Here is a 56,727-nt window from a genome sequence, read left to right as displayed (position 1 = left end):
ATGATCAGTGATCACAGACACAACATTGGATGTGGAACCAACTGTGGTAGCATGCAAACGTACAACTTTGAAATTGTTCTTCAATTTCAACTTGGTTTTAATCATGCATGTTTTAGAGTCACTTTTCGTAAGTGATTTAGACACATGCAATATATGAATAATTAATGTTGTCTGCATAATGCTTAAATGCACAATCGTACAAGTGATTGCATTCTAGTTTAATATGAAGAACAATTGAAACCAAGTTGCCCGAAGTCATAACAGAATTATTTACTAGTACTAATTGTTGAATTAAGAAGTAAAAAAGTGTACTTTTTAACATTGAAAAAGTTTTACTCGTGTCCTCAAATTACCATTTAAACTACACTTATCTTAATATTGTGAGAACCACGATAGAAATGCATAATACTATCACTTATCAAATAATAAGTGCCAAATAAATGCGTGGCAGACAGAACCTAGCTAAGAATTTTTTTCTTAAAAAATTAATGGGCAAGCAGTGAATTTATATGCTTAGTAATAATTAAGGACGTCTTCCTTAGTTGAGAAAAGTGTGTAAGTGTTGTAAACATTCTTATATTCGTGTTCAATATCCATATATAAAAAAATATATGCTTACTAATATATATATATATATATATATATATATATATATATATATATATATATATATATATATATATGTAAGTGACTTTACACTGAAAAATGAAGTGGGAAAATGAATTTTATCTTCTTAATTAGACCAAAGCCCTGAAAGGTGAAAGCATGTGGGTAGAAAAAAACATAGTGAAAAACATCTCTCACGGTGGATTGCCGACATCCATGAAGAAGATAATAACTTGAAGACACAAACTTATCTAATCCTTATAAAGTTTCAACTATACTTTCACAGCTATGGTTGAGGCCTGAGGATGTTCAGTAGACAGTAGTCCAGTTAACTTGATAAAGGAAAGCACCCAAAGTCTATCAAGACTAGTGGTACAATATCTAGTTTGATAAGTGCATATATTTTTTAATTCTAAGATGGCTATGTCACATTAAAAGAGTGACTGCAATAAAATCTGCCTAAAGTGATTGTATCAAGCTAGGCTTAATAAGACTGGCAATAGGATCGCGACATTACTCTGATATTATTATACATGCCATTGAAACTGTATATTACGTATACTAGAACTTTATAGCTAAAAATTTTCTGCTAGGACAATATATTTTTTGTACAAGAAGATACCCCATCATAGACTGATTATAATAATGGTGCCTAAACATGTTATATAATATAAAGATTATAAACAGGTGGAATTTCATACACTGCATAGGAAAATAACTCATATATATGGATGCTGACTAAATCATATGGTTAGTATTTGATACAACAAAATTGTTTCCTTAATTTTATTTCCTTCTTTTTTTCCATATGCATGCATCCCCACCATAAATCAGTACTCTTTTTTTTTCTAATTTATAGTTTCAGTAGTTACAACACTGGATCAACTCTAACAAAACAAAAAAGATTTGTGGTCAACAGAATCAAGTTTTCCAGTTTGGAAATATCCATTGGTCCAACACCTCAACCAAATCCCACAAAATGCTTGAGACAGGTTACTACATCCATCTTAACCGCCAACAACTATGTTAACTTGCTCAAAGACAAGACATAACCACTTTGCTGGTTCTCTTGATTTTGTGAAATTAATATATTTTATAGGAATAATAAGCTGCCAAATTCAAACTGTACTTCACGTTTTTAACAAAAGTTCTTTTCCCCCCAGTTCTTACTTTACACTAGCCACCTAACCTACATGCATGTCGAACCAAATAATTTTGATCTAGCAGACCACTTGCAAAGTGGGAAGGATACAACTTTAAACACACATCTTGTGATTGAGCTATATATATTACCAATCAACTACAAGTCGACCAAGTCCTTTTTACACAAATGCCTTAAGAATTAGACATCAGAGATCAATCATATTTAGGTACCCACAAATTAAAACAAAATTGGCCTAGTCATTTCATCATAACAGAATGTACACCATCTTATACCACTTATGCCCCAATCATTACTCAATGAATCACGGAAGAATTGCATTCCAGTTCCATATATAGGATCATAAGAATAAAGCATGGGCCATAACGTATATTTAGTAAAGAGGTGGAAATCTTTGAAGGAAGAGAGTGTTAAGATAGTGATATAATAAGTAAGTGCACTAGCTACCTACAATGCAGAAAATGAAAAAAAAAAAAAAGAAATCCATTAACGTTGACAGCACAACAACTAGCGTGAGATTCCTCGAGTATAATTAACCAAAAGTCCCCGGCAAGCAGATTTCATGACAGGGTTCTAAAAGCAAAAGCAACTACGGAAAAGCTGTGGGATGTACTTTTCATCATTTCATCATAAAAATCAGCTTTAGTCTCAAGAACGAAATTGGCTTTGCAAAGTCATAAGTTAGTTACAAATCATTGCTACATCAAAGTCTTAGTCTTAGACCAGTAGATCAAAGTATTAAGGGAATGCCAAAATAGATAGATATATAACTCCTGATGAAAGGCATGATCATCGTGGCAAAAGTTTTCCATCACATGTGGCACTAGAATTTTCTTTCCAAAAGGCATGTCAACAAATTAAGACACCTTATTGTTCTTAATTAATTACTACCTACCTACCAAAACCATTCTTCATGAAGAAGATGATAGCTACTTTGAAATCAGCTTCAATAATTAATTAATGTTGGATTTCATCGAAAGAGTCGGATCAATTCCACATAGAAGAGCACAATAAAATCTGTGAAGGATCTTCAAGTGTTTGTTATATTTATGTTATAATATGAATTGTTCCTCTGCTCCGGGGCACTAGCGTGCTTTCAAATGTGGCATGTACTTACAAACACATTTCAACGCAGAAGTTAAAAAATACTTTAAATAAGAAAAATAATAAAGCAAAGACTAAGTTAGGTACTCTATGCTTAATGTCACTAATCAACTCGTTATGGTTATAATATGAATTATGAAACTGTAGTGTTTACATACATGTTCCGTTTTTGAATGACATTATATTGAAGTTCTAAATGCAACTACGTTAAGGCTACCGATTTCGTGGAATGTTTGCGTAGAAGTTACAGCTCTAGAGTTCTTAAAGTCATTTAGGAGATGAAGAAGACTATCTATTATCCAATATATATCGTCTATTATAATATATAAAATTTAATGCATAAATCCTAGCGTTAACATGATGGTGTCAATGACGGGACAATGGTTACTGCAACAATGAAAGTGGCATGATGAAGGTATCTGTTATCCTCGCCACAACCTATTGACTCCATTGTCACTGTCGTCACATAATGACTGCAACACTTAGAGCCGCATATATGACAGTGGTGGATGGTGACAATATAGATGGTTTTATAAGAAATGTTTATAATAGGGTAGTTTTATTCAAAGCAGTTTATTAATTATTCTTGTATACACAAGTATTCTCTTTGTGTGTATATATAGACCGTTAGGGTTAATATTTTTTCATGTACTTAGTTTGTAAATGATATATTTATTAAGAGAATGAGGCATTATATATTGTTATTTATCAATTATTTACACATGCTTCTATGGTATAAGAAATTGTCTATTTTAAGATTTAATTCTCATAATTTAATTTTTAATTATTATCTAAAAGACATTTTTAAATGGAATATGAAAGACTTTATATTTTTTATCACTTATTAATGCATTCATCTTTATTGCTTTAATTTTTTTAATGCATGTTCTGTGATTATGCTACCATATAATTGTCCATATATATATATATATAAGGAATGATCTGTTTATTTTAGGAGTAGGTTTATTTATACTTACGTCGTTCAATACCTAATGTTTTATATCAAATTTCAATCATTCAACCGTTGAATTTAAAGTTTTTAATGCATAGATCAAATTTGTAAATTCTTATAAAAATTTGAAAATCATTTGATACTTCATTTCATTAATTCAAATCAATGTATAAAATAATTTTATGATTATCCGTCAATTTGAATTAATGAAATAAAGTATCAAATAATTTTTAAATTTTTTATAAATTTGTAAATTTTTTCTATGCATTAAGAACTTTAAATTCAATGGTTGGATCGTTCAAGTTTGATATGAAACATAAATTATTAAACAGAGTAAGTCTACATAGACTTACTCCTAGAAGAGTAAACAGATCCTCTCTCTCTCTCTCTCTCTCTCTCTCTATATATATATATATATATATATATATATATATATATATATATATATATTAAGGAATTCAAACCAAATGAAATGGATAATTTATGAAGAATAAATAGGAGTTCAAACGAAATACATGTTAGAGTTATGTTACGAGATGTATTTGTATGAGAGATATATATTTATTAAAGTTATAATTTTATTGATTATTTATCGATTATTTGAAGACATATATCAATGTTAAGATATTTTTCACTTTAGATTTTTATTCTTAAAATTTTATTTTTGGTTATTGCCTTAAAGATTTTTTATTTATTTATAGAATATGCATATATTTTATAAACTCTTATTTCATCTTATTTTAATATAATGTAGAATTTTGTTTATATTCCAACAATACAATAAATAATTTTCATGCTTTTATTAAAGGCTAAGGGGAGACATTATATCAACTTAAATAATAGGAATAATAATGAATATAATAACTTTAATTTATTTGAAAGATATTCTCTTTAACTTGAATTGTTCTTTGAACATTTACTCTATTTATTTTCTCATCTATCATCTAGGACATATGATAACTTTAAAATTTATCAGGAGACAAACAAAGTTTTACATATCAATAAAATAAAAGAAAGAACATGGATTATAAAATACATATATATTTCACTTTTATAAAGTCTATTGGATGATGATTGAAAAAAAAATACATGATAATTTAAGTCCAAAGTAAACAAAAATATTAATGTAAATATGTGTATGAATCTTTGATACAATAAAATATTATACTCATCTTGAAAAATATATCTTTAAGACAAATACAAAACAATCCATCATGATTATCATTATACACATTTCTTTAAGATTTTGCTTATAGCTCCCAAAAGAAATTGGTTAAGAAATAATATTTGCTATATAATTGCTCAAAGAAGCAAAGTATATATAAAGAATATTTGGATGATCCTGAAGGGGTTTGACGAAAAAAATACTTGTAACAATTCAAAATTTTGTTCCTATAAGTATATGATTATTGAAAAAATTAGTGGTGTTCAAGGACTAAACATAATCTCTAGGTGAAATGAATTAATACAAATTTTTATCTTTATATTGACCACTATTAACTAAGAAATAAAGTTGATATTGTTTTATAACTTAATTTTAAGAAAACTATTTTCTAGCTAAGATAAAGCATTTTTTTGTTTGTCTAAGTGCATCTTTAAAAAAGATTTGCGAAAATTGTTAGAAACACAATTTAAATCCTTTTGAAAAATTTTAGAAACACAATTAATTCTTAAAGTTTTATTTTTTAAAAAAAATTAATAATTAAAGGAAAAAATTTTGAAGTCCAAAAAATTCTATCAATTAATTTTAACTTTAAAAGTTAACTCCATGTGTCATTTAACATAACATTTCATGTAAATATATATTTTATAAAACTCTTACATAAATTTTTAAGGTTAGTCCTTATTTTTTTGTTTGAGAATAGATAATTATAATCTAACTAAATATAATTATTATTCACCGCAATATATTGAACGATAATGTTCTTCCTCTAACGTAATATGTTTCTAGTTTAGAGGAGAGCTAACTGATGGCCCAAAGAATAGAAACTAAATACATCTATGGCTCATGATATATACACCTCCTTTTTTTTATAAGTACACCTCCTTTTAAAAAAAAAAAGTATTATAAAATATTATAATTTTTTTTTAAAAATTTAATTTTACACTTTCAACTTTCAATTTGTTACTTTCTTCTTCTTATTCACACGTTTTTTTTTATCTTTCAATTTTCACATGTTATCAAAATAGGTAGGATGAAGAAAAAATAAGGGAGTACATGTAAAAATTGAAAAAAAGAAGAAAGATGTGTGAAAAAAAAAGTACTAAATTAAATGTTGTGAATGTAAAATTAAAAAATTTAAAATAAAAAATTTAAAATATTTTAAAATTTTAATTTTTTTTTAAAAGGAGGTGTGCTTATAGAAAAAAAGGAGGTGTATATATCATGAACCTACATCTATATCTGATGGCCCATATAGTCATGCAACAAATTCAAGGAAACATATGGGCTGGGCCGACATAAAATGGTACACACTTCAAACAGAGGGGTTGGGTTTTCAATTTCTTTTATTATTGGTAAGAAAGATTATTAAAAAAAAATTCAGTATTGTCAGTGTTTATTATATAAAAGCAAATGTTATATATCTCTCTCATTTTTAATAGATATATTTCGGAGTGGGCACAATCAGATCAAATTAGATTTGAAGTGTATGTTGATCCGATCCAATTAATTTTAATTGGTTTGATTTTTTTATTTTTTTTTTAGATTTTATTCAATCCAATCTAATCATATTTAGTTTGCACTGATTCATTGTATTTACTTGTAAAATAAAAAAAATTAAAAATATAATAAATAATTTATAAAATATATTTTCATGTCATTAATTTATAAACATTATAAATATAAAATTTAAAAAGTAACAAACATTATTATGTTAAAACTTAAATAACTTAAATCTAATTTTAGTTTCTCAAAGTTAGGGTGAATTTATTTTAAATTTCTTAAATTTAAAATTATTATTTTTAATCTTTGTATTTTTTAAAAATTTTATTTTTGTTCCTCAAGTCACCAATAATATATTAAAAAGAGACAGATAAGATATTTATGCTCATTAATTGGATTTAATGTAATATTTTTACTAATAAGATTACCAACAACCAAATTTTATGCAATAATATTTGACAAATTTTTCAAAAAAATTTGAGTATAAAAATTAAAATATTTTTTAAATAATAAATATTAAAAACATATTTAAGCCAATTTAAATCTATCTCATACCACAATTTACATATCCATCATCTATCTCCAACATTACAAACTCAATAAAATATTTCAAGTGTTACAATCAACACCATAAAAAAATCCAATATGTAATTGGTACTTAATTTTCATGAATAATAGATACTCACAATAAAACAAACAAAAAACTTGAATTTTATTTTTATCATTTGATACTAAATAAATGAATCAGTTTCAAAAGAAAAAATGGAATGATTAGGTCACTTGTCCATTCTTTATCTTTTACTAGTAGTCCAAATTTGACAATCCAAAATAATAATAATAATAATAACAATAATAATAATAATAATAATAAAATAAATCATATGTGTGACACCCTTACTATCCCAACACATAAAGCGTAATAATGTAATTAAATTAAGGAAATAAATTTTTCAACAATGGTAAAAGGGTTCACATAAAAACATTCACAAATGTTCTTCAATATCCAAAATGATTGAAAAAGGGGGAACATTGGAAAATAAAATGTAAGAGTTTACAAATTATTTTTAAAGTAATAAGTACAACTCCAAACCCATATAAAAATCCATGTCCTAGAAAATCCTCTACCCCGATGTCACAATATCAGAGCATACCCACAATTCAACCGTTGACATTCTAGATGTCACTCATAACCGGATCTTCCTCACCTAAAACATCCACAATTGCACGGTGAGAAAAGATAACATCTATATGTAAAAAGCACACAAGGAAAAAACACAACAAAATCTCATCAATTATTGAAGTCTTTACAAGCATATCCATACATTCTAATTCTATCAATCATGCATCATATTCACATCACGATTTCACAATCACACCAGTCTATCACAAATCTTGCTATTAACACTATGTCAATGGTCACGCCACCTCAAGGTCATGTCACTCTAGACATAAGTGATACGTATTAATTGCCTCACTCATCCCACACCATGCCAGGGGTACGCTCGTCCTTGTAGCATCACTTACTCAACGTTCGTCTCATCCCTGGTCATATGTGTGAGGAACCACAATCACATCACAATCACAATCATCACAAATCTTACTATGTCAAGGTCACGCTACCCTTCAGCCTAGGGTCGTGCTCACCCCTAACATCACACTGTGTCAAGGTCACGCTACCCTTTTAGTAGCCTAGGGCCGTGCTCACCCTTGACATAACATTGTGTCAAGGTCACGCTACCCTTTTAACAGTCTAGGGCCGTGCTCATCCCTGGTCATCAGTATGAGGATCCACAACCACATCTCATTCACATTCCACACATCTCATTTCATAACTCAAATTCATATCATATACACAATTCTATATCACATACACAACAGACAAGTTCAACAACATAAGGGTTTACACACCCCTCAAGCAATTCACATCTAGATCATCAATTCTTAACAAGTAATATAATAATAACATTCATAACTAATATAATAATCAATGGAATTACCAATTTAATACAATCTTAACATAAACGATAAAACCCCCAATTATTCTAAAACCTAACTTACAAGCACTTTTCTACAATTTTGTTCTCTCTCCCAGATCATCATTCTTACAAATTAAATACATTTGTAATCCTCAATACATATACAGTCTAATGGGATCATCAATTTCTCAAACAGAAATAATTATAAAATTACCCCTAATCCTACGGGATCCCTCCTCTACCCAATTTCCTCATGTAACTCTACACATAAATAATTCTCTTTTCCCCCGTACCTTGATATGTAGAAGTTGAACCTACACAAGATCTGGTTGGTCTCCCTCGCTGGGTTCCCCTCGGTCTGAAGCAAAAAAGTAGAGGGAAAGAAGAGAGAGCAGAAGAAAAGAAATCAGAAAATGAGAGGTGTGCTTTTTGGGAGTGGCAGAGAGCTCAATTTATAGGCATCAGGCTTCGCCGGAACGGCCCGTTCCAAATTCGAAACGGCCCGCTCTGGACTCTAACGGCATGTGTAAAATTCACATCCAGAACGGTCTGTTCTCAAACCAGAACGGTCCACTCTAGGGTTGCACTTAACCCACAACGGCCATATCTGGAATGACCCGTTCTCAATTAGGGTTATAGGCATTTTTGGTGATTTGGAACGCCCCGTTCCAATTTGGGAACGCCCCGTTCCCATCTAAAAATTATAGACAATTTTTGTATTTTGGAACGGCCCGTTCCAGTTTGGGAACGGCCCGTTCTGAACTACAAAATTACTTTCGTTTTAGTAGTTTGGAACGGTCCGTTCTGGGCTACTAAATTACCCTCTTTTTAGTAGTTTGGAACGGCCCGTTCCAATTTGGGAACGGCCAGTTCTAGGCTACTAAATTACCCCTATTGAGCTTTTGGGCCCTCAAACAATATGTGAAAATCGGGCTGTTACAAGATGGGTCAATTTGATCCAATTCATGAAAATCAATATTCAAGCTTTCAAGCAAAACTAATTGGATTTCCAATTTTCAATTCCAAATTAATCTAATTTGGTTCCATTCATGAAAATCAATATTCAAGATTTGAATCAAAATTAATTAGATTTCTAATTTTCAATTCCAAATTAATCCATTAATTGAATTCAGTTTGGATTGCATTAATTAGATTCATTGGATCATCAAATTGGATATGTCCTCTTCTCAATTTTTTTTTTGTAATTTTTTAAATACACTTAATTTATTTTCTTTTTAAAATAAATTTTATTTCTCAAAACTATTTTCTTCATTCACTCCCTCTTCTTCCATTACTCTATCCCTTTCTAATCATTCTTCATATGCCCCTTTCCTCTTTTTTATGGTTTATTTCTTATTTATTTTTTTTCTCTCCAACAATCAAGACATCCAGTAACTTGTCTTTATTATATCTTAAACTTTATTTTTATTTTTTTTTTGCACTCTTAAATTTTAACAATTTTAAACTCCAAGTTTTCACTCTATCCTTAATATTGCATATATTGGATACAAGGTCATAACTTTTATAAAGATGTCATTTCTAAAGGAGTTACATATTGATTTTATGATGAATTATCAATTACAATTAATACATTTTTTATTATTATTGTTTTGAAATTGTGATTTTTAATTCTTAAAATATACTTATGGAACAACAAAAATATTTCTCTTTCGAAAAGTACTTTCAAGGAGCGAAATATATCTTTTTTATAAGTATTTTTTTTTCTAGAAAATACTTTCCAATAGTAATTTTACTCTTGAAATTTGGGGGTGTAAATCGTACTTTCAGAAAATATTTTTTGAAAAAATATATGTATAGATATATATACTTTTTCACAAGTATATTTTTTGTCTTTCAAAAAGTATTTTTTTTTTTAACTATATTTTTTTTCTTCTGAAAATACTTTTGAGAAAAGATTTTTAAGGAATAAATAAAAGAAAAAAGTATGAAAGATATATTATTAATTAATGGAGGTATATATAACAAAGGCTTTATATAAATCTTTGAAAAAAAATGAAACAAATTAAAAATAAAGTGACATTTTTTTCAATTAAAAAGTAAAAATAGAAAATGAAAAAAACAAATAAATGACATTTTTTTTTGTTCAATGATCACTCTAAACATTAAAGTGCAATTAATAATCTAAAACAGAAAACTCTTGATTTCATTGGTTGAAAAATGGATTGACATGTGTATCAATCTAGCCTAGTCCATTGAATTAATGGGTTACTTTGTTCTTTTACAATTGTTGGATTTAGGTAAGTAACCCATTAAATTTGGGTTCTTGATATATACACCTCTTTTTTTTTATAAGTATACCTCCTTTTAAAAAAATAATTAAAATTTTAAAATATTCTCAATTTTTTGTTTTAAATTTTTTAATTTTACATCCACAACATTTAATTTAGTACTTTTTTTCACACATCTTTCCTCCTTTTTTCAATTTTTACATGCACCCCCTTATTTTTCTTTCACCCCACCTATTTTAGTAACATGTGAAAATTGAGAGAGAAAAAAAAGTGTGTGAATAAAAAGAAGAAAGTAGCAAATTAAAAGTTGAAAATGTAAAATTAATTTTTTTTAAAAAAATAATATTTTATAAATTATTTTTTAAAAAGAAGGTGTACTTATAAAAAAAAGGAGGTATATATATCATGAACCTTAAAATTGGGATACATTAGTTGGGCCACAACCCATGACATGTTCCCCGCCTTAGTTTTGACATTGCCCAAGAGGTGGAACGCTTTGATAGTGAAGAACTTATGTTGATGGTACATCGATGAAGATGGTTTTTGACTGATAGTAGTAGGTTTTGTCACTTATAATTACTAAATAGTCTTTATATTAAATAGTTTTAATTAATGTATTACCATTAGTTTTGAATATCTATGTATTTTTTATATTGATTTGTCTCAACAATTAAGATTAAGTTTAGTTCTCAATCCAACTAGATTAAGTTTCACTATATTTAAACAAAGATACAAATATTCTTTCAACAAGTCACTTCTAATTCATTCTTAAGTATTCTTTGTCTTGTTTCTTTAAGTAACTATCTAAGTATTTTTTTAACGACAAGTCTTTCTAGGCTTAACAACTAAGTATTCTTTTATAATCAAGTTTCTCTATGCTAAAGAATAAATATTCTTTTTTAAACAAGTCTTTTTAGACTCAACCTTATACCAATGATTATGAAAGTTATAGATAAATTGTGTTTGTCTCACTAAGATCTTATACAAATAATTACAGAGTAATGGATATTTATAAGAAAGAATGGATTTATAGAGAGAGTTTCTGTACAAATTAATTAATGACTATCTTTCTTATGTTTTAAAACTTCTTGTATAGTAACTTGGAAAAAATGACTATTGCGACTCTCTGAGTCCAACTCACAAATTTTCTTCGTTTGTTTTCGCTTGTGATATAGGTGACTGTTCGACTTATTTAATGCAAGTATTAAATGTATTTCACCAAATGATGTCCTTTTATTTAATCAAGAAGGTTACTTATCAACTTTCCATATATTTATAGAAACAATGTCGGTACAAAACACAAATAATAGTGACTTTATTTGTTTTTCTATGTAATTTCAAGAATTTGGTTATGACAAAAATTATTTTTGCTACTAATTTTGATTTTTATGCTATTTTGGAAATAATGTTTTTTAAAATCATTATTTCAATTTTGTTTGTAAATAATTTCGTTTAAGGGTATTTATGCCTTTTTATAAATACTTTTTTCTTTCTTTCTTTTATTTTCTATCGAACTAAATAAGAGAGATTTTTATTTTTTATTTTTAACTTTCTCTTTTACTAATTAAATAATTAAAACAATCATTTTTATTTTCTAGTCTTTTGATGTTTTGAGTGTCATGTGCTGGTTATTTTGAACAGAAATTGATGTATACTGTTAGTGAATATGGCTCTCCCATTCTGACTTCAGCTATAATGGATTTCACTCTTTGTTGTGACCTTCATAGTTGTCATCATTTCCTTGTGTTTTTCTCATTACCCTGCATTTTCTTATCTTTTATCAATTGTTCCTTAACTCGTGACCATGTATTTAAGATGCACATGTGTACCGTGGCTAAGGTGGAAGACATCTCAAGGTCATCTAAATCAGACAGACCTTAATAATATACATATCATGTCAAAGACTTTCTTCCCTCACCCAATGGAGTAATAAATTTCAATGAAAATTTCAATGAAACCATTTTTAGTGGGATTGCTTATAAGAGCATCTTTAATTGGGATTGTTTATAAGTAATTTTTTGTGTCACATCAGCTCTGGTTTACTTTATGAGTTGTTTAAATTTTAGCAGAGTTGCTTGTAGAAGCAACTCTACTAAAATTTAAACAACATATAAAGTGGACTAGAACTGATGTGAGATAATGTGACACTAAAAATTACTTACGAGTAATTTCTACCGCAAATGCTCTGACAAGATACTTAGAAAAGAAAGAAAAAGACAAATTTCACCTTATTTTAAATATATTATGTATGAAGATTTAAATACCATTTAATACTATAAATTTCTTTCTTTCTGCTCATTTTTTTCTTCTTATTTAAATTAAACATTAGTTTGATGGCGATGTGTATTTCGTATTTAATGTATCTGTGGTGTTTGTTGGTGGGATCAGTGATGGCAATGGGTGTTGACTGCTGAACAACGATGCAATGGAGACAAACAAAGCATATGATAACAAAATGAAATTTTACTATTTTTCAGTTTTTCTTATTTCAGGAACCATCATAATAAAATGAAATTTTACTATTTTTCAGTCCTTATTATTTCAGGAACTATCATTTTATAATACTTATTTTGTTTTTTCCGTTACTCTTTTAATAATATTTATAAATTTATAATTCAATTTTGTCTTTTGATACTTATTAAATACGTTAAAATATAATAATAAAATAAGAAATAATTATGCTTAGATGAATCTATACGTTATTAAAATTAAAAATATTTAAGTGTATTTTTTATGCTTAGATTTATTTAATATTTTCTTAATTTGAAAAAAAAATATAAAACAATATACTAATTTCAAAGATTAAAATCATTATATATAGTTTGATACAAAAATCATTATGAAAAGAGAGTATTACGATGATTGATGCAAAAACTAGTTGAGTAGAAGCATTTTTCTTAATTAACACTGAAAAACACACAAAAAAAATTAAAAATAGAGGTATTCATGATTCGTCACATTCTATTATGTGACCTGATCCAAATACATATTTTTTTTGGGGTCGAGTTTAAAAAGTTAAACGGATATATTTTGAGGACGAATTCATATTATACCCTAAGTAGTCCCGTTTAATGTTATATATTATATCAAAATATATATTTTAAATAATTATATAATCTCTTAACTTGATAAATAATATTTTAGCTAACATTGTATAATATTAATATTGATATTATTTATCTTAAAATATATTTAAGTTATAAATGTGTTTTTATTTTTAATTCTAAGCTTAATTGCATTTTCTTCAATCAAACTTTCACATCATTTTGAAATAATTTTTTCATAAATTTTACTGGCAAATTTTGAAATAATGTGATTTATCCCTCCATCAATTATTTCTTAAAATACAAATGGAGGAGTGCAATGCGCAATATTATATAATTTAAGGACAAAATTTGTTATAAAGTAAAAGATTACAGACGCAAAATATAATTAAGTTTTAATTATAATTAATATTTATCTATTTGTTAAATTTTGATTTGATTGGTTGGAGTTGACAAAATTGAATGTATCCAGATTTTGAGTTACTTAGAAATATAAGTAAACCAGGTGGATGAACATGAAGAGAGAATAGGACATCAGAGGAAAAGGAATGATATGGGAGTAGAAGTAAGTGTAACAGCAGCAATGGTTGCAATTCAGTTCTTGGAAGTGGGTTTGAACACTATATTCAAAGCAGCAAACACCAATGGAATGAGTAACTTTGTTTTCATTGTTTACTCAAACTTCTTGGCTCTTTTCTTTCTTCTACCATCCACCTTCCTCTACCACAGGTCTCTAGTCTCTACCCTTTTATCTTGCTCAACTCAAAATGTTAACTTTCTTCCACAAACTCTGCTGTAGATTGCTATTTGACTTTTTCTTCTGATTCCTTGACTCTTCAAAATCACAGGAAGAGAGCTCCTCCCTCAATTCCAACCTCAATTCTATGCAGATTGTTTCTTCTCAGCTGCCTTAGGTATGAAAAAGGTTACCACATACGTAGTAAATTAAATATATATATATATATATATATATATATATAATATGGAAAATCTCCAGGTTTCTCCTGATTCCTTGACTCTTCATATTTGCCATTATTTCCAGGTTTCTCCTCTTCCCCCTTTAACCATCATGCATGAATTCAGATAAAACAAAATCTCTATCTCTTGATTTTACTGTTTTCTGCCCAAATTTTAAAAGAAATAAAATACAATGATGTTTTTATAACTTGTGAAAATATATACAACATTAAATTAGAAATACACTTTATCAAACCAACACATAACCTTAACTATGCATATGACAAGACAATTTCTGCACTTAATTACCTTACTCTTCTCGGATCCTTGTATAATAATATGAGAATAAATATTGGAGTGAACGTTATAATGTGCACTTTCAGGATGGAAAATCTGAATCTGAAACAGCATAGCTGCCAGGCAAAAATAATTGGCACAATGATCTCCATTGCAGGGGCATTGATCATCACTTTATATAAAGGAATGGCACTGATTAGTGGTTCCTTGAGAAATATAGTATTGGGTGGAAGTGGAACATGTTGGAATATAAATTGATTTTGTATGTTGGGCTTAAAAGATAAAAGTCCAATATTAGCAAAGGCCCAAATAGAATTCTAGAAAATCTTATCTAAAAGATTCTAGAATGATGTACAAAATATCTATAGATGTTTATCCATAAGATGTTTCTAGATAAGTTTAGAAAAGTTTAGAATTGTAGGAATGTTTTAAAAAGTTCTAGAGAATGAATTATAGCCCTTAGATGAATGTTGTGGTGGCAAGATCTTAACCATTGGTTAAGGAGGTGCCACTAGTATAAATAGGGGATGGTTGTATCATTTGGATGTAAGCCAAAAAGTTTAGAAGCATTCAATACAACAAGCCTTTCTTTCTCTCAAAATCTTCCAACCTCTCCCAATCTTAAACACTTCCTTCTAGCCTTTAAAGTTTCTTCCCAACAAAGTGGTATCAGAGCCATAAGATCTTCATAGAAATGACAAATACTGGAGTTCCTTTTCAAGTCCAGATGCTCACCAAGAGCAACTATGACAGTTAGAGCTTAAAGATGGTAGCTCTCCTTGGTGCACATGATGTCTGGGAGGTGGTCGAGAAGGGACACACCGAACCAGAGAATGTAGAGAGTCTTTCTCAACCTCAAAAGGATAGCTTGAGAGACTTAAGGAAGAGAGACAAGAAAGCTCTTTGTCTAATCTATCAAGGATTAGATGAAGATACTTTTTTGAGAAGATTTCTGGAGTCAAGACAGTCAAGGAAGCATGGGAGAAGCTCAAGATCTCTTACAAGGGAGCAGATCAACTAAAAAAGGTATGTCTTCAAACTTTGAGAGGAGAGTTTGAAGCTTTACATATGAAGGAAGGTGAACTAGTCTCCGATTACTTTTCGAGAGTTTTAACAGTTACTAATAACCTAAAAAGAAATGGTGAGAAGTTAGATGATGTAAGAATTATGGAGAAAATTCTTAGATCATTGGATCCAAAGTTCGAACATATTGTCACCATTACCGAAGAAACAAAAGACTTGGAAGCCATGTCAATAGAGCAACTTCTTGGTTCGTTGCAAGCTTATGAAGAAAAGAAAAAGAAGAAGGAAGAGATCGTGGAGCAAGTCTTCAAGGCACATGTTGATTCAAGAAAAGAAGAAAATGCACACAACCAATCAAGGCGAATAGTCAAGAACAAGGACGAGGGCGAGCATATGGACATGGACAAGGACGAAGGCTTAACAATAATAACCAGAGAGGAGAAAGCTCTAACAGAGGTCGTGGGAGAGGAAATCCGAATTCAAGGTATGACAAGTCACGAATCAAGTGTTACAATTGTAATAAGTTTGGACATTATGCTTCTGAATGTAGGGCCCCTAACAAAAATAAAGTCGAAGAGAAAGCCAATTATGCTGAAGAAAGGTGTCAAGAAGATGGTACCTTGATATTGGCTTACAAGGGCCAAGATAAAGGCGAGGATAATCAGTGGTACCTTGACAGTGGAGCAAGTAACCATATGTGTGGGAAAAGAAGCATGTTCGTAGAGCTTGACGAATCAGTAAAGGGAAACGTGGCTTTTGGAGATGAATCAAAGGTGGCGGTGGAAGGAAAATGTAATGTCCTCATCCGACTAAAGAATGGAGAACATCAATTTATTTCCAACGTATATTATGTGCCAAGCATGAAGAGCAACATCTTGAGCTTAGGATAACTCTTAGAGAAAGGTTATGATATTCAACTTAAGAATAATAACCTTTTTATAAGAGATAACACAAGTAGATTCATTACAAAGGTGCCAATGACGAGAAATAGAATGTTCGTGCTCAACATTCAAAGTGATGGCCCACAATGTCTCAAGATGTGCTACAAAGACCAATCGTGGCTTTGGCATCTTCGATTTGGCCATCTTAATTTTAAAGGATTAGAGTTGCTCTCTAAGAAGGCAATGGTGAGAGGGCTGCCTTGTATTACTCACCCCAACCAAGTCTGTGAAGGATGTCTACTTGGAAAACAATTTCGATTGAGTTTTCCAAAGGAGTCAGACTCAAGAGCTCAAAAGCCATTAGAACTCATATACACAGATGTGTGCGGACCAATCAAGCCAAGATCACTTGGTAAGAGTAATTATTTCCTTCTCTTCATTGATGATTTTTCAAGAAAAACATGGGTATATTTCTTAAAAGAAAAATCAGAAGTATTCGAGAACTTCAAGAAGTTTAAAATTCATGTTGAGAAGGAAAGTGGCCTTCTGATCAAAGCTTTGAGATCCGATCGTGGAGGAGAGTTCACATCAAAAGAGTTTCAGAAGTATTGTGAAGACAATGGAATTAGACGACAATTGACAGTGCCAAGATCGCCTCAAAAAAACGGAGTGGCTGAAAGGAAGAATAGAACAATCTTGGAGATGGCAAGAAGCATGCATAAAAGTAAAAAACTTCCAAAGGAGTTTTGGGCTGAAGCTGTTGCATGTGCAGTCTATCTAACCAACCGCTCTCCAACAAGAAGCGTTAGTGGAAAAACACCACAAGAAGCATGGAGCGGTAGAAAACCAGGTATTTCTCATCTTAGAGTCTTTGGAAGCATAGCTCATGTGCATGTGCCAGATGAGAAACGAAGTAAACTTGATGACAAAAGTGAAAAATACATCTTCATTGGTTACGACGCCAACTCCAAAGGGTACAAACTCTACAATCCTGATTCAAGGAAAACAATCATCAGTCGGAATGTAGTGTTTGATGAAGAAGGAGAATGGGATTGGTCGACAAATTGTGAGGATCATACCTTCTTCCCGTGCGTTGAAGAAGATGATGTGGAACAACAACAACAACCGTAAGAGACACCTACTACTCCATCCACTTCACCAAATACAACCCTTCAAGATTATGAAAGCTCAAGTGAAAGAATGCCACGTTTTCGAAGTCTCCAAGAAATATATGAGGCAACCGAAAATCTAGACAATGTTACCTTATTCTGTCTATTTGCAGACTGTGAGCCCATGAACTTCCAAGAAGCAATTGGAAAGAAGAGTTGGAGAAATGCAATGGATGAAGAGATCGAGGCAATTAAGAAGAATGATACTTGGGAGCTAGTCTCGCTTCCAAAAGAACACACAGCAATTGGTGTCAAGTGGGTCTACAAAGCAAAGAAGGACTCCAAAGGAGAAGTTCAGAGATACAAAGCAAGATTGGTAGCAAAGGGCTACAGTCAAAGGGCTGGCATCGACTATGACGAGGTATTTGCTCCTGTTGCTCGACTAGAAACTGTTAGACTTATTATATCATTAGCAGCTCAGAATAATTGGAAGATACATCAAATGGATGTCAAATCTGCCTTCTTAAATGGAGTTCTTGAAGAAGAAGTCTACATTGAGCAACCACAAGGATATGAAGTTAAAAGAGAAGAAGATAAAGTCTTGAGATTAAAGAAAGCTCTTTATGGATTGAAACAAGCTCCGAGAGCTTGGAATGTTCGGATTGACAAGTACTTCAAAGAAGCGAATTTCATCAAGTGTCCATATGAGCATGCACTCTATATCAAAGCTCAAGGTAAAGATATTTTGATTGTATGCTTGTATGTCGATGACTTGATCTTTACAGGGAACAATCCAAGCATGTTTGAGGAATTCAAGAAGGATATGACCAAGGAGTTTGAAATGACCGACATGGGGCTTATGGCATATTATCTCGGAATTGAAATAAAGCAAAGAAATGAAGGAATTTTTATTACTCAAGAAAGCTATACTAAAGACCTCCTCAAGAAGTTCAAGTTGGATGATGCTAATCCAGTTGGCACTCCTATGGAATGCGGCATCAAGTTGAGTAAGGATGAAGAGGGAGAAAAGGTGGATCCAACCCTCTATAAAAGTCTTGTTGGAAGTTTGTGCTATTTAACTTGTACAAGACCAGACATTCTCTATGCCGTTGGAGTCGTGAGTTGGTACATGGAGGCTCCAACAACTACTCCCCTCAAGACTGCGAAGAGGATTCTTCGATATATCAAAGGTACGACAAGCTTTGGCCTATACTACTCAAATTCTAACAATTACAAGCTTGTTGGATATAGTGATAGCGATTGGAGTGGAGATATGGATGACCGAAAGAGCACAAGTGGATTTGTGTTCTACATGGGAGACACAGCCTTTACTTGGATGTCCAAGAAGCAGCCTATTGTCACTTTGTCTACGTGTGAAGTAGAGTATGTAGCTGCAACTTCATGTGTTTGCCATGCTATTTGGCTACGCAACCTATTGAAGGAGTTAAGCTTGCCACAAGTGGAGCCAACAAAGATTTACGTGGACAACAAGTCGGCAATAGCATTAGCAAAAAACCCAGTCTTCCATGATCGAAGTAAGCACATCCACACCCGTTACCATTACATTAGAGAATGCATCAGCAACAAGGATGTGCAAATGGAATATGTGAAGACGCATGATCAGGTAGCAAATATCTTCACCAAACCGCTGAAGAAAGAAGTCTTTATGAAGTTCAGAAGTTTGCTTGGAGTACAAAATCAAGTTTAAGAGGGGGTGTTGGAATATAAATTGATTTTGTATGTTGGGCTTAAAAGATAAAAGCCCAATATTAGCAAAGGCCCAAATAGAATTCTAGAAAATCCTATCTAAAAGATTCTAGAATGATGTACAAAATATCTATAGATGTTTATCCATAAGATGTTTCTAGATAAGTTTAGAAAAGTTTAGAATTGTAGGAATGTTTTAGAAAGTTCTAGAGAATGAATTATAGCCCTTAGATGAATGTTGTGGTGGCAAGATCCTAACCATTGGTTAAGGAGGTGCCACTAGTATAAATAGGGGATGGTTGTATCATTTGGATGTAAGCCAAAAAGTTTAGAAGCATTCAATACAACAAGCCTTTCTTTCTCTCAAAATCTTCCAACCTCTCCCAATCTTAAACACTTCCTTCTAGCCTTTAAAGTTTCTTCCCAACAGAACATACCTCTGAGTGGAATCAGATTGGATACTTGGTGCTTTTCTTCTTGCAACTGCTAGCTTGTGCCTTTCACTTTTGTTTATTGTCCAGGTAAACAAACCATTCTCAACATGCACACAGCACAATGTCACAGTCAATGCAATTTAGTTTATTGTTTAATCCGAGTCAACTTCTCTACAAACATCTCTAGAAAAAAACAATCTCTATAATTAAAAATTAACTTATGTATAAGTTAAAAATAAAATTTTTAAAAAATTAATATGAGAAAGTATTTTTTATAAATTAATTTATACATAAATTAATTTTAATTTGTGAAAAGACTTATTTTTAAAAGTATATTTTTTAAATGATTATTCTTCCCAAAAATAACATTTCTCAGACATGTAAAGTTCATTTATTTGCTTTTCCACCTCTGTGCAGACTTGGGTTGTGAAGGACTATCCTGAAGAGTTAATGGTAACAACCATTTGTTGCAGCATGGTGGTAATCCTATCTCCCATAGTAACTCTCTTAGCTGAGGGAAATCCAAGAGCTTGGATATTCAGATCTGATAAGGAGTTGATAGTTGTATTTTATTCGGTAAGTATAAACTTAATTTATTAGGGATTAGGAAAACTTGTTGACAAGTCCAATTACAAGTTGGTAGCTATGTTTTAGTTTTGTGGTGGAATATTTGTAGGCAATATTTGTGGTATCAATCGTTAGAATTCAAGTGTGAAGCGAAGTCCCACATCGGTTAAGTTGGGCATGTTGAGTAATATATAAGTGAGAAAGACTCACCTATCTGATATCTTAAAGTTTTAGGATATGTTATGGTGTCAAACTCACTTGTGTGATTTACTCACTACTCATTATGTGGAGTGCTTCTCAACATTAAAAACTTTCCCCAAGAATGATATTAGAGCTTTTCCATCCTTTCGGATGGTCATTGCACTTGGCATGGGGGTAATATTTCTGGGAGAGGGTCTTTATCTTAGAAGGTAAATACACCTAATATTTGTGAAAATTAATTTAATTGCTCAAATTCAGGATTAGTTTAACTTTGTGTTTAACTTTTTATGTAGTATGATTGGAGCTGCTACAATAGGTATTGGATTTTATGCTTTGATGTGGGCACAGGCTCAAGACACAAACATGGTAAATGAGAATGAGAACACATCTTCTTCTGCTCCTCTCTTGCCTACCAAAAACATAGATGTGTAGCTTAACGAATACTAGACAATGGCGCAAAGTTTGGTGGGTAATGTTAATTAGTGGCAATGTACCTAATAAAAACGTCACATCGATCGTTACCATGTACTCTAAAATTTGATTTCAACTTTTGTTTTTTTGTTAATTACACTTTTTATTCTCCCAAAATTTGAAAAATCGCTCATTGCATCTTTGCCTTCTCCTTTATCATTACTTGGTTTTGCATTTTATTTTTCCGGTTATAGCTATCATCCACACAAATCTTTCTGTTGGATAATAGTTCTTTGTGTTGATGAGACACGTGCACAAAACATCGCTGCGGAATTGCAATTCCTTTGGGCCTTTATCCATGACAACTTGAAGGAGGTTACACATGTTCCAGTCGGGGGAACAAGAAGCCTAGCTGTGGTAGTGGTTTAATTCGGGCTTCACTCATTTGCACCACATTTCTTTTTCTTGTTTTTGCCTCATATTAAAATGTAAAAAAAAAAAAAATTATTTATCTCATACATGTATTTTACTTTCTCTACTGTTTGTAATTCAAGGTCACTCTGGTGATACCACTTATCACCTAGTCGAGTGTTGTTAAGAGTTGTTACTTTATTAGGATAATTAGAGTCTCTTTGATGAAATTTTCTCATAAACATTTATAGGAAATAAAATAGAAAGAAAAAATGAAATAATTTTTTTTAAAATTAAATTAATTTATACAAATTAATTTGTAGAAACTTTCTCATATTAAGTTCTCTAAAGTATCATTTTTAACTCATGTGTAAGCTAATTTTAGTTTATGAAAAAGTTTATTTTGATATTTTTTTTCTATTTTTATCATCTAGAAATACTTCTAGAAAAAATTATCCAAACAAATATTTGGTTAATTGTTATTAGTTTGTCAAAGTTAATTATTAGTTCTAATTATCTCTATATGTAAAGCATTTACACACCACAATTGATTGTATCTTTTTTCAATTAATTTTAAAATGGTTCGGACTTGTGTAATAATCTTCTAAGTGAGTTTCTACAGACAACTTTAACATGTTATTAATACCCTTTTTGGTAGTAGTGCCTTCTTGTTTTACCAATTTATATATATATATATATATATATATATATATATATATATATATATATATATATATATATATAACTTTATGTCGTATGACCATAATATGTTAGTGTTACTTGTGCTTTTCATCAAACCCTTTCATTTCATATTTACGATAACTCTATTAAATTTTGTCTTTGAAGAATTTTTTACAAATTTTATCCAAATTTATAAATATCATAAATTTTGTTCGATATAAAAAACTATAGAGGTGTAAAGAAAATGACAATGACTAGCATGCATAAACATAACAAGTGGTTTACTCTGGCTAGCTTTAATTTTTTTTTTATCATTAGATTGAGTAGATGTGACCCGACATGATCTCCTAGGCTACTCTGTATGTGCCTTATGGCAATACATTACAATGTGATTTTTACTAGCACACATCCATACGACATTGAAGTTTGTGTCCATCACATTATGTATGATGATGTGTAACTGCATGATGAACCTTATTGTAACCCTTAACTGTATATGTTACACTATCATATCTTGTCATTGATATATATATATATATATATATATTCTATTTTTATTATACCTTATTGTGTATTTAGCTATCCAATTATGTCGTGAGTCAGAGTGAGATGTTTTTTACTCTTCATTTTGTGTGTGTGTGTATTGTTGTAGGTGAGGCTCATCATGATGTTAATGATGTTGGTGACGAGACCTAGATCTTGTGCTGTGATTTATGCTCTGATAGGATGCGATTGAGATTAATTAGGATTTTCATTTTGTTGATTTTTTTATATTTAAAATTTCATGTTAGATTTTGTTTCGTAATTGCTATATTGAACATTTGTTTTTATTCTTTTTGGTGATGTGTTACTATGTGATACCTCTATCCAAGGGAATTTGTGAATCTTTGTTTAATTAGTTAAGAAAATGATAAGGGTCGTGAAATGGAATTATCCTAGGGTCTTCCCAACCTCTAGGAGTCTTGTAAATAATGTATTAAATGATAGCCTCTCGAATCCCTAAGTCTACCCTAAAGAGAACATTCTCTTTGTCTTAAGTGTCTAGGTGTCAAGATAATTTCGCTCAACAATCATGAGGGCTTGCTGAGCAACAACGTGTGGTGCAAAGGGTGTATTTTTACTTAACAACCAAGTTGGCTAGTTGAGTGAATTGTGGCTCCGTTTGCTTCTAAGGGTGCTCTCGCTCAGTGACTAGATCTAACTGAGCGAGTGAAAGGCTCTATAAGGCTCTTGGGACTCTCTATCACTTAGCGATCATATTGGCTTTGTGAAGGAAACTTTGTGTGTGAAACTCCTTTGCTTCTATTGAATCGTGTAGTTTTGAAATCCTCAACCTTCTTTGACCTAAAAAAAATGAGTTAAGCAAGTGAAATTTGCTCCAAAATTCTAACAAACTAAGCAAGAATTACAAAATTATATTAAATTATGTTAAAAAGAGGTAAACTCTAGCTACTAGAAATAAAGAAAAAGAAGAATAATTATAATGATTTACTCACTTAGAGTTAAGCAAATCTATTAGAAGTATGAACTTCTTGTGAACAAAGAAAATGAAAGATGCAATAAGATCAGCCACAGTGAAGGGAAGCAAAATGAATTTATCTGAATTATTGTCTAACCAGTACAATACAAGGAGTCTATTTATAAATAATTCATAACCATATATAAATAGATTTGATAACCTATAATAGCCGGTAAACCTGTAACATAATCCAATAGCCCCCCCTCAAGATGGGAGGAAGATGTTGTCAATTCCCATCTTGGACAATATGCTCAGGAAAGCATTTCTTGGCAAAGCTTTGGTAAATACATCTGCAAGCTGATGAAACTTTCGAACATGAAATAATTTTAGAACTCCTCTTGTGACTTGTTCCCTCACAAAGTGAAGATCTATTTCAAGATGTTTTGTCCTTTCATGGAATATTGGATTGGAGGCTATATGAATAGCAGCTTTATTGTCACAGTAAACTGCTGCATGTGTAGTTGTAACTTGGAAGTCTGTTAGAAGATTTTTCAGCCAAATTATTTCACTAGCCACAGATGCAAGGGATCGGTACTCAGCTTCAACTGAAGACCTGCTAACTGTTTTCTGGCGTTTTGCTTTCCAAGAGACCAATGAATTTCCCAGGAACACGCAGAATCCTGTTGTGGATCTTCTACTATCACTACATGTACCCCAATTTGCATCAACATAAGCATGCAACCTTGTGTCAGAATTAGCTTTAAATAAAATACCTTGACCAGCAGTATGCTTGAGGTATCGAAGTAACAATGTTGCTGCATTCATGTGGTCAGTGTGAGGATTGGACACAAATTGACTCAGCTTGTGGACAGCATAACAAATATCGGGCCGAGATATTGTTAAATACAAGAGTCTCCCAATTAGCCTTCTATATATGCTTGGGTCTTGGAGCTTTGTTCCTGATTCTGCATGAAGTTTAAGATTCGCCTCCATTGGAATGGCTGAAGGTTTGCAAGCAAGCATACCAGAATCTTCAAGAATGGCTAGTGCATAGTGTCGTTGACATAGATAAATGCCTTCCTGCGATTTTGACAACTCCAATCCTAAAAAAAATTTGAGATCTCCTAAGTCTTTTAGCTTGAAGTGTTGCTGGAGCATTGTTTTGGCCATGTGGATCATATGCGGGCTTGGACTAGCTAGCACAATATCATCTACATACACTAGAACAACTATGAATGTAGAGCTGGAACCTTTTTGTGAATAGAGTGTAGTCATACTTGGACTGCTTGTAACCTTGTGAGATTAGAGTGTTGCTGAAAGTATTAAACCAACTCCTAGACGCTTGCTTTAAGCCATAAATTGACCTGTTGAGTTTACAAACCAATGAAGCTTTGGTGGAGTCTATGCATGTGTTGGTTGAAACATATCCTTGAGGAATTTTCATGAATATCTCTTCTTCAAGGTCACCATTGAGAAAAGCATTGTTGACATCTAGTTGAGCTAGGTGCCAGTTTTTAGATGCTGCTAAAGCGAGTAAAACTCTAAGGGTAGTGATCTTTGCTACAGGAGAGAATGTTTCTTGAAAATCCAAGCCATAATTGTTGAGTGAATCCCCTTGCTACAAGCCGAGCTTTGTGTTTGGCAACTGTTCCATCAGCATTAAGCTTAAGTTTGAAAAGCCATTTACAACTAATTGGTTTCTTGTTAGGAGGCAGAGGTTGAATTGTCCAGGTGTTGTTCACTTCCATTGCAGCTAGTTCATCTTCAATTGCTTGACGCCAATGTTTATGTTTGATGGCTTGGTTGTAGGTTTGGGGTTCAAAATTTTCTGATATTTGACATATAAAATGTTTGTGAGATTCTGAGAGTCTGGAGTAGTCTAGATATCTCTGTTTAGGATACATGATTGCAGATTCCGTGCTCACATTGTAGCAATGGTAGTCTGACAGATAGGAAGGTGATTTTGTGTTTCGTGTTGATCTCCTTGGAGGGTCATTAGATGAATCAGGTTGGTTTATGATTGGCTGTAATGTGGGTGAATGAGATGTTGAAATAGGGAGATCTGCATCAGCATCAATTTCAGGTTCATTGTTGGGATTGACCAAGTTGGGTGTAATATCAGAAATGACAGCATTCTCATTGATTGCTACAGTTGGCGTCTGTTTGAAAGGAAAGATGTGCTCATAGAAACGTACATCTCTTGAGATGAAAACCTGATTGTTGCTAAGATCAAGGAGTTTGTATCCCTTGTAGCCTTGAGGGTAACCAATGAAGACAGCAGCAGTAGCTCTTGGGCTGAACTTATGCCTGCTGGAAATAAGAGTAGATGCATAACATAACGTGCCAAAAGTCCTGAAAGAAGAATAGTTAGGGAGTTTGTTGTATAAAAGTTCATATGGTGATTTGCAATTTAGAATAGAACTAGGAGTTCTATTCATAAGAAACACAGCAGTTTTAATGCAATCACCCCAAACTTTGAGAGGAACATTTGACTGAAACATTAAACCCCGAGCAATATTAAGAATGTGTAGGTGTTTTCTTTCCACAACACTATTCTGTTGTGGTCTCTCTACACAAGAAAATTGATGCATGATGCCTTTCTTAGAGAAGTATTCTTTAAAAGCAAGTTCCTTAGCATTGTCGGATCTAAACATCTTAATAGTAGACTGAAATTGATTTTCCACATAAGCACAGAATTGTGGTATGATGTTAATGCAATTAGACTTGTTCTTTAGTAAGTATATCCAGGTAAATCTAGACATATCATCGACGGAACCCTCCCGAAACCCGCTGCCACAGATTCTACCTTCGCTGCTTGGAACCGTGGAAATAATGTGGTTATATCTTGGTTCTATAACTCTGTCTCAAAGGATATAATCACGAGTATTCTCTTTGCAACCACTGCAAAAGAGATTTGGGATGAATTGAAAACAAGATTTTCAAGAAAGAATGGACCTCGGATATTTCAACTCAGGCGCCAATTGATGTCTCTACAACAGGGATCAAATGATGTCAGCACATACTACACCAAATTGAAATCAATATGGGAGGAATTAGCTGGTTACAAACCAAATTTTCAGTGCACCTGTGGAGGACTTCAATCCCTTCAAGAACACACACAATCTGAATATGTCATGTCCTTCCTGATGGGTCTCAATGATTCTTTTTCACAAATCCGTGGTCAGATCTTACTCTCTGATCCTCTTCCTTCAATTGGTAACATTTTTTCCCTAATTCTTCAAGAAGAAGCTCAGAAAGAAATTGCAATTACACACAGTTCTAATGATTCTGAACACATGGCTTTTATTGTGAACCAACATGCTAAAATACATTCTAATAGCAACAAAAGTGGATTTACTAAGAAAGAAAGGCCGAAGTGTGCTCACTGTGAGATGTTCGGTCATACCAAAGATAAATGTTACAAACTTGTGGGGTACCCCCCTAACTATTTCAAAAATCATCAACCAAAAGTTGTGAATCAAGTTGAAAACTCAACTAATTCCTTGAATTTGAATTCCTCATCTAATCTGACTCATGCTCAGTGCCAGTAGCTGATCACTTTTTTGACTAATCAAATGCAGTCTGATAATAATCTTGATGCTCTGATACCATATTAGAAGTATGAACTTCTTGTGAAGGGAAGCAAAATGAATTGATCTGAATTATTGTCTAACCAGTACAATACAAGGAGTCTATTTATAAATAATTCATAACCATATATAAATAGATTTGATAACCTATAATAGCCGGTAAACCTGTAACATAATCCAATAAAATCACACAATTATTGTTTACCTCCAAATCCCTACCAGTTTTGCATTTCTTATGTCATTGTCGATGTCTCATTTAGATTTGTCGTTAGAAACCAATGAATAGTTCTGACTCAAGAACATGATTCATCCGGAGTGCCACTATGGGATCCATCATCAACCTGATTCGTCTAGAATGTCATTATGTGCACCGTTGACATGCACACCCTTGTGCAAAAGTTTTATCACTGCATCATTAATTCACCGCACGCTCATGATTCTTCATTTACTTTAACTTGGTGCTCAAAATAAGCTCACAAAAATAAATAATGTTGTTCATAATAGTTTTTCTTTAATTTCACAATATGCATGCCCAACCGACAAGTGATTCATCTCAAAGATGAAAATGGATCAAAACAATGACAGAGAAGTGACATGGTGGTCATGGGATATAAACAGGGGAAGAAGGAGAGGAAAAAGGTTATAAATAAATAAAAATGCTATAGATAGTGCACTATTTGATATGATATAACAACATGATCTAATGGTAGATATTTGTTGACCATTTGAACCACCTATCACACATCTACACCCTAGATTTCGTCAAAATCGACAATAACTAGCATGCACAAACATAACAAGTGGTTTATTATGGTCAACTTTAATTTTTTTAATTTATTATTTTTGATCGTCAGATTGAGTAGGTATACAAGATTTTAGCATAATATTTTCATATATTATAATCTCCTTTAAAAACATCTTGGATTGTCCAACTGCATTGTTAATCACAAGTTTACCTCCAAATCCTACTAGTTCTGCATTCCTTGTGACGTAACTAATGACTCATTTAGATTGTCATCAAAATCATAGCAAATACTTTTGACTCAAGAACTCGATTCATCTGGAATGCCGTTGTGGGATCCATCATCAAACTCAATCGTCTGGAATGTCATTGTGTGCACCATTGAAAATTAATAACCAAGAAAAATAGTACAAAATTAATTTCCAGGTCAACTCGCACCCATTTACAGATCTAATTTTTAAACAAATTTAAATTATATTTTAAGTTGTTTTAATTTCATTTGGTATTTTATATTTTAAAACTTATAATTTTTAAGAATTATATTTTAATAATATTCTTTTTAGATTTAACCAATAGTATTTATGTATCATAATAACTATTTATTTTAAAATTTATACTACAAATTATATTTTAATTTTAGTTTTATGCTTTAACTTATATAATATTAATGTTGTAAAAACACATATATAATATTAAAAATCTATATTTATACTTTTAATAAAAGGGGTTACCCTAATTGTGTACACTTTTGTTTGGATAATTTTGTTCTTATATATAATTACATCTCAAATTATTCTTTCTCTCTCCACTTTTTTCATAAATAACCCTCACAATTACAATTATTTAAAGAGTTTAGTCTCTCTAATTATTAATCACTCACTTCTATTTATATTGCAAATGAAAAAAAACACAGAGGCACAAATTATTTTTCTTACACTAGTTCATAATAAAAGAATAATATACTAGTTAGTGTCCACATTTATTATACCTATTTTGTCCCTAATAACTAACTATACACGATAAACTAAAATAAATAATTGGGATTTTCTTACATATCATGTATACTCTTAAAAATCTGTCTAATACATTAATTGATTATATATAGATATATCATATCTTGTATCAATGTTGTCAAATAATTAGGGATCTGTCTAATACATTAATTGATTATATATAGATATATCATATCTTGTATCAATGTTGTCAAATAATTAGGGATATAATGATATGATAGATAATCCGTCTATATATAAGATATTTTATATATTTGTATATAATCAATTGGTGCGTTATGCAAATTTTTAGGGATATTCAAGATATGACAGATAATTTCATTAATATTTTTTATTTTAATATATTATTTGGTTCTTAATTTTTTTTAGAAATTTTCAACTAAATCCTTAAACTAAAATTTATTATCAAGTCTTCATCATTTTTGTAATTTAGTCCCTAAGATTAGAAATTTATTTACAATCCCTAAAATTCACAAAATTTATTTATATCATCATATAGATAATCACATCAAGTTTGTATTTCATGTCATCCTCCACATATCATGTTTTGATCCCTACTCATAAAAATTTCTTACTATTCTAAAATTCTTATTATTAGGGAGATTATAAAGAAATTTTAATTGTTATATGGATTTAAACCTAATGCAATGATGATATGAAATAATAAATAAATGTAGATGTCCGGATGAGAATATAATTAAAGAATATTTTATGAAATTTTAAAAATTTTAAATAAATTTCTAACTTCAAAGACTAAATTATAAAAAATACAAAAAAAAATAAAAATGAATGACTTAATTAATTATAATTTTTTTAATTTAAAATTGACGAATGAAATGATGTGTTAAACATTTTTTTTTGACAGCCTAAATAATCTAATATTATTATATATAATATGAAATCCTAGTAATCCAATTAAAACAAATGGGCGATTAAAATTCTAGGATAGAAAGTAAATTAACTTCATCCCAATTCTAGAACTGGCTGAATGAATATTCACGTGACAACGGACCTAAGACCCCATTCCTCTCAAAACAGTACTAGGTAGGGTTTCATTGCTACAAGAAGGACCTACTACCTACACAGAAAATTGCTTACATTATAATACAGAAAGGACCCATTTGGGTTCAATAATTAATTGACCAAGTTAGGGTGTAGTTAGTTTAGTTTCACTATCACACAGGTTAACATTAGATATTTGTGTGCCTTTTCTCTACACAACTTCAAACTGTCATTTGTCACTCATCTTAATCACGTTCTTTTGACGGCATCTTAATCACTTATTAGCCTCCCATAATATATTTCCTTTCCCTTTAAATTTGTATGATTTTCCACGCAACTATAGCAAGGTTGTTACTTGTTAGCTTCCTCCAGGGCAACATTTTCATACTTTAATAAACTACCAAGACTTTTCAGGAAAAATAATTTGAAATTATTAAATTTGGTTGAGATACGTGTATAAATTAATTTTAATTACTTAATTTTATTAGAATGTGTGTTTTTTTAATAACAGATAAAAAAAAAATCAAACAAAACTGTTGAAAAGGAAAAAAAGAGAAGGGAATTAATGCAGAGCACAACTAACACACGCATAAAATTTAAAGATGGACGCTCAAACTTCAACCAACGTTATTAATGTTGAACCGTGAAAACTTCCTTCGTCGGTATATTAGGTCATAGTCACTATTCATTTCTACGAGTTCCTCATCCAATGAATAAGTATGAAATAGACCGATCTTGATAATGATTTAAAATTTAATGATTTAATTGTGGTTGAAATCAAATTGATATTAATAAGATAATAATAATAATACTTATTATTAATAATAAAAATAATATTAAATAAATATAAATACTAGAAATTAAAATAAAATATTATTTATAAATTTTTAACATTTAATGTGATAATATTTGAGTTCTAAACAAAATATAATATAATTTTAATAAAATATAACAATAATCATTAATAATAACAAATTTACATTTAAAATAAAGGGTTTCAAATTAATATAGTATAAATTGTAAAAAAATAAAAATATTAAAAATAAGTTATTCAAATTTATAAATTTTTAAATATGTATTTTTATTAAAAATATTTTAAATTAAATTTTTGGAAAAAAAATTAATTGAACTAGTTCAAATTGATTTGATTGTTTTTTTTATCGATTTTGACCGGTCCTACTACTCTTTTGACCATTACCAAAGGTGTTTGAGTGTAACAATTCAACTAGTCACTACACTTATTATAGTTCAGCTACTATGTAATGAAAAGATTAACAACATACATCTGCTTTAGAATTTATCATGCAACTCGTGATTAATATCATTTACACAATTATATGTAAGGACTCTGTTTTCAAAACTTCTACCTAGTCTATGTCTCTAAAATTTTGAAAACTTTAGTTATGAGGCTTGAACTTAAGAAATACTTTTATACCTTCTTAAACTGATTTCACTTATCTTTGGTCTAACTATCCAGAGACCAAATTTACTCTTAAGATCCCTTGACCTGGAATTCTCAATAACGATTGATATCAAAACAACCAAATTCACAAGATGAATAAAGGAGTCTGAAAATTAACAGTGTTACATTAAAGACCAACTAAACCAATCAAAAATTAATTCCCATACCGATTCGATTGGTTGATTTGGTTTTATTTTCAAAACCATGGTTAAAACATATAGATTATTCTTAGAGGATAAAGTAAATTACTAGCTAGTTAAGTTGAATATATAAGAAATAAATACTTAATTTATCAAAATTAATAAATTATTTAAAAGTATTAATATTGGTTTGTATAAAGTAATAACAACTCGTATTTTTTTTTTTTGTATATATGTACTTAAATATGAGAACATATCAAATTTTTTGTCCACTTTTCAAAGGATAGACTTGATAGACTAAGAAAGTAGATAAAAAGTGTGTTTGAAAATGTTAAAGACAAAAATATCCATCTGTAAAGAATAATATATTTTTTTATATTTCATCTACAATTTCAAGTTATATTATTTATTGGTTTGTAAACTTTTGAAATATATAATATCTATATCAAAGACATGATGTTTAATTAAAGTTTAACCACTAATGAGTTGTATTAATTAACTATTCAGGGCACTTAATTTAAATGAAGTATTTACCTTAAAATGTATTTTGATTATGTTGGTTTATAATTAGGAAGATATATATTGAATGTGATGTTGGATCTTATTCTAAAGGAACTTTAATTTAGACATCAGATGTATCATCTTACAATTTTCAATTTACCAAAAAAAACATTATTTCATAAAATACAACATTATATTATATTGTCATAAATTAATGTGCATACTAAAACCTTAAAATTAAAAGTCTTTAGTTTAAATGTTTCAACGTACACTTTCATTTCTGAATTAAAAATTAAAATTAGATTCTCAATTTGAACATAAAATTATAACAGAAAATATCCCGAATGTGCATGTGCTATACCACTATTTATCCTTTAGTGAAAGCAAATGGGTGGACACGTTCATAATCTATTTTCGTCACACCTGCACTAAGAGAAACACTATTTTTGTTTCTTCGGAGTACACAAGTGAAAAAGCAAGACTCTGACAACACAAATAGATAACTGAAGGAAATGAAGGGCGCAGGGGTAACCACAGTGATGATAGTGGCACAGTTCTTGAGTGTGGGTTTGAACACTCTCATCAAAGCATCCATGTCCAGAGGAATGAGCCACTTCATTTTCGTTGCGTATTCAAACCTTCTCGCATTCTGTTTTCTGCTACTAGCATCCAAAATCCATCACAGGTTTGTCTCACAAGTGTTTTGAAACTAACATAATTAACATGCATATGAGGTTAATTAATTCATTGCCCCTTTGATTTCACAGAAACAAAACTCCTACACCAATCAATTACTCCATTATCTTGAGAATTTTCATTCTTAGCTTGCTCAGGTACATATATAAACTATAATCGTTAAATATATGTTGGCATCATCATGTATATATAAATTACATGGTCTTCTTCTTGTGTTAGTGTTTCCATACAGACACTAACTTATACTGGACTTGGCTATACCACTCCCACTCTCACCTCAGCCATGGGGGATCTTACTCCAGCTTATACCTTCATAATTGCCATTATTTCCAGGTGATTAAACCATTTTTCACTTTTTAGACGCCTTTCATCCATTTCTGCAGGGGAAAAATCAGAGAAAGGTAAATATAATATAGTTTTAATTTTTTTTTTTGCACTTTATTTAATTTTTTATTATTATGTATAATTAGATTAGACTAGGTTTATGTTTAGCCTAATTTTTATATTCAAACGTTGCTCTAAAATTTAAAGTAAAAGTAATAACTTTAAAAATAAAATAGAACTTAGTTGTTAGATTCATGCTTTCACTTTAACAGCCATCAGATTCAAAGTGGCCGGGAAAGAGAGAGACAATACAACTGGAAGAGAGAGAAGGGAGATGAGGAAAGAGAAGGATATTTTTATTTTTATTTTTTAAAATTCACTGACTTAATTTTTTAAAGTTATTGTTTTTTATTAAAAAAAAAGTAAATTGTTTTTTCTTTTGGTTCGTCCATGGAGTATCCAGGGCCGACAGCAGTGACTAATCTCCTCACTACGTTGGAGGCACCTCAAAGGGTGGGATAGCTGGCCCCAAAATTTAACGCGACTGCATACATAAGGCAGGATTCGAACCCCTGACCTTGCTTAAGCGTGGATCAACCCCTACCGCTGAACCACACGCTTGGGGTTAAAAAGTAAATTGTTTAAGTTTTAAAGAATCTATTAAATTTTTTTTATGACAAAATAGAATACAAAATATTTAAACTTTTGGTCTTATATTTTTTTTTTTATACATTGGAGTTATAAAGTGGAAAAAATAGAGAAAATAAATAAATATTAAAAATAAATAAGAAATAGAGTCAAATTTTCGTTATTTTACTATTTTATTTTCACTCCTTCCCTATTTCTTAATTATTTCATCTCAACCAAACAAGTTTAGAATCTCATTATCATACTATGCCAGACATTCTCAAGCCCCCACCACTCTATATTCTCTAATTAAATTCAACATTATTAGTATTATATCTTTTTGTTAGATACATTTTACATGTTATTTATTCTATTAATAAAAAAAAATTCAACAATTTCAAACTATCTTCTTTTTATTTATCACTGAATTGAATGTTAATAATTCTTTTTAAAAAATTGTCAATAATTACGAATAATCTTTCATTATATATATACTTTAAACTTTTTACTATAAATTTAAAATGTAATTTATATACTTAAATATATATTTTTATTATGAATTCAATTATGAGATAATTTATATGAAATATTTATTTAGTATGAATTTTAATTATATAAAAATTAAATCTATTTTTTTAGGTGAATAAAAATTTATTGTAGGCTAAGCCTCTAGGAAAACTAATACAAGAATTAAAACCCCTTCTTAACCAATAAGACCGAAAGAGTAACGTCAAAATCACGTAATGAAAATGGAAGGTGGAATCCAAACTTTGCCATAATTACAGCAATGCGTTAACCACTTGAATTGGTTCACCAAAAGATCTTTCCACACCTAATATGCTTCATGCAAAATAAATATGTCAAATTTTCAATTTCTTTATCGTGGAATGAGGCAACCTAATTAATGAACCACCAAAAAGAAAAAAGATGACAAAATCCCTAGGAAAGTAAAGTAGTAGACTCTTCTATGACCAAAACAGGGAAGAAAGATAGTTAAAGAGCAATTACGTACCCCCAAAAATGTTAGACCAATCTCTTGTTTTTGCATGTATTATAGTTAAAAATGGAGTGTGAAGCCTCTAATATTATATGGTTTTTAAGGATGGAAAAGCTGGATCTAAAAGTACGAAGCAGCCAGGCAAAATCCATTGGAACTGTGGTATCAATTGCAGGAGCATTAACTGTATCCTTATATAAAGGGTTGCCTATCACAAGTGTTGTCATGCCAAAATATCTGTTCCTCTCACAACAATCACTATGGCTATTAGGAGCCTTTTTTCTTTCAGCTGCTAGCTTTTTGGGTTCAGCCTCGCTTGTTATTCAGGTAAATATATACTTCTTTTGTACATAATAACTGTTGTGTTTCAAGAAAAAATAAATTTTAAAATAAATATTTTATTAGGTTTTTTTTTAATGTAGTATTAATTTTTTTTAGAAAGTGCTTACTCTCTCCTTTTCTTCTTATATGTCAGAATTTTATAAAGATTTTGTTTCTATTTATTTATCTTTTTTAAATTTTAAGATAATATTAATTATCATGTTATTGATTATATTTTTACTTTTCGTCTAATTTTTAATTAATTTATATAAGACAACTAATATGTATTTATTATAAAAAAAAAATAAAAGAGAAAAATTAGGAAATATTAAAATTATATAAAAAATATAAAAATTTATTATGTTTCTTGATTTGTGTAAAACAACCTTAAATAATTATTATAAAAGAATCGGGATAGTATTTTGTTTTATTGTTTCTAACAAAAAAATAATAATTATAAAATTAATTTTATAAAATTATTATTTTATTTCATTTATTTATTAATTTTTTTAGTATGTATATAAAACAACTTATGAATACACTTATTATGAAATTGAGAGGGTACTAAACATTCAAACTAACCTTATATACTTTAAAGTTTACAAAGCTTCGGGGACTACGACCTAGGACTTAAAAACCTTATTTATTACATAAGTTTTTTTTAGGAACTAAAAATAAAAATTGATAAAAAAAAATTTAGACTAAAAACATATTTAATTTTATTTTTTACTAGAGAAATATTAGATTAACCAAATCCTAATAACTATGTTTCTTTCGGTAGGGGCACTTAATTAATTTGTCCACACAAAACAAAAATAAGACTTTTTTTTTTTTATATTCTGCAGACATGGACTATGAAAGAGTATCCTGAGGAGCTAATGCTAACAACCATTTGTTGCGGTTTTGTTGTCATCCAATCTTTCATAGTAGCTTTCATTGCAGAGGAAAATCCAAAGGCATGGATACTTAAACCCGATATGGAGTTGATATCTATATTCTATTCGGTAAGAAAAGAATTATATAAAACAAGCTATTTCATGCAAAGCAAAAAGTTTGTTCAATTAATTTGTATTGTTTTAGAATTTTAGGTATAATATGTTTCATTTGTAGGCCATTTTTGTGATATCTGCGCGAAGTGTGGTTTACGCATGGGCGTGTCGAAAGAAAGGACCCGTGTATGTTGCTATGTTCAGTCCTTTAGGGATTGTCATTGCACTTGTCATGGGGGTTGTATTCTTGGGAGATGTTCTATATCTTGGAAGGTATGTACATATATTCAAAATATTTTTATTTTAATATTTTCTACTTAAAACTCTTAGAATTAAAATTATAAATTTTGACATAAGTCTTATTACTAAATAAAAAATACTCATTAAATGAGATGTGTGATATCTTCAAGTTTTTTTATTAGTTGTTTTCATGAAGCTGAAAATTTGAAATTTATTATTATTTTTCAACAGTTTTTGTTCTTTTAAGTTGATCTTACTACATAAAGTTGATGTTGTTTTGTTGAACATAAACGATGCTAAACTTGTTATTTATGACTAATATATTTTCAAGGTAATTAATAGTGTTGGATTTTGATTGGTTTTGCAGTATGATAGGAGCTGGTATAATAGCTATTGGGTTTTATGCTGTAATATGGGGTCAGGCCGAGGAGGAAAAAATGGGATGTGAAAAACATGGAAGCTGTAGCATCATCTCATCGTCTTCTTCTGAAGCCCCTCTTTTGGTGAACGAAAGAAAGGAGACAAGTTCTTTTGTATGATAGCATGAAAACTCTGTGGATATTTTATCACAGATAGAGACATTACAAATACCAAGTGGCAAGTCATTAACCACATCACCGACAAAAATGTGTTGTATTCAGTTGTCCTTGTTATTTCCTCAAGAAACTATCTATGCCATCACACTTCTATGTAACCAATACACTCTAAACATGCTATTACTTGTGTTTCTTTTTTCATGACAAGACTAATTAAGTTTAAATATAACCTGTAAATTATCCAAACATTTTATTATTAACTTCATTTTAGTGAGTTTAACTATTAGTTGTGTTATTTTCATTATAAAAGTTTTTTTTTTAATTATGTACAAATAGTGGTTGTAGTAAAATTAGGATTTATGACACGACTCCGCTGGACCAATATCAGTGATTATTATTATAAAAATTTATTAGACTTGCATATATTTAAATGTACGCTAAATTTACATTAATCAAATTGTTTTTAAATTTAAAATAACCTTATTTCTTCTACATTAACCCACTAAATAACAAGTTCATTGACGATGATAAATTGCTTCTGTCAAAATAATTAATGAATTTGGTTTAATATTACATTGACATGATAAATGTTTGTAATGAGTTATTTGCAGTTTGATTGGTGTGGTTATAGTCATGGTAGGATTTTACACTGTATTGTGGGGAAAATCCAGAGAGGAGAACAGGATTGAGAACATGGACTCATCGCCATAATGCTCCTTTTATTACAAAACAGGGCGAAAAAAGAGGTTCAATATTGAACAATGGGAAAATGTTCAAACACAAGATACTCATCAACACCTTTTTTATATTTCTTATTTCGAACTAAAGAAAAGTAAATTTCAGAAGGTATAAGCTGGAGTAGCTCAGTTGGTTAGAGCGTGTGGCTGTTAACCACAAGGTCGAAGGTTCAAGCCCTTCCTCTAGCGGTTTTATTCACTTATTTTGATGTGGACTTCAACCCCTTTTTGGTTCATATTGTATTTCCAGTTGAACATATCCTTTTGCCCTTTTTTTTTTTTTACTCTTATAATAAAAAATATTACAATTTTTGTGAATCATGATTCGTAATTTCTAAGAATTAAACTTTTATTGATTAAATAAATAAATAAAAATAATATGATATTTTTTATTAAAAATAATATTTTAAAATAAAAAAATAAAGTAGAAAACTAATATTTTCTGCATGTATCAAACACTACATATATGAGTCTCGAGAATAAAAGTTTATCTGTTAAAATTTTGTTAGAAATTATGTTCGGAGATTCTAGAATTCTACTTTATTGGCAATATAAATTTTTGTCACCGAACATATATCTTGTTGCTTACTACTTCCATTATCCAAGTTCTAAGGATGTAAGTGGGCTGAGTTGAGTTGAATTTAGATAAATTTGTTATCTAATCTAAGTAAAATTTAACGGGTTAGATAGGATTAGATTTATGTAATTTATTTTAAAAATTCAATCCAACTCAACCCAATCACAAACGAATTGGGTTGAATTGGATTAATCATGTCAATATAATTATATTTATTTTATTATAAAAATTTAAATATTTTAAAATAGATATAAATCATTTGATACATAGTTGCAAATTTAATATTATCAACTTATAAAGCAAACAATAATACAAATTAAATTCTAAAATAAATTTATTAATTTGTTACATTATTATCAACTCAAAAAATCAATATTAATTAATATAAAATAAATATATTATATTGTTACAATACTATTAACCTAAAAACACAAAATTTATTATTCAGTAAGAGTAACAGTGAGTATTATCTTAAACAATAATGATCATTCAAATACTATTATTATTATTATTATTATTATTATTATTATTATTATTATTATTATTATTATTATATATATGATTGGGTTGGGTCGAGTTAAGAACACAAAATTTGTTGCCTAATCCGTACAGTATCGAGTTTTGATTAGATTTGAGTTGGATTTGATTTGAATATTAAAAAAATCTTGTTTGAATTGATTGGGTTAATTTGAGTAAGTTTAGATTCACAGATACCCATATCTACTTACACCCCTACTAACCACATGTCATCTCTATCCTCTTGATCATGCGATACTGCATTTGCCTTTGCCTTCATATTCTTGTGCATAGTTCTCAAAAAAAAAAAAAAAAAACAAACAAACAAACGAAACAACCATAAGAAATCTGAAATGAAGGAAGATAGTTAATTCCCATTATTATTTATGTTCATATAAATATCAATAAAATTAATAAAACAAAAGTTGCGAATACAATCACAACTTCAATGTCATAAAATTTTAAATAAATAAAAGTTGGTTAATCAACAAGTTATTATTTTAAATAATATTAGATTGGACTTTTTTATATAAGATTTTGAATTCATTTTTTTAGGTAAAAAAATGTGATTAGATAAAGATTATCAATGAAGTTCTTTGACAATTTGATAAAATTGATATATTTTATACTATGATTATAAAAAAAAAAAAAAAATTGGCATAACATAGCAAAATTAAATTATTTAAATCACAACCTCAATTTAATTAATTACTTACAAGTTTACACAACTTATGTTGAGGTGTCGTAATATTACACAACTTCTGATTAATTAAAATCGCGAAATCAAACCCAAATTCTAATAACAAAATTGAAAAAGAAAATATTCTAATTCTAAATTTGAACACTTATCTTTGGAAGGTGTTTTAAAATACGGTTATATATATATATATATATAATAAATAATTTTAAATCTTCCTGTTTATTATATTCATTATTATTTTAAATTTTTGAATTTAGTCTTTTATTTATTTTTTGTATTCGTCCCTGGAGTATCCATCGCTAATAACAGTGACTAATCTCCTCGCTGTTGGAGACACCTCAAAAGGTGGGATAGCTGGCCCCAAAATTTAACGCAGCTGCATACACAAGGCAGGATTCGAACCCCTGACCTTGTTTAAGCGTGAATCAACCCCTATTACTGACCACACGCTTGGGGTTAATTTAGTCTTTTATTTAGACATATTTTATAGTATTATTTATCTTGTATTTTTTTTAATTATTTTCAATATTTCAATCAAATTAATATTAATTTTTTTAAAAAAAATTAACGTTAACGGTTTATCTTCAATATTTTAATAAAATTAACCTCAATTACAAATTTTGAAATTATTTTTCAATTTTTTATTTTAAAATAAATTCACAAATATATATATATATATATATATATATATATATAATTCACTAGTATGTACTGATATATCCATACTAATCTCAGATGAATATATGTAACAAATATTTATTCAACGCAATTGGAACAGGGAGCCATCGAACCACCCCACATGCTTTATTGTGATCCTTAACGTATAATTATATAACTAATAATTTAATACAATTAGGACCCCATAACTTATTTTTCTGGTTTTTTTAGGCAATTCTTGTGATGTCGACTCCAAGTGTGGTGTACGCATGGGTCGGGTCAAAAAAAGGGACATGTATCCTGTGGTGGAACCATGTAGTACTGAGGGAGAACAAATGCACCTTCTAATTTTGGCAAAAATATAAATGAGAAATGCTTTAACCGAAACAGCGTTTGAATCTTAAAATATTAATATTTTTTAATAAATTTAATATATAATAATTATTTTATTTATTATTTTATAGTTAAAACTTTTTTTTTTTAAGGTTCGGAATATATTTCGGAGGATAATTTTGGAGGATCTAGAATTTTTCAATATAAATATGTATATAGAGCTCTTGTATTTTGTCTCTCTATTTTTATGTATTTGAATCTAATCACTCCAATTTATTATTCCGTTCTCAAAATTTGTCTTTTATGGACCAATATATCTTTTTGTTTCATTTTTACCTTTGTTCAATAATTTATGCTTTATTCAACTACATATTTTATTTCACTTTATATTTTATTCCTTTAGTAATTGACATTGCCATGGTGAGCTGGTCCCATAGCTAGTGGCTTTGCATGCTATTATTCTTCGGAGCACTCAAGATTTGTACGTGGATGGACTACAAGTATCATTACTTTCGGCTCAGTGCTTGTTTGAATTTTCATCCACAAACACAGATTATTTTTTCATCTAAATTAGGGTGGGTTCGAACAAATATATATGAGAATGAATTTGATTGTCATGCCTAGAAATAACTATTTATTATTTTTAGTACTTGAAAAATTATTAAAACATAAATGTATAACAAGAATCCAAACATGCATTTAAGTATATTAAACTTCATAAACCCATATATATATATATATATATATATATATATATATATATATATATATATATATATATATATATATATATATATATATATATATAATAATTCAAGTTCCTTCTATGCCCTCGACCCTTGTTATTTCCTAAAGAAAATATCCTACCCTGTGGACATGGCTTACCTACATCTTTATCTATGAAGTATTCATAGAGACAATTTTATAAATTTGAATATCATCTCATAAAATTTGAAATAAAAATGGGTAAATTCAATTTGTTCGAGACAATGTAAAATTAAATTATAAAATTAGAGAAGTATACAACTAAAAATGAAAGTATATTTTATAGTACATATTTTAAAATAAATAATACCAATATAAAATTATATTATATTAATTAGATAAACATTTTTATTAAGTTTAAAAATGTATTTAATATATAATTTTAAAAATTGAAATTTTAAGAAATACTAGTATTTTATAATAAATTTATACATATAACTAAAATTTATAATAAATTATATATATAAATATGAATATATAAATCATATTTAAAACTTGTATAATAAGATATCTTTAAATATGTAAATCATATTTTAAATTTATGATAAATAATTTATTTTATAATATAATATTTTTTTAAAATATTAATTAAATTTTATTCATAAATAATTTTGATAAATAAAAATTAAATTATATATAAAAAAACAACTTATAAATCTCTTGCTAAAAAAATTCTTAAAAATATTATCACCCGATATAAAAATTTGTATTTAATATATAAATGTATATAAAATATTAAATTAAATTAAAACAATATAAAAAATAATATAAACTCATGTTTAATGTGATGACTAATTTTTCAAACTAAAACCGATAGAAAGTCTTTTTGATTTTGACTGGTCGATGGAAATCAACTTTTTCTTATTCATCGATGTGAATCAACTGTCATGTCTGACACTCCTAAAAATATCTATCGTATGCTACATCCATCATTATTAATATAAACTATTACTTGTGTTTATTATTACATTAACGATGATAAATATTTGGTTTGCAGTTTGGTTGGTGGGTTATAATATGGTAGAAATTTATGCTGAACTGTGAGAAATTATTTTATTAATTAACACCCTTTTTTATTTGAATTACGTAAATTAAACAGTATTACGTATAAGCTGGAGTAGCTCAGTTGGTTACAGCGTGTGGCTGTTAACCACAAGGTCGAAGGTTCAAGCCTTTCTACAAATTTTATCTAAAAGTTTCTTGTGAAATTTTGAGAGAATATTTTTTTATAAAGAAATTACTATAAATTATATGAATAATTCTTTAATTTTTAAATATTCATAATAAATTTATCTGAAGTATTTTCACACTTATAACATATGATATATAATCTCTTAAATTCTAAGATCGTAGATTATAAGCTTAACATTTAACGGTAAGTGTTGCTCCAGCTTATATACTTTTTAATTATTTTATTTTCAATTGATGTGGGGCTTGAAGTTTTTCTAAAATATTAAATTTATAAATTTAAATATTTTTTTTAATTTTTCCTATGAATTAAAATTGGCAGGAAAGTCTACAAGAAAAATTACCTGCAAAGTTTTTCTACCTTTTAGTAAACATTACTTGCGAATTTATTTTTGCAAAAAAATTTGCAAGAAATAAAATAAAATTCTTACAATATTTTTTGTAAATTTCTACCATGAATTTTTTTTTCTATGATCATTAAAATTATGGCAAAATTTGCAAAAAAATCTTGTAGATTATTTTTCATAAAAAAATTTATAAGAAGTATCTGTAAATTACTTTTTGTAAATAAATTTGTAAAAAAAAATTGTGAAATTATTATTGCAAGAAAATTTGTGAAAAATTTCTGCAAATATTTTTTTGCAGAAAAATTTACAAAAAAATGACACTTTTCTAGCTGTGTATAACTTTTGGTAAATGTGAGCAAGTGAAACCCTAGTTCAATTTCATGATCAAATTGCAGTTTTTCTGGTTCATATTTTTCTGGTATGATGACAATTGTATTACTGTCTTGAGTTTAACATACCTTCTGCTCAACTTAAACATTTATATTATTAATTTTATTTTTACTTGTAAAGAAATTTGTAACTTAATTGATTAAAAAAAAAAACTTTACAACGTCTATGTTTTATTACTCGTGTATATATAATATTATCCTTTTTCTTTATTTAAAAGAGTTGGATTCTTTTTCTTTTTCTTATTGGTTCATAATTAAAGGTTTGGAGTGTATATGCACATCATCACCTTGTTTGGCGAGGCATCAAAATTAGAGTGGGGTAGGCTGAAAAAGAAAGGACATTCTTTGGGGTGTTTCCCTATATGTATTATCCTTTTCAAAATGAAATAAGACCATGTGTTATTCAAATGTGACATGTGAGGGTGAGAAAAAATAAAACACAGAAATAAAAGGCAGAGAAAAGGTTAGAAAGAAATGGTGGGATGGGTGAATGGTTGGAGCAAATTATTGCCATTTGTGGGAATGGTGGTGGCTATGATGGCTCAAAGTGGAAGCAATGTGGTAATCCAAGTTGCCATGGCTGATGGGATCAACAAATATGTCATGGTTGTTTACTCTATGGCACTATCCACCATCTTGCTTCTTCCCTTTCTATTCTTTCTCCACAGGTTCTCTTTCTTTCTTCCTTTTGAAGGAAATATATATATATACCTTGTTTCAAAGAACAAACATATTTGTATAATATCCCTTTTTATTAGCAGCTCAGAGCGTCCTCCTCTCACATTCTCTGTACTTTGCTCCTTCTTTTTGCTTGCACTCTTTGGGTTAGTACTACTTTTCTCACTATTATTATGCTTCCATATGCACTTGCTAGTTAATTATAATATTTTGTTTTTTCCCTCAATTATTTTAATAAATTAGTATGCATTGCTTGTCAATTATAATAATAATTAAACCTTCATGTGGTCGTTGATCTGAGAAGTATGGAATTTGTTATATATATTTAGTTAATTATTTTACTGTGCAGGAGTTTAGGACAGATAATGGCATATATTGGCATAGATCTCAGCTCGGCTACTCTTGCCTCAGCCACGCTTAATCTCATTCCAGCTTTCACTTTCGTACTTGCTGTCATTTTCAGGTCATTTTTTTTTATTATAGGACCTCGAGGATGCTTTTTTCTTTGCAATTTGGGAGTTTGGTGCTTAATCTTTTAGCAAACCAGAAGGAAATATTTTTCTTCATAAAACCAACAGTTGATGTCTTTATTAAATTCCTTTTATTTTGAAGAATTGTCAGATTTTGCCTAAAACACAAAGGGTATTTCAATTTCTATACTTTGCTTATGTTTCTTTTAGATTGCATTGCAATTAGAGAAATTGTGGACAATTGTTGAACTATTGTGGTTGTAAATATGATTGAAGAGATCTCCAAAGCAACAATATTACAGTTGTAATTGCAATTCAAAAGAAATTGAATCTCAGTTAAATAATATGAACAACCCTTGATGTATGCCAAACTTTTAATACACTTAATTTATACCAAACTTTTAATTGCACTTAATTTATTGCAACCTTCTAAGGAAAATACTATTCTTTATGTATTCGTACATATACAAAACTCTTATCACTGCAACCCCGTTTGTTTTCTGTTAAAGATATTTTTATTTTTTGGAATTCAACATTCAGCCAATAACATTTAGACACATATTTTGAATTCATCCAGTTGGTACTACATAGCACTGTTGAACCTTTAATTACAGTATTGTAAACTAGTATTCTCTCAATTTAATGATATATTTAGGATGGAAGTAGTACATTGGACACATTATAGCAGTCAAGCTAAAGTGTTGGGAACAATAGTATCAATTGCTGGAGCATTTATTATGATACTTTACAAGGGCCCAACCATCTTGAAGACACATTTGTCAGACTCTTCTAACAAACTTCAATTTTCACCACAATTAAACTGGATCATGGGAGGGATCTTCTGTGTTGGCGATTCTTTAGCGTCTTCCATGTGGTACATATATCAGGTTGGGTTAATTACTTGCTAAGATATTCAAGGAATAATCATGTAAAGGCTAAGATATTCAAGGACTAAAAGTGTAATTAATCCAAACCTTCAGGCTTCGGTTGTAAAGAAATACCCTGCTGTAACAGTCATAGTCTTCTTCCAAATCTTATTTTCAACCGTTCAGTGCACAGTATTTGCCTTAATTGCAGTCAGAGATCCAAGAGAATGGCGGGTGAAGTTGGATATGGAGTTGATTGGTATCGTATATCAGGTAATACTTATTTGTCTCATCTGTCAATTTGAAAATTGCAGGGTTGAAAAGTGATGAAAAGGAACCGGTTGACAAATATTTAACAAAGAAAAGCTTGAAAGTGCAATAATCAAACCTGTTAAGTTTACAAAGTATTAGGATAACACTAACAAGTTGTTAATATTTTTTTTACCAGATATTATTTTAACATATAAAATTGAATCTGAGAATATTAAATCGATCTTTATATCCTAGAACAACTCTTACAATCACTGAATTAAGAAATTTTATTACAATAAATGTAATTAGTAAATTTTCTAACAAATATTAATTATTAACATTTGCACCAATAATGTAATTACAAAAAAATTAAATGGTAACCAAAAATACGTTCCCTCCCATATTACACTTTCCAAATCTACTTGATATACTTGATGCTTTTGCGTTCAAACTTAGACATGATTTTTTTTTTTTTGCTGTCACCCCAATTTAGTACTTGTGCTACTTATTACAGTTACAAGTTTATTTATTGGTTATCAGTTTTAAAATAATATGTAGATTATATTTATAGACAAAACATATATTAAAAGGTTTTGATGTTGATTTGTGATTTGTGAATAGGCAATAGGTGCAACATTGATACGTTACATGCTGTGCACGTGGTGCGTCTTTAGAGCTGGACCTTTGTTTTGTGCAATGTTCAAGCCTGTGGGAATCATCTTCACCGTTTTCATGGGTGTAATCTTTCTTGGGGATGATTTCGGCCTTGGAAGGTAAAATTTTAAAACTAGAAAACCACTTAACAACTAGTTCATTCATGACACTTCTGCATGAAATGACACGATTACTTGTGTCGGATGTCAAAATTATACCAAGTCTCTTCAATTCGTTTCTGTCAAAATAATGAATGAATTTGGTGATAAATGTTTGAAATGACTTGTTTGCAGTTTGATCGGTGCGGTTATAATCGTGGCAGGATTTTACACTGTTCTGTGGGGAAAATCGAGAGGAGAGAACAACAATGAAAATTTGGAGTCATCGTGCCATAATGCTCCTTTATTACAAAATACGGCGTAACGGGGAGGTTCAATAGTACTTGACATGTATGTGGATAACACTGGCAAAACTAGTTCAAAAGATATTTGGTAGTTTGAAAAAATAGTTGGTAGATGAAACTTGAAATTGGTAGTTGAAACTTGAAAGGTTCTTGAATTACAGGTCTTCGTTAAAATTATCTGCTAAATAGTTTATAAATGATAATAATGGAAATTTTATCATATTTTTAAATATCTTTTAATTTTATTTGATGGATAAAAATATATTTTGGATTAACCATAAATTTAGGATATTAATAAATTTGAACTCTTAAGGCTTAATTTTTTTACTTAAAATATCAGCTAGACTTTGTCCGTGATTGCACGGTATAAATATCTCTCATTTTGTAATATTTTTAATTTTAATGAAATTATTTTATTATTTTTATAAAGTTTTTTATTTTATTTTTTAATATTATTTTTCTATTGCTTAGATTTTAGACTATTATTGCATTATTAGTATAGTAATAATATGTTTATATATTTTATTAGTATTACATATATTTGTTAATAATTTTATTTTAATTTATTTTGTATATTATAAATATTAATCAATATTATTAGTTATATTTTAAATATATTTATGATATTTTAAATATTTATGATAATATTATTTTATTATTATTAATTTGTAATATTGTACCTAGTAGGTTGAGTTAAGTACGTTACGAGGATCTATGACCACATGTTCAATTAATTCTAAGAAGAGGTGGTATATAAGGTTTCTTCTAAAATTTAAGTTTCATAAACTCAACTTTTTAGAGACCTTAGAGAGAGAGAGAGTAAAGTGATAAGCTTTGGAGCCCTAATACTTCTTCTCTTCTTTCTATATTCCTCATAGGCGTGAGAGGCTTTTGTTGATCCTCAAAGTGGTGATCTAGAATTGTTGGAGTTAAGGATTTGTTGCAAGTATGGAGTTTTCTGAGTTTTTGAGGATTTGGTTTGTTTTTTGAGTTTCAAGTGCTTGGAACAATTTGCATGATCTATATTCACATATTTTTGTTGTCATGTTATACACACCTTTATAACATCAAGTGTAGTTTTGACCAGAAGTTTTTGTCTTGGTATGTTTAGCATAGGATCGATGGTATCAGACTTGAGGAGGGAAATTCGTCTCGGATTGAGATGGCATTAGACATGGTTTGAATGACATTAGATTTAAAAGTCTTGAAAAGTCTCTGAATTGTTTAGGCTAGCCCTCGAATTGGGTGGTGGCAAGCATGATAAAGGTTGACGCTCTTTACCTAGACGATGTCGGGTGCCAATGAGATGATGTTAGCTAGTTGAATAATGTCAATAAAAAATTCATGCTTTTTTAAGTAGTGAAGTAGTAATACTAACAGTAAAGAGTGTTGAAGAGAAAGTAGACAAAAAAATATGATATTTTTGTATTGCTTTATCTCAACCACCAAGACTACGTCTAGTTTTCAAGTTAAATAGATTGAGTTTCATTATCTTAAACAAGATACAAATATTTTTTTCAACAAGCCATTTCTGCCTCAAACTTACGTATTTTTTGATTTGTCTTTCCAATCTTCAACATCGAGTATTCTTTTACAGTCAAGTCTCTCCAAGCTCAAAACAACAAGTATCCTTTTATAGACAAGTCTCTTTAAGCTCAAACCCTATAGGTTTACAAAATTGTTTCATCTTTCTATCAAGATATGATACAACAAATTAAGTACAAGGAGTTTTATAGAAATAATTTGAATATGTTTAGTACAAAAGCTTGCAAAAAGTGTCTTTTTTTTTAAGTTTCTTATATAGTAGTCCGGATGAAGATGATTGTTGCAAGATCTGGAGGAGGATTTCTCACAAGCTTGATTCATCTGTCTTCGTTATAGGTTACTTGAGGTGATAAGTGTTTGTTAATGCATTAACTGTGTTTCACCAATATGTCACTTCTCATTTGATCAAGGAGACAAACTATCTGTAGCATGTGTTAGCGAGAAGCAAGTTGTCAGGTTCTACATCAACTTTTACTGACTTTCTTCGTGATTTCATGGATCTGTTTGTCCTTGATTCTAACGCAAAACATGTCTTTATTCTCTTTAATAAATTTGTAAGTTTCTAAGAACTTTCTTAATTTGATCTATTAAGGAATTATCTAGACACACAAAAAGTAGTCATAAGTCGTTATAAATAATAAGCATATAAGATTTTATAAAGATAAATTGTATGTTTTGTCTAATGACACATTGTCTCTCTAACAAATTGCGTCTTATATTTCTTTTGATCAATATTTCACAAAAAAAAATATTTTCTCTTAAAAAAATAATATGTTTATTATCATTAAAATTTAAAAACTTGAAGGATTTAAGATTATCTTTTGACTTAACATTATTCTCTCATCTTCATCTTTTATTTCAAATGATTTTTGGTTTTTTCATAAATAAATAAATAAATAAATGCAACAACAAACTTTTCAAGAAGATTTTGTTGGATCAAATGAAAAAATAATATAAATACTATAACTTCTTAATTATTTATAACAATATATAAAAGAGATAGAGTTTTGATTTTCACTTTTTAATAGTCAATTTTTATGTTTTAATATCATAGTCATCTATTCCTTTCACTCTATTTAACTCTAAAAATAATCTTAATTTAAATTTTAGTTTTCACTCATTGGTATCCTATCATCATAAACCACCACGATTCTTCCTCTTTAACAATAATAAGCTATTACTTTTCATCTTATAACATCTTATCTTTATACTTTTAGTCATTTATCGTTTATCTTCTATGTTCGTTATTTATTGTTTATCTTTTATTTTAATTATAATATATTTATCTTTTATTTAAATAAAAATATAGCGGTATAAAATGTCTCGACCGCACTAGTTATTATCAATAATAAAATACAAACATCACAATTATCGTAATTTTATGCAAAAATCAAGGATATGAGTGGAAAAAAATAAAATGAACATAACTTATAAAAATAATAATTAACTTAAAAGTAGTTCATGTGAATTAGACTGAACTGCATATTAATTTAGGCAAATTGAATTATTTTTTTGTTTCATTGAACTAAATCGAATTGAATTACATTATAAAAATCTGAAATGAATTACAATTCAGGCTGTAGTGTACTATTATGATATTTTGAATTGAACAATTTTGAATCATTGATCCATCAAGACGAGACACATTCGCAAACTTTATTTTATTTTCTATTTCATTTAAATTTTTCATAGAAAAAATATATTAAAACAATGAGTCAAACAAACTCATTGGCTTGTTGAATCTGAAAAAATTGACATAATTTTTTTTGATCACTTTTTTCAAAAGCCTAGACCATTAGATTATCGAGCTAACCTATTAAGACAAAACATGTTAGACACATTTAATTTTTACACTTTCATAAAAATAGTTTATTTTTTTTTATAATTTAGTTTTTTTTAAACAGTTCAGTATATAGTTTTTTTTTACAAACAATTCATTTTTTATATAATGTAATTCATTTAAATTTACCACCAATTCCATTCAGTTTGATTATTTTTGTTCACCCCTTATCAAGGATCACGATCTTCAAAACTTTGTTAATAACAAATTTCATAGATAATTGTTAAAAAAAACAAACATTTAATAAACAAAATATTCATATTCATATAAGTAAATTTTCAATAAATTAAAACCTCTGAATTTTTTATTCATTTTTTTTTCGTTATCACTTGATCTTAACTTTTATTAACTTATTCAAGGAAAATTCCTCAAATAAAAATAAAACAAATTAATAATGATCTCAACTCGTAAAATCGTCATCATTGATAAAAAAAATAATAATGATACCTTCAAAGTAAATTTCGATAAATATAATATTTAACAACCATTGGAATTATAATCAATCAAAAACGTGATTTCAGTCATTTATAATATGGTTAGTTATATCTATGAACTTACAACATTGTGTTGCTTCTCTAAAATTAAAAAAAGAAAAAAAAAAACGTAACCAAAGAGTTTATTAGAAAAAACAAACCAATTCAATTCATAAACAAGATTGAATTAGACATCCACCTTGTGAATAAAACATGCAGAATAACAATCCTAAACGTTGCCAAAAATCAATTTTGTCAAGAGTAGTGCCACCATTTTTTTATTCTCCTTCTTCAAGATTAAGATTGTTAATGGAGGTTTTTCATAAATAAATAAATAACGAAGAAGAAGAATGTCATTGGAGGTTGAGACTTCAGCTCATATCCTATTTTGACTTTGGAAAATTTGCCCCATCAATTTTTTAATCTCCATATTTGATGAACTAATATATCATTTAATTCTTAAATAAATTATAAAATTAAATTTTTTTCAATAACTCTTAACTTCTTTCACGTATAATCAAAAGTCTTAAAAAGATGAATTTTTTTATTCTATTTTTTAAATAAATATTAACAGATAAGAATCACCACTTTTTCCTCTATTTAATACTTGTATACTAATACACTAACAATAAAAGATACTACTATATTTCATGCACACAATCTTAACATCTATATTACCTTTAATAACCGTTAAAAAAACTAAATATATTCTCTCAGCCTTCTCAGGGAAGCAGGGAGTATTTTTTTTCTTCTGCTAGTTTGTATAAGCGAAACCTAAAGAGAAGCGTAAAGTATACATAGAGAGAGCCATAGGAGAGAGAGAAAGAGAGAGGGTTAAGAAGAAATGGCGAGATGGATGTATGGAACAGACAATTATTCACTGCCATGTGATGGGATGGTTATGGCCATGCTGGCTCACAGTGTAAGCATGTTGCTGATAAAAGTTGCCATCACTAATGGGATCAACAAGTATGTCATGGTTGCATACTCTTACTCACTCTCCACCATCATGCTTCTACCCTTTCTATTCTTTCTCCACAGGTTCTTTTTTTTTTTTTTTTTTTTTTAATAATCTTTTCCTTTCTTCCTTTTATATATATATATATAATTTATGCAACCAAACATTTTTTTGTATAAACCCTTTTCATTAGCAGGTCAAAGCGTCCTTCTCTCACACTCTCAGCACTTTGCGCCTTCTTTTTGCTTTCACTCTTTGGGTTAGTATTCCATATAAACCCTAGTTATTTACAATATTTTCTGTTTTTCCCTCAATATTTTTTTAATTAAGGTGCTTTGCTTGTCAATTATAATAATACACTTTTTTTATATCAGATCTTATTTTTATGCTTGTATATTCATTTATGCATGTGGTCTCTGACACCAGAATTTTGAAAAATCACACTTGATAGTGAAATCAAAGACTCTTTTACCGTGCAGGAGTTCAGGAGATATGATGACTTATGCTGGCATAGAACTCAGTTCTCCTACTCTTGCTTCAGCCATGCTTAGCCTCGTTCCAGCTTTCACTTTTGTACTTGCACTCATTTTCAGGTTTCGCTTTTTTTTTTCTTTTTTTTTTCTATGCTGATTGAGACTTCTGAACAATCTATAAATCAAATTCGGGAGTGTGGTCCTTAATTTAACTAAATCAAAAGGAATATTTTTTTTTTCTTCATAAAATCAAAAGTTGGTGTCATTAATTTCTTTCTGTTTAGAAGGATTGTGAGATATGTTTCTAAATCTTCACGCATGGATACCACCTCTCAAAGTTCTATTTATTTACTTTGTTTATGCTTTTATTGAATGAATTTAGATTGCTATTGTGATTGCTTTGCAATTAAAGAAACTGTTGACTATTGTTGAGCAGACATCAAGAACTACAACATTTCAGATGTAATTGCAATTCCGAAGGAATTGAATCCCGATTAATTAATTTATGCCAAGCTTTAACTGCAGTATTGTAATATAGTGTTATCTCAATTTAATGTAATTAGGATGGAAGAAGTACATTGGACACATTATAGCAGCCAAGCTAAAGTGTTGGGAACAATAGTATCAATTGCTGGGGCATTTGTTATGATTCTTTACAAGGGCCCAACCATCTTTGCAATAGTATCAGACTCTTCTAACAAACTTCAATTTTCACCTCAACTAAACTGGGTCGTGGGAGGGATCTTCTGTGTTGGCAGTTCTTTGGTGTCTTCCATGTGGTACATCTATCAGGTTAGATTAATTACTTCATGTGATATAAACAAAAACTGGAAAATTATGTGCGTTTTTCTGTTAATCTTGACTTTTCAAATATAATTTAATACATTTTTTAGAAGAGTTTCATTTGATATGTCTCTTATTATGTGTATATATATATACAAATAAAAAAAAATGTCTTACTTCTTATATTTCTCTGTAACCGACTTAATTTAAATAATTAGAAAACTGAGGGTTAATTATGAGTAATTAAAATTGAAGGAACCAAAATTATATACAAGTTTAGATACAAGGACTAAGAGTGTAATTAATTTAAGAGTAATGATTATCATAAATATGAAAATCGCCCATTTGGTTAATATGTATATAATTAAATATGATTATTAATTTTTTAAGTGGTTAATTACTATCAGATTTTTCAATAATATCGTAATACTATTAACCACTTGTTTTTCTTTTTCTTTTCCTGTGCTACATGTTCCAGGCTTCGGTTGCGAAGAAATACTCTAGCGTAACAGTGATAGTGTTCTTCCAACTCTTATTTTCCACCATTCTTTCTGTAGTAATTGCCTTAATAAAAGTTAGTGATCCAACGGAATGGAAGCTGAAGTTGGACATGGGGTTGATTGCCATTTTATATCAGGTAATATACCTTATTGTCTCACTCTCATCTATCAATTTGAAATTCAATTATGTAAATAAGTGGTTCTTAAGTCAGATACTAGTTTGATATCTTGATTGTGAATATTAGGCAATTGGTGCAACATTGATACGTTACACCCTATGCACATGGTGCGTCCACAGAACCGGACCTCTGTTCTGTGCAATGTTCAAGCCTTTGGGAATCATCTTCACCGTTTGCATGGGAGCAATCTTTCTTGGTGATGATTTCAACCTTGGAAGGTAACAATTTTATGTAAAACTAGAGAAGAACCACTTGATAACTAGTTCATTCATGCAGATTTCTAACATGCTCTAACAAGAGGAAATGACACATTTACAATTACTTGTATATGTCAAAATTTTGAATATAAATACTTTGTATTGACTTTGTTTGCAGTGTGATTGGCTCGGCTATAATCTCGGTAGGATTTTATGCTCTGGTCTGGGGAAAATACAAAGAGGAGAGCAATATTGAGAACTTGGGTTCATCGTCTCATAATGCTCCTTTATTACAATATGTGGCGTAACAGGCAGGTTGAGGCTGTATTCGACAGACCACAGTAGTTTATATTCACTTTTTTTAGTGGGGTGGAATAGTTGTTTATATCCACTAATTTATTAGTTAATTTAATTTCAATAAGTTTGTTTGATTGACAACTTATTTCACTAAATTTTACCTTATTTTAATAAGTTGTTTCAACTGGCCAAGGTTATATATTTGTGGACCAATTTGGAATTGATTTGGAGTCGAAAAGTCATTCGATGCAAAAGTTAAAATAAGTTGTAGTTTATACTTTGATTTGATTTGAATTATTCTTTATTCAATGAAATGTAGTTTGAATTGGATTGAATATTTCAATTTATACTTGCAAATCTTTGTCGATATTTGTAATTGATTACAAGAAAGTTGTCGTATAGTGACACATATCCTATAATGATATCATATGTGTCACTAAAAATTACTTTTACTACACAATAAATATAATATATGTTGGTATATTGTTAAAAAATATGGATATGATATAGTGACATACAAAATATATATATTGTTAAATCTTGTTCAAAATTAACACTAAAATTGTATGTAGCTATATGTCAAATAGATATATACTTACATATATTATATCTATATAGTGACATTTTTTGTAAGTCACTATATATAATATTTCATATAGTGATTCTTAATATTTTTAATTATTAAACATTAATCAGTCATATATATGTAAAATATAAATTATTATCTTATACTGCTTTATGATTATAAATTAATTTTTAAGTTTTATGTGTAATTTAAAGTATTGATTTAATATACAAATTTTGATTGTTATATTAATATGTTAATGTTTAACTAATATTCTCAAAAGTTAGACATTAATATGCATAGAAAGGGAATCACACACTATATATAACAAAAATATCTTTTATAACATTTAAAAAATATTATCGAATTATATATAAATGTTAATTTTTGTGATATATTATTAAATATTGTAATAGTGTATATTGTTAAAAGTTTTTAATAATATTTTAATGTATTAATATAACATGTTTTTAAAAAATAAATGTAGTATTTTATAACATTTTTATATAATGTTAAGTTTTTTAAACTTTAAAAGATAATTAGTTTTAATATATTTATTAGTTAAATACTTATACTTAGTGGTTCCTGCAAGACTTTTTTTTGTTAAATTTTAATAATGTTGTTAAGGTTGAAAGCTTCCCAAATTTGTTATTATGAAATTTAAATCAAATATTAAAGTTTTATCTTAAGTTTAACTTTATAAATATATATTGTTATGTGTTATTTTTTTATTTGATGTGAGATTTTAATTATAATAAATAATTAGAATTTAGAGAATTATTCTACATTATATAATTCTTTTATTTGATGTGAGACATTAGTTTTAAAAAATAATTAAAAATAACAATAGATAATATTACTCTATTTATAATAATATTTTCTAAAAATAATATTGTAATTAATAACTTATTAACTAAACTTATAATAATGTTTTAATAAATGCAAGTAGTTAAATGGAGCGAGTAGTAACGCTTCAATTTATCATATTCATGCTCAAATAAATGGGTAGAAACTACCACAGAGAAACATGATTCTTAATTAGGCGAACACTAATGGAGACAAGGCACATTATATTAAATAGGAGAAAATGGTAGAACCATATTATTTAATGATAAATATATGGTAGCAAATGGTGGGTCTATGCGTTTGCTAGAACATAGGCATCGACCTCAAGGAAGTTCTTGACTGCAAAATCTTTGACGACAGTTGGATCAGGCACATCAGGGCTAGCCTTGTGGTACTCAGCAGTCCATTTCACCTCGGATCCCTCCCCACTTGGTGTCACTGTGATGTGTCCTATGAATTTGTCGTAATACTTTAGGAGGTCCCCTTCGATCACAGCGTATGACACTGTCTTCTTTGTGTCATCTGCAGCCAAAATCTTCTCTTTCGATGATTTCACAATTGGTGAACCTGAATCACAAACCACCCCATCACAGATCTAAATGTTCAACGGGTCAATCTTGACCTAGAATTAGAACATTATAAACTTAATTAGAGAAAAGTAATATATTTTTGGTTTACTAAATAGATATATCCTAGACCCTAAACTCTAAAATGATAACTTTAATCATAATCTTCCAATTCTTTTATTAAAGGGTATAAGTACTAAATCACTTGAATTAACAATTTTTAAGTATATTTAATTTGTATTTAGTAAAAAGAAAGAAGAATAAATAGTTATTAATTACCTTCAGCATAAGTTATATGGCGGATAGAGCCAGCAGCCTTGCCATCACCCTCAAGAATGTCAATGCTTTTGTAATCAGTTGGGAAGGCCTTAGGGAATATGTCAGTAGAGTTCCTTATGGTTTCCCAGAACTTGTCTGGTTTAGACTTGAGATCAATATCTACCTCAAGCTTTCCACGGGTACCCATATCAACAACAAATCAAACTGTAGCTATATATAGATTGATCTGATATGAGATCATGAGACAAGGATGAGTATATATATACTAACTGAACTAGCACTCACGACAATGGCCATAAATTCATTAGCTACCACTTCAACTACCAATTTATTGCGGATAAAAAAATAACTACCAATTTTTATGAAGATGCATCTACTCTTTCCGTATGAAGTTATAGCCACTCAATGAAATTTGATTAACCAGTACTAATAAGTATTACATTAAAAATTTAAAATCACACTTATTTTATTGAGAAGGTAATAATTGACAATGGATCTTGTCACTTTCTTAATTTAAAAAGATCTCTTATTTAAGAAAAAAGTACATAAATTTAAAAATATAATAATTAACATTTTCAAATATATAAAAATTATTTATATTTTTAATATGTCTCTTAT

General features: G+C 29.2%; 8 protein-coding genes and 1 non-coding gene across 13 annotated transcripts; 8 read left to right on the top strand and 1 right to left on the bottom strand.

The window, feature by feature from the left end:
- The first annotated feature begins 14,107 nt into the window (after window positions 1–14,107).
- Window positions 14,108–15,270, top strand: LOC145949222 (WAT1-related protein At5g40210-like). The gene is made up of 3 exons (XM_083066122.1): window positions 14,108–14,487; window positions 14,607–14,672; window positions 15,099–15,270. Exons 1-3 carry the CDS (start codon window positions 14,312–14,314, stop codon window positions 15,268–15,270), a joined length of 414 nt encoding a protein of 137 aa, XP_082922248.1. The 5' UTR covers window positions 14,108–14,311.
- A 508-nt stretch (window positions 15,271–15,778) lies between these two features.
- On the top strand, window positions 15,779–16,925 carry LOC145953503 (uncharacterized). Its single transcript, XM_083067472.1, has 3 exons — window positions 15,779–15,847; window positions 15,961–16,519; window positions 16,606–16,925. Exons 1-3 carry the CDS (start codon window positions 15,779–15,781, stop codon window positions 16,923–16,925), a joined length of 948 nt encoding a protein of 315 aa, XP_082923598.1.
- Window positions 16,926–20,027: 3,102 nt separating this feature from the next.
- Window positions 20,028–21,366, top strand: LOC145949239 (WAT1-related protein At5g40230-like). Its single transcript, XM_083067471.1, has 5 exons — window positions 20,028–20,046; window positions 20,186–20,253; window positions 20,584–20,742; window positions 21,055–21,143; window positions 21,228–21,366. The coding sequence occupies exons 1-5, from the start codon at window positions 20,028–20,030 to the stop codon at window positions 21,364–21,366; spliced, it is 474 nt and encodes a 157-aa protein (XP_082923597.1).
- Window positions 21,367–26,880: 5,514 nt separating this feature from the next.
- Window positions 26,881–27,447, top strand: LOC145953502 (uncharacterized). The gene has a single exon (XM_083067470.1). It carries the CDS (start codon window positions 26,881–26,883, stop codon window positions 27,445–27,447), a length of 567 nt encoding a protein of 188 aa, XP_082923596.1.
- Window positions 27,448–32,736: 5,289 nt separating this feature from the next.
- LOC109801572 (WAT1-related protein At3g28050) lies at window positions 32,737–37,277 on the top strand. The gene is made up of 7 exons (XM_020362683.3): window positions 32,737–33,031; window positions 33,114–33,179; window positions 33,262–33,375; window positions 35,095–35,317; window positions 36,157–36,315; window positions 36,422–36,573; window positions 36,908–37,277. The coding sequence occupies exons 1-7, from the start codon at window positions 32,859–32,861 to the stop codon at window positions 37,077–37,079; spliced, it is 1,059 nt and encodes a 352-aa protein (XP_020218272.1). The 5' UTR covers window positions 32,737–32,858; the 3' UTR covers window positions 37,080–37,277.
- Window positions 37,278–37,928: 651 nt separating this feature from the next.
- TRNAN-GUU (transfer RNA asparagine (anticodon GUU)) lies at window positions 37,929–38,002 on the top strand. Its single transcript has one exon. It is a non-coding gene; the product is annotated as a tRNA-Asn (tRNA).
- Window positions 38,003–43,680: 5,678 nt separating this feature from the next.
- LOC109800829 (WAT1-related protein At3g28050) lies at window positions 43,681–48,722 on the top strand. Of its 4 annotated transcripts, none has more exons than XM_029271670.2 (7): window positions 43,681–44,109; window positions 44,313–44,426; window positions 45,089–45,320; window positions 45,414–45,572; window positions 46,173–46,324; window positions 46,499–46,654; window positions 47,720–48,722. In XM_029271670.2, exons 1-6 carry the CDS (start codon window positions 43,760–43,762, stop codon window positions 46,626–46,628), a joined length of 1,137 nt encoding a protein of 378 aa, XP_029127503.1. In that variant the 5' UTR covers window positions 43,681–43,759; the 3' UTR covers window positions 46,629–46,654; window positions 47,720–48,722. The 4 variants fall into 4 exon arrangements, with proteins under 4 accessions (XP_029127503.1, XP_029127502.1, XP_020217311.1 ...); XM_029271669.2 differs by lacking the exon at window positions 47,720–48,722 and adding an exon at window positions 47,487–47,658 and having other exon boundaries at window positions 43,682–44,109; XM_020361724.3 differs by lacking the exon at window positions 47,720–48,722 and having other exon boundaries at window positions 43,683–43,953; window positions 44,047–44,109; window positions 46,499–46,763.
- A 2,434-nt stretch (window positions 48,723–51,156) lies between these two features.
- LOC109799914 (WAT1-related protein At5g40240) lies at window positions 51,157–54,196 on the top strand. 2 transcript variants are annotated; one of them, XM_029271671.2, is made up of 7 exons: window positions 51,157–51,507; window positions 51,618–51,683; window positions 51,904–52,017; window positions 52,461–52,689; window positions 53,159–53,317; window positions 53,426–53,577; window positions 53,735–54,196. In XM_029271671.2, the coding sequence occupies exons 1-7, from the start codon at window positions 51,311–51,313 to the stop codon at window positions 53,862–53,864; spliced, it is 1,047 nt and encodes a 348-aa protein (XP_029127504.1). In that variant the 5' UTR covers window positions 51,157–51,310; the 3' UTR covers window positions 53,865–54,196. The 2 variants fall into 2 exon arrangements, with proteins under 2 accessions (XP_029127504.1, XP_020216159.1); XM_020360570.3 differs by having other exon boundaries at window positions 51,161–51,507; window positions 51,621–51,683.
- Window positions 54,197–55,384: 1,188 nt separating this feature from the next.
- Window positions 55,385–56,357, bottom strand: MLP423 (MLP-like protein 423). Its single transcript, XM_020360572.2, has 2 exons — window positions 56,110–56,357; window positions 55,385–55,831 (listed from the first exon to the last, which is right to left on the bottom strand). The coding sequence occupies exons 1-2, from the start codon at window positions 56,294–56,296 to the stop codon at window positions 55,557–55,559; spliced, it is 462 nt and encodes a 153-aa protein (XP_020216161.1). The 5' UTR covers window positions 56,297–56,357; the 3' UTR covers window positions 55,385–55,556.
- Between the last annotated feature and the right edge of the window lie 370 nt (window positions 56,358–56,727).

This window comes from Cajanus cajan, chromosome 11 (genome assembly GCF_000230855.2).
Source record: "Cajanus cajan strain Asha chromosome 11, NIPB_CcT2T_4, whole genome shotgun sequence".
Lineage (NCBI taxonomy): Eukaryota > Viridiplantae > Streptophyta > Magnoliopsida > Fabales > Fabaceae > Cajanus > Cajanus cajan.
Note: the sequence above shows the minus strand (reverse complement) of the source record. Positions and strands in the feature narration are given on the sequence as shown.

Excerpts from the sequence above, each read along its gene's own strand:
- LOC145949222 (XM_083066122.1), top strand. The coding sequence starts at position 14,312 with ATGGGAGTAGAAGTAAGTGTAACAGCAGCAATGGTTGCAATTCAGTTC. Across the intron at positions 14,488-14,606 it reads TCCACCTTCCTCTACCACAG|GAAGAGAGCTCCTCCCTCAA; the intron begins GTCTCTAGTCTC and ends TCAAAATCACAG. Across the intron at positions 14,673-15,098 it reads TTTCTTCTCAGCTGCCTTAG|GATGGAAAATCTGAATCTGA; the intron begins GTATGAAAAAGG and ends GTGCACTTTCAG.
- LOC109800829 (XM_029271670.2), top strand. The coding sequence starts at position 43,760 with ATGGTGGGATGGGTGAATGGTTGGAGCAAATTATTGCCATTTGTGGGA. Across the intron at positions 45,321-45,413 it reads CCATGTGGTACATATATCAG|GCTTCGGTTGTAAAGAAATA; the intron begins GTTGGGTTAATT and ends CCAAACCTTCAG. Across the intron at positions 46,325-46,498 it reads GATGATTTCGGCCTTGGAAG|TTTGATCGGTGCGGTTATAA; the intron begins GTAAAATTTTAA and ends ACTTGTTTGCAG.
- LOC145953503 (XM_083067472.1), top strand. The coding sequence starts at position 15,779 with ATGGTAGCTCTCCTTGGTGCACATGATGTCTGGGAGGTGGTCGAGAAG. Across the intron at positions 15,848-15,960 it reads GACACACCGAACCAGAGAAT|ATTTCTGGAGTCAAGACAGT; the intron begins GTAGAGAGTCTT and ends TTTTTTGAGAAG. Across the intron at positions 16,520-16,605 it reads AGAGGAAATCCGAATTCAAG|TCGAAGAGAAAGCCAATTAT; the intron begins GTATGACAAGTC and ends ACAAAAATAAAG.
- MLP423 (XM_020360572.2), bottom strand. The coding sequence starts at position 56,296 with ATGGGTACCCGTGGAAAGCTTGAGGTAGATATTGATCTCAAGTCTAAA. Across the intron at positions 55,832-56,109 it reads CCATATAACTTATGCTGAAG|GTTCACCAATTGTGAAATCA; the intron begins GTAATTAATAAC and ends TTTGTGATTCAG.
- LOC145949239 (XM_083067471.1), top strand. Across the intron at positions 20,254-20,583 it reads CACTTTTGTTTATTGTCCAG|ACTTGGGTTGTGAAGGACTA; the intron begins GTAAACAAACCA and ends ACCTCTGTGCAG. Across the intron at positions 20,743-21,054 it reads TGATAGTTGTATTTTATTCG|AATGATATTAGAGCTTTTCC; the intron begins GTAAGTATAAAC and ends ACTTTCCCCAAG.
- LOC109799914 (XM_029271671.2), top strand. The coding sequence starts at position 51,311 with ATGGCGAGATGGATGTATGGAACAGACAATTATTCACTGCCATGTGAT. Across the intron at positions 52,018-52,460 it reads GTACTTGCACTCATTTTCAG|GATGGAAGAAGTACATTGGA; the intron begins GTTTCGCTTTTT and ends TAATGTAATTAG. Across the intron at positions 53,318-53,425 it reads TGATTGCCATTTTATATCAG|GCAATTGGTGCAACATTGAT; the intron begins GTAATATACCTT and ends TGTGAATATTAG.
- LOC145953502 (XM_083067470.1), top strand. The coding sequence starts at position 26,881 with ATGTCTCTACAACAGGGATCAAATGATGTCAGCACATACTACACCAAA.
- LOC109801572 (XM_020362683.3), top strand. The coding sequence starts at position 32,859 with ATGAAGGGCGCAGGGGTAACCACAGTGATGATAGTGGCACAGTTCTTG. Across the intron at positions 33,032-33,113 it reads GCATCCAAAATCCATCACAG|AAACAAAACTCCTACACCAA; the intron begins GTTTGTCTCACA and ends TTGATTTCACAG. Across the intron at positions 33,180-33,261 it reads TTCATTCTTAGCTTGCTCAG|TGTTTCCATACAGACACTAA; the intron begins GTACATATATAA and ends TTCTTGTGTTAG.